This window comes from Hyaena hyaena, unplaced genomic scaffold, assembly GCF_003009895.1.
Source record: "Hyaena hyaena isolate Hyena2069 unplaced genomic scaffold, ASM300989v1 scaffold_205, whole genome shotgun sequence".
In the NCBI taxonomy this organism is placed as follows: domain Eukaryota; kingdom Metazoa; phylum Chordata; class Mammalia; order Carnivora; family Hyaenidae; genus Hyaena; species Hyaena hyaena.
In genome coordinates this window covers 1450343-1522431 of record NW_024080838.1, presented here as the reverse complement: position 1 = coordinate 1522431, position 72089 = coordinate 1450343, and the positions used below count along the sequence as shown (strand labels likewise).

Sequence of the window (72089 nt, the reverse complement as noted above, 5' to 3'; positions counted from 1 at the left end):
GCTTTGGGAACCGAGTTTGCCTTCCTGGGAAGGAGTTCCTACTGACCGTGGAGGCCCCGGGTGCCTCTATTGACTTATGTGCCCCCAAGGGAGCGGAAAGTGCTTCATCTCTTCCAAAAGCAAGGCTCTTAGAGGAGGCATTTTCAATCGGCTGCTGCGTGCGGGTTTTGAAAGCCAAAGATAAGTCAAAAAGGGATTTGGTGTTGGGGGAGGAGTCCATCTGCTCGTTCATTCTGTAGTCTAGGAGACTGGCTGGCTGTGCTGAGGGTTCTGAGTTCTTACTGCTCTTTAAACGCCGTGGCAATTCAGTTCAAGAAAAATGACTAAAACCTGAGGCTGATAAGGCTTACGTCACTGATGTGCCTTATTCCTTCCAGTGTTTTCAAATATGCTCAAAGAAGGCACTTTGATTTAAAAACTCCCAAAAGGTCAGAAGAGTGATGCTCTTCAGAAGTCCTCTTTCCCTGCAGCTTTGCTGTTGTTCGCCGTTGAGAACCAGGAAGGTTAGGGACTGGAAAGAACTGGTGTGGCTTGTCCCTGAATTATGCCACTCCTGCAGCTCCCCATCCTTGCTTCAGAGAGCACTGCCTTTCAGAAGGGGGGAGGCTGCTACAGACCCCTTTGCTTCTGGTGCCCTTAGCAAAGGCAGCACGGGGCCACCTCTCATAGGCCCCTCCCCACCTTACCCATCGGTTCCTTGTCTAGAATCCAGACACACCCCTCCTGCATCCACCCTATGGGTACTTCACAGCCTCGCAGAGCTGGCTACCCTACTAAGCCCATACTTTACTCGGAAATCTCAGTGTATGTAGTAGGTCAAGTTGCCTTTATGATGTCAAGCAGTCATGACCTTTAAAGTGGCAAGTATCTGAAAGAGCACACACCAGTAAACTATGATGTACTATATCTTTTTTGGTAAACTAGCTCCTCAACTGAAATTTAACTTCTTGGGGACAGGTGACAAGACCAGGTGTTGATATTGTCTCAGTACAGTGCCACATCAAGAAATGTTATCTATGTTGGGGCACCTGGGTGGCTCAGGTGGTGGGTTAAGCATCTGACTTTGGTCAGGTCATGATCTCAGGTTCATGAGTTCAAGCCCTGCATCTGGCTCTGTGCTGACAGTTCAGAGCCTGGAGCCTGCTTCTGTGTCTCCTTCTTTTCTGCCCCTCCCCGACTCGCACTCTGTCTCTTTTTCTCTCAAAAATAAACATTTAAAAGTTGTTTAAAAAAAAGAAATGTTATCTATGTCAATTCCACAATTAAAATTAATACAGTCCCCTCAAAAATGCTAATAACTACAGTGGTGATGGTGAGCAGAGATACCTGACTTTTCCCTCATCAATCCTACTTCATTCTACTTTATGCCAGCAAACTTGCTTCTCTTCTGAACCCAGAGTGAGACAGCATTGCTGGACCAAAGGAAATTTTGATTGGAGGAGGTGAGAGGGTGGTGGGAAAAGAAGAAACAGGAAGCAGGGGATTTTGAGAAATAATAGGGATGGGCATCAATACAAAGTGAGGGTCCTTAAGAAACCAGGAGGGCACCAAGGAATTAGGGAATGAGAAGACCACCCAAAGGTGGGCCAGAGAGAAAGAGATGTGGACCAATGCCAGGGACAAGTTTTGCCAACCGAGAGGCAATGTAGTAGCGTGGCTAAGAGCTCATGTTCACTGTTCTGTGTCTGTATGCCTCTAAACAGATTATAAAACCCTATGAGCTTTCAGTTTCTTCACCTGTAAAATGCGGATGGTAATAATATGTATATCACATTGTTATGAGGATTAAATAAAATAACATGCAATTTCACCTGGGGCATCATGTCAGTCCTCTCTGCTCTAATATTACAATGTACCTAACTGGTAAATTATGAAGTAGGGGAAGGTACTCTTTTCCTTTAAAATATGAGGAAGTGAAGAAGAATCACCAGGTATTTTAAGGAAAACCTTTATCAAATGATAAAAACCCAAAATGGAAAAATAAGCAACTGGGAGGACTTAGAGAAAAGTTTAAAGAAATACACACACACACACACACACACACACACACACACACACACACACACACACATCCTCGAAGTAAAATCCTTGGAGAGATGAAAGTATTTCATCCATGAAATTAGAAAAGGATGCCGTAAAAGAGAAACAGTAAGAGAACAAGAAAGAAATTTCAGAAATTAAAAATATAGAAGCAAAACCAAAGTCAGTAAAAGTCTAAATGAAGCTGAAGATGTTTTTCAGGGAAGAACAAAAAGACAAAGACATGAAAAATAGGGGGAAAATGATAAGAAAACTAGAAGATCAATATAGGAAGTCCAACCTTCAAATAATTCCAAGAAGAAAGTATGGAGAAAGCAGAGGGAGGTTTTTTTTTTTTTTAATGTTTGTTTATTTTTGAAAGAAAGAGTGTGAGTGGGGGAGGGGCACAAAGAGAGGGAAACAGGGAATCCGAAGCAGGCTCCAGGCTCTGAGCTGCCACCACAGAGCCCAAGACAGGGCTCAAATCCTGCAATGAACATTGCTGACCCACCCAACAGTCATCTGCAGCTTTCTTTCATATTATTTTTTAAGGCACTCATATAGCCATGTGCATCTGGGAAACCAAACCTTTACCTAGCCCCACAGGGAAGCCTTGAATAATTTAAGCCAACAACTTGTAATTCCCTACTTTGGGCCAATAACTGGCTTAGAAATGGGCATGTACCCCAACTCAGGTCAATTAAGTCTGAGGAAAAGTCTACTGAGGTATAGGAAGATTTTCTTCACCTTAAAAAAGGGCACACGGAAGGGACTTAACTCTTTCAGCCAGCTTCTGTATGTACTTGTGTAAGGAACTGATGCTCTAGGCTGCCACACTTATGAAGGAGAAACTCCAAATGCCAAGGATAGCAGAAAAAGTGAAAATAACCCAGGTACTTGATGATGTCATTGAGCCACTGCATTCATCAAACCTGAAACTAGCCAATATCCACATCCTTTGTTATGTGAGTGCTGGGATGCAACTCCTTGTACCCTGTGTGCTCACCTCTCAAGCTGAATTGTCTGATAAAATCATTACTAATTAATAAAAATACCTACCATTGATTGACTACTTAGGTATTGTTCTGTGGTATTTTGATTAATGGTTACAGTAAGCCTGTGAAGCAAATATATTACGTCCATTTTGTAAATGAGGAGATATAGGCTCAAACAGGTAGGTGAATGAGCCAGATTTGTACCCATCACTTTCTGAATCCAAGGCCTGAGTAACTCTGACGCTATGCTCAGGATTTGTCAGATGACACTCAAACAGATGATTGGCACCTGTGTGAATCAGGCATGGAAAAATGTTGGGAAACAATATACTGATCTCAAACTGCACTTAATAACCACTTTTAGTTCGCTTAGTTACTTGTCAGTATAGTTCAGGTTGTGGTAACCAACCTCCAAACTAGCCTCCAACAGCAATATGTAAGCCATCTTGGAAGTGGATGCCTACAGATGACTGCAGCCCTGGCCAACATTTCAAAATTTTTTCTTTAATGTTTATTCATTTTTTAGACAGAGACCGAGACAGAGCACGTGCCAGGGAGGAGCAGAGAGAGAGGGAGACACAGAATCCAAAGCACACTTCAGGCTCTGAGCTGTCAGCACAGAGCCCAATGTGGGGCTTGAACCCACGAACCATGAGATCATGACCTGAGCTGAAGTCGGACGCTTAACCCACTGAGCCACCCAGGCATGCCCCCTACCACACACCACCAACATTTGATTGCAGCTTCATGAAAGACCTTAATCCAGAACCATCCAGCTAAGTCACTCCTAAATTCTTGACTCCCAGAGACTATTAGACAATAAATGTTTATTGTTTTAAGCTGCTTAGCTTTGGGGTGATTTGCTACATAGCAATGGATAAATTAACACACTGAGTACTTAAGTAAACTTTCTCTTAAGTTTAAAGGCAAAAGGGGATTAGACTTGTTTATTACTTTCTGTTTTCCAAGAAGACATATATGGTCCTCATTACAACTCTGGGGAAGAGGTAGGGAAAAGTGTCATTTCAGGAAACCAATCATCCGACAGACTTGCTCAAGGTACTTAAGTTAGCCAGGGACAAAACTCATAGAAAAGCATTCTGGGTCTCTTTCACTAAGCCTCTCCGGTATCCCTGTTTAGAAGCTGGCTTAGTCTGAAAGAGCCTAAGAATCGGTACAAAAGAAAAGTCCCCAGAGAGTCCCTAACTTTAAAATCTTTCCTAAGAGGCAGCTGGCATTATATAACACTCCTGCGGCTCTCAGCCTCACTACTTCTCTGGTTCTCAAAGCACAGAAAGAGTTTATGGCCTTGGATCTTGCCCAAAACTGTAGATAGCCATCAATTTTGAGAACATTTATATATTCTGAGCAGTGAAACTGTTAATGGTTATGGTGTTTATAGCTTGGGTTTAAATAGGAAGCTAATAAAGATAAAATCTCTGCTTGATAAGGGTACTGAACCCCCCCCCCTCCGCCAAGTCAATGGCAAGTTTCCTGTTGCACGGTGAGTTCTCTGAGTCCGTCTTTGAGCCCCGGGTCCAGTCACAGAAAATGTAATTAGAGGGGTGTTAAAACTAACAGGGCCAATGTGTTTTTCACAGAACAAATACTGAGGTGGTGGTAAGTGCTACTTTTGGACAATAATGAGTGAATGAGTGAGTGAGTGAATGAGTGACTGGCTAAGTCTGCTTTTTGTTAAGTAAAAGCCCTACAGAGTTTGTTTTGGTTTCCTGTTTACTTTGAAAGAGCAAGCAGTATCTCTGAGGCTAAAACTGCTCCGACAGAAACCTCCGTTGCTGACCTTGGCTTGGGTTGGGGCAAACCTTTGCAAATAAAGTCTTCTCTTTGCTCCAGAGCTACTGAAGTTGTAATATATGCAGACTTGCAGGAGTAATCATCTACGGCCGGGAACCTGGCACAAGGGAAGCCGGAGTTCGCTTCTTAGAAATGATCCGCGTGAAAATCTAAAAGGGACTGCAAAGCGCATACCCATCTGCAGTTGATGTTGCTACAGGTGTAGGATGTTGTGGTTTCTAACATCTTACATGTGTTCTCTAAACAATACCTCAAGTGTCTTCTTGTTTCTGGCCTGTGTGGTTTCCTGCATTTCCAGCAGCTAATCCTATGTAGAAAGGCAGCTGCCTGCAAAGTATGACTGAAAGTTCTGTACATAGATGCACATGCAGAAAATGCTGTTGGCTCTGAAAGAAGCTCGCCCTGAACTTGGAGGATGATGGAGCCGGCAGCACTTGCCCAAGAAGCTGAAATAAGCATGGTGTTACTGTCGTCTGGGCTTCAGTGGCTTCCGGAGTAATTCCTGCCATTCCTGAGCCCTTGAGATCTGCAGCAGACCGAGCCACAGAGTCACAGAAATCTAAATTCAAAACATCAGAGAGTAAAGGGGAAGGAAGGCTCCCATCAGGTGAGGGCTCTTGCTACCACTTCACAGCCCACACAGGGAATGTCAAGGGATTTTTGTGTGAATCATCCAAATACATCAGGCAAGCTTTGGCTCTGGAGCTACAATCCTGGGAACCAGAGAGATTGCTGGGACACAGATAGGTGACATGTGCCCAGGTATAGAGCTTAAGATACTAGACAACTAGGTGGTAGTACCTTAAAAGGCAAACAAAGGCAATCCTGAGGCCTGTGCACATCATTGGTTCATTAAAACTTTCATACCACATCTGCCAATCGAACGGTCCCCCTTTCCCTTCACCACGAACACCCACTTGAGACTACTCAACTCCCATGTGGGGACTCCTTCCCATTTCAGGTTTGCCGGATACTCATTCAGGTCTTATCTGACTTATAGAAAAGCCTCAAGGGGAGTGTGTGTGCATGTGTGTGTATGTGCGTAAGTAGGTAGCTGGCAGGCCCCCTTTGTAAATTTCCCTACTGAGAACTAACCCTGCTGGGAGCTCTTAGCTTTAAAAATTTGAAAATCTTTTTTTCTTTCTTCCCCTTCCAAAAAAGCGACGGAAATGGGAGGCATATTAACTATCTCCCTGCAGGGATGTGGTCATCCACTGGCTTCTAAGAAAAGCAACCTGGCAGAATTCTCATCTCTGACCCATGGGCTGGGCAGTCCTTCCTGGACTGATGAAGTGTGTGCTTCCCCCTTCTTCCTGGAGTTGTGAAGGAAACCAGGGAAAGGGGAGGTCAAATGGGTAGCAGGCATGGCAACTCCTGGCTGTGCCATAGGGTTAGGGAGGATGATTTATTAGAGTTTCAGGTCCTCTGCTTCCATTCCCAGTCAGTGTCTTTCCCTCTCCCATTTTTAGCCTCTCCGTTGTTACCCCGCAAGCAGCCACAAGCAAATAGGGTGGAGGGACAAACTAGAGGCTGAAATCCTTCCTGAGGCTTTTGGATTGTATGTATAGACCCAAGGCCAGGGGACTTCCTTAGGACCTCTAACCAACACGGCAGTGATATGAATCAGGGATTCAACCTACAGATCAGATATTAGAGGGAACTGACAAAGGTATCATTTTCCTTTTAATGTAGCAACTTGGCAGGTCCTAGACTGTGCGTGTCAAGCACTCATGGAAAGCTTTCTCTGTAGACGATTTTTTTTTCTTGAAAAAAATACATCAGACTATGTGGATTTCCAGTTTAGGACAACTAGCTATATACACAGGTTTGCCTCCACTCCCTTCAGAAACTCCACTAACGTGACAACTAAGGGATTAAACATAAAAACAAAAGGCAAAGGTAAACAAAGAGAAAAGGAGAAACAATAACTACATTTTAGAAGCTGGAAAGCATTTCAAGGGGTGGTAATGATTTAGCAGACCCAAGAAAGTAGGAAAAGCAGACAGGGCATCTAATTTATATCCATAGAATTCTCAGACTAAGAATTGACAGTACCGATTACCCTTGGCAGTGGAGATAATGCCAGGGCTAAAATCCAGAAGGTTGGTTGGGCAGTGAGACACCCCATATCGCCTCTACCACATGAACAGAAACCCAGGAACTCATTCCCTGAAAAGAAGAAGACAAGGATGTGTTGGACTTGGGAACAGCAAGTAAAACCGGGGTGGGAGAAGTGTCCTGCACACAGGGTGAATAAGTGAAAACTGACATGTTGTTGAAATCTACTTCACAGTATTTTGGCCCCCTAAGTAGAAAAGACCTCTCTGGGGACTCTGGCAAGCTCAAGAGAAAAGACTCACAGACTGACATCAGGGCTGACATCACAGACTGACATCAGACTGACCCGTGAAACGGCCTAGCCAGAACACCACGCGGACAAGCTCAGTCTGATAAGTCTTGCCTCGCATGGAGGGCTTCCTACCAGCTTTTGTAGTGTCCTAGTCTTACATATGGACAAAGAGCCAACATTTGAGGAAGACTTTTAATAGGAAAGAAAGATGCCAAATCAACAAACCAATATGCTTCCAAATTGGCGGAAAATCACGCAGGGAGATAAAACCTTGAAAAAATTATCACATACCTAAAACAGGGACAAGATGCTGTACGTAAAAGTCAGAACATGTGGAGAATTAAAAGTGGGAAGTGGAAATGAAAATATCAATAAAAGATTAAAAAATGAAGTTGAGAACTATCCCCAAAGGTAACACAAAGAGAAAATAGGAAAGATATAATAAAAAATTTAGAGGACCAGTCCAAGACATCTGTCATCTGATGAGTGGAAGTTCTGGGAAAAGACAAAGAAAACAGAAAGACATCATCCAACAGATCATTAAAGTCAACAGAACTAGAGATCTACCAGGTATTGGCCACAATGGATAAAAACAGATCCACACCTAGGCTTATCACTGTGAAATTTTAACACTTAAGGGCAAAGCAAAGGTCCTAAGATACAGGCACAAAGTACCATGAATCAGTATAGAATCTGATTTATCAATGGCAACACTAGAAATATGAAGGCTGAGAAGAAATATCTTCTATTCCTGAGAGAAAATTCCTTCCCAGCCTAGAATTTTCTACCTGGTCCCAACAGTAATCAAGTAAAGTAGTAGAATAAAAATATATTCAGAAATGCAGTTCTCAAAACATTTACCATTTACTTTCTCAGAAAGCTACCGGGGGGTGTATTGCACCGCAACAAACTAATAAATCATTAGATTTATTCCAGTTTGAAGAGGAAGACATGAGGTCCAAGAAACAGGGAATTCAAATAAGACAGAGGCTAAGGTAATCCCCCAGTTCATTAATGCCACAGTAGGTTGTGGAGAAAATGCAAAGCAATCATAGTAGACTACATAGCTAAGCTATCAACAGCACTTTAAATGATCATAAATTGGGAATGTATATATTGATCTAACTAAAAGTCTGTGAAACTATTTGGGTCATGTAAACATGGGCCATGGAAGGGAGTGAGAAAGTGTGGTTAGATCCTTATCTTCCATTGTAGGAAGTCAACAGATAATATTTAAAGGTGAAAATTCCATACGTAGCAATAAAATTGTGTGCTTTAGAGATATGGATGCAAATAGCAAATAACTGTTTGGAAAAGTCAAATGGGTTTGCCCTCAGAAGGTGGGACGTGGGAGGGACAGAGGGTCTTCCATTTTTCGTGCCAGCCTTACACAACTCTTGCCTCTCTACATGCGTGCACATGGACTTTTGACAAAAGTGAAAATGTTTTCAATGTTGACAAATCAACATCATCCCAGGGCATCTGGACACAACCTTCAGGACTACTTGATAGTGAGCACAGATCAGCAGGTCCTGCTCTCTGGAAGCCATGGTGATCTCATGCATCAGTTTGCTTTCGTTTTAATATGAAACTCCTGTGATTTCCAGGACTTCCTAATCCATTGTGATGCTCCTCAACCCTCTGTAAGGTGAAGCTAATTTGTAAGAGGTAGTGCTGGAAGGCACAGCACTCAGCCTTTTCCCAGAGCAATAAGGGGGGAGGCCTCTTTAGCAAAAAAAGGAGGCAGCGATGGTGAGCAACTGACAGCATCACAGAGTTTAGGAACTCTTACTTGGCACATTTTCTTATAAAAGTTCTCACGTTTAGTAATCTTATCCACTAACGATTTAGACTATTTCTGACTCTTTCAAGCATTTTCAAGTAATTTCGGCAATCCGAATATCTCACTCAAAAGCACAGTTGCCACGAAGCTGTCCAGTTTGAGTGACACAGGCAACACACTCAGACGTAAACAGTCCCGACTACAATGTGGTGAGGCCTCTAAGATGGACTTCCAGGCTTGTTTCTGGTTCACCTGTAAGGAGGCAGCCCCTGAACCGCTGCCCCAAGGAAACGCCCGTGTCCAGAAGTGGTAGAAACAGAGTAACCCGTGGGAGTATTCCAATCTAGGAAGAAGGGCTTGGGGAAAATGAGAGAGGGTGTCTTTTTTTTTTCTTTTGAAGAGAAAAATTTAGAAGGAAGACCCAAAAAGAGTGCCAGAGGAAAAGTTTGCTTTTTCTTTAAGAGATGTGAAGGTAAACTTCAGGGGAAAACTTTACCCCATTTTCCAAACAAATTTGGAAATCCTGTCCTCTTTACAGAATCTTCCTGACACCCAATTTTTGCAAGGCATTGTGCTGATTACTCTGGGGAATGCAAAAATGAATTAAAAGGGGACTTGCCTTAAGAATTTCACCGGGTCCAGGGATGCCTAGATGGCTCAGTCTGTTAAGCATCCGACTTCAGCTCAAGTCATGATCTCACAGTTTATGAGTTTGAGCCTCGTGTCTGGCTCTATGCTGACAGTGTGGAGCCTGGAGCCTCCTTTGAGTTCTGTGTCTCCCTCTCTCATTGCCCATCTCCTGCTCACATATTCTCTCTCTCTCAAAAATAAACATTAAAAAATAATTAAAGAATTTTACCTGGCCTGAAAGTCCTATGGAAGAAATGGATTTTCGCTCAATGTAGACTTTAGATGATTACTTTCCAATTATGTGTATGTTACAAGATCTCCATAACCAATATCTCCTTTGAGCTGTAAATTCATTCTCATGTTGGGAATACTTATAATATGATTAGGTTTGGGGCGCCTGGGTGGCTCAGTCCGTTAAGCGTCTGACTTCGGCTCAGGTCATGATCTCGCAGTTCGTGGATTTGAGCCCTGCATCGGGCTCTGTGCTGACAGCTCAGAGCCTGGAGCCTGCTTCAGATTCTGTGTCTCCCTCTCTCTCTGCCCCTCCTCTGCTCACGCTGTCTCTCTCTCTCTCTCTCAGAAATAAATAAAAACATTAAAAATTAAAAAAAAAACCCAAAATAATATGATTAGGTTGAACGGCCTTTGTTGGTTTATGGAGATGTTGAAGATGATTAAAATAATAGAGAACAGGATTTTCCACATGCACTAAATAAAAAGATAAAGTCATTATCTCTCAATTCCCCCATGTGATAGCCTAGATTGGTTTAAATGGGTGCCCTTTGCAGGATCATTTCTATAAACCAGCCTCTGATTTCTCCCACCGTCCTTCTCAGGACTACCATGTGATGTTACATGGTTGGAATAATTTTAGATGATTACTTTTGCTTTGAATTTGAAGTCTACTGAACCCTCTCCCTCTCTGCTAAAACAAATTTTCACATTTTTTATTTTCCAATCAGGTCATTTGATGGAGATAATAACATATGAAGAATGAGCCTGAGATGCATAAATAGACTTGACTTGTTATCCTGCAGTTTGTGGTCCAAATTCATCCCTGGGGAGGACACAACAAAGTACTGTGCTACCTCAGGGCCTAATTCACAAAGGCAAAGCCTATGACCCTGAGGGCTCAGATGCTTCTGCAAGGTTATCTTCCAGAGACATCTCTGACATCTGGACTTTGGGCCCCGATGGGCAGGTAGTGCGGAGTGAAAGTACCCAGGTTCATTTGCCTACAAAAGGCAAGTGAAATCCAAAGCGGAAACTGTGGCTGGCATGTTTCCAGTGAAAATCTACTAGAGCAGTGGAGAGGAGGGCTTCCTCGGGTGCTTGCAGAGAAATATCTGGCAGCAGCCCCCACCAAGTACTCTTAGAGAGGACTGCTCTGCTGGTGACTAGCTCTTCAGCACAGAATACACGCCACCTTCATGTCCACATAACAAATGAAATGTTACTGCACTAGTGGTGTTTGGAGCTCAGACTCAGTCAGTTTCCAGCTGTGGTCGATGTTGCTGTTTTAAACTGTAAAAGACCAGGGACACCAGGGTAGCTCAGTCAGTTAAGCGTCTGACTTTGGCTCAGATCATGATCTCACAGCTTGTGGGTTCAAGCCCCCATTTGGCTCTGTGCTGACAGCTCAGAGCCTGGAGCCTGCTTTGGATTCTGTGTTTTCCTCTCTCTCTCTCTCTCTGTGCCGCTCATGCTTGGTCTCTCTCTCTTTCAAAAATAAATAAACATTAAGAAAAAAATTTTTAATAAACTCTAAGAGACCAGGAGAATTCTTTGCCCTGTCTTCTGTGTGTGGGGTTTGAACACAGTTTTGTTTGTTTGTTTTTCCTTCTTGAACCCAAAGGAGTATTAGTCTGGATTTGTGTGACAAAATGTCAAGTTATTTACATGTTTAATTTACAGATTGAAGATTTGTACTATAAATTATTGGAACTAGGAAATGTAAGAAAATAGCATATATACTTAATGAGTGACTCTGCACCCGTTTCTAGTTTAAAACCGTTCTTTAAAGCTCATGCCTTTTATTTCATGCCGTTCATTTGTTTGAGAGGTATTTTAATGTTTCTAACTGCCAGGGCTGTTTCTGAAGGACCAGAAGTGTTGCTTCTGTAACCGAGTTTCTCCCCAGGTGGCCATGAAAGTGAACTAGATTTGTAGTCTCCCCAAAGCCGAAGGGTTAGGGGGACCCACTTCTGTTTAGGCTTGTGCGGAACATTCTGCTGATGTGTAGTATAATCTGATGTTAAAGTTTAACAGCTACCAGGAAAAAGAACGTTTTATGGAGTGTTAACAGCAGTGCTGTGGGGTTATATTCTCAGCAAGGAATTTTTAAAAACACACACGGTAGGAAGATCACAGGAAGTTCTCCAACTGGATCCAGTAGTAAGTCAGCAACCAACTGGGTCAGGAAACAGGCCAGAAGCTCAGGCAGAAGCATCTAGAACCGGGCGCCTGACAATGCCCACAGCAACACTGTGGCCAGTTTGTGCTGAGGCAAGCTCCTGAACAGGGGCAGTTGGTATTTAAACGAATCTGTATCGAAATCCGGGAAGAGACGATGATCCCCCACCTTGCTTTCTCCATCAGTCTCTTTTATTGTCCTGAAGGTATTCATTCACTCACCAAACACTTGTAAAGCAGCTGTTATATCCTAAGCACTGTTCTAGGATGGGGCATTCAGTGATCGAAACAATCTCAAAATCCTGCCCTACGGCACTTACATTCCAGTGGCACAAACTCAGAGAATGTCAGACCTAGAGCTGAGCGTGTTCAGAAGTTACAAACTCAAATGGCTATAGGGGCCAAACCCAGAGTAAGAACAAAGGTAAGAGGAAGAAGTGGTAACTAGCAAACCAGAGTGTACATCCTAAAAGGCATCCAAATAAAGTACAGGGTTTGGTTTTTTTTAGTACACTGTAAAGTCCAAACAAAGTCCGTTTGAGCAGGAGAGGCCCCTCATGGCTGCTCTTTGACTCTCAAACATCCTCAACCCAGAAATCAAGACCCAGAAAGGATATGTGCCTTGCTCAAGGTCACATAGGCAGGCAGTGGCAAGGCTAAAGCCAGAACTCAGCCGTCCTGGCCGGGTGCTCGTTCACTATGCCATGCTCCCTCTGGTCCCACCTCTCAGCTCCTTGAGCCATCTCAGAAAGTTACTGGCATCTGACACAGTCTTGGCGAACAACTCATTCATTCCCTCAATAATTATTTATAAAACTCTGTCATGTGCCAAACACCAAGGAAAACTCAAGAGTGCTGAATAAGACTAAGGTCAGAAATGGGCCTGAATCTCCCAGGCCTTAACAGCATACTGATTCAGGGACGCCGGGGTGGATCAGTCGGTTAAGCATCCTACTTCAGCTCAGGTCATGATCTCACAGTTCCTGAGTTCGAGCCCCACGTCAGGCTCTATCAGCTCAGAGCCTAGAGCCCATTTCAGATTCTGTGTCTCCCTCTCTGTCTCTGTCCCTCCCCTGCTCATGCTGTCACTCTCTCTCAAAAATAAATAAACATTAAAAAAAAAAAAAAGAGCATACTGCTTCAGCAATCTACATGTATGATCAGCAGGAAACAATAAACCTCCTTTTCTCCTTTGAATACTTCTGAGGCAGTAGTTATGACTCCAACCCCAGACACACACATCTGCTTAACATGGAGACGAAATAAAGGTAATATTATATAATTGATATCATGTGGTCTTAAAATTAACCTAGCTCAACAACTGGTAAAAAAAGATTTATTGTAGAATAGAACCTAGGTACATAGTAGTAGATCAACACTGGCTTGTGAACTGTAAGTATTCATGTGTTATGCACTCAAAGCTGCTGAGCAGATGCATAAACTTGTTCCACATTTGGCTACTTTCTAACAGGCTCAGCAGTTGCAAGATAAAGTGCCAGGGCTACCCATTCACTGCACAAATATTGATGGAATGCCTGCCTACCCTGTATAAGACTTTGTGTTAGAGGCGCCTGGGTGGCTCGGCTGGTTAAGCATCCGACTCTTGATTTCGGCTCAGGTCATGATCTCAGGGTCGTGAGATAGAGCCCTGCCTTGGCTTTGTGCTGGGTGTGGAGCCTGTTTAAGATTCTTTGCCTCTCCCTCTGCCCCTCCCCACCCCTCAGCTCTCTCTCTCTCAAAAGAAGAAGAAAAGAAAAGAAGATTACATGTGTTATAGGGCACATGTAAGTGCTACAGTATTCAAGGATTAGTGTTTAGGGATGCCTGGGTGGCTCCATCAGTTAAGTGTCCAACTCATGATTTAGGCTCAGGTCATGATCTCATGGTTCATGTGATAGAGCCCTGCATCAGGCTCTGTGCTGACAGGTCGGGGTCTGCTTAAAACTCTCTCTCTACCCCTCTTCTGCTTGCACACGTGTGCATATGTGTTCTCTCTGTGTGTCAAAATAAATAAACTTAAAAAGAAAAAAGGATTATTGTTTATGAACCCAAGGTAAGTTGGAAACTACTTTTTGCTAAAAGTTGCCCAGAAGTGTAGTAGAATCCTTTGAAAATAACTACAGTTAGGTCTCCTGGGTCAACAGTTCAGTTTGTACCACCTGCTACAGCTGGAAGTAGAATGGCCAGGGGTACGACCCACAGTGATTCCTTGACTGGATGATCAGGGACTTGGAAGGAACATGATGGAAAATTGGTGACAAGGAAATCTGAGGAAAAAGTATGTGGACAGACCTCTCTGAATGGACAAGGAGTGTGAGATATTTGTATCTTATGTGAGTGCTCACAGGAAGGTAACTTCAGGTGGAGAGGATAACCCATTCTGTGGACATCCAGCAGCATCATTCTCTACCCACTCCTGGCACTGTCCAGTGGGCTCCTAAACAAAATGGCCACAGTAGGAATGAAAGGATGAAGGTTACACAGGGACTTGGCAACATGGCCTTCTACCAACCAAGGCTGCTGAGGGCCCAAACCTCCAAGAGCCCTTTAGTCCCTAATATGCCACAAATTCCCCAGGGGAATCAGCCAGCTACGTGATGATGAGTTGATTACATTGGACTATTTCCACAATGCAAGGGGCAGCACCTCATTCTTATTAGAATAGATGCTTACTCTTCCTGCCTGTGATGTTTCTTTCTGAACTATTGTCCATGGACTTACTGGCATTCTAAACAGCATTATTTCTGACCAAGGAATTTGTTTCATAACAAAGATGTTGCAGCAATGGACACATGCTCATGAAATTCACTAGTCTTATCCTGCTCCCTATCATCTTAAAGTAGCTGGCTTAATGAAATAGTGGAATAGCCTTTTTAAATTTTATTTTTTTAATTCCAGTATAATTAACATACAGTATTATATTAGCTTTGGGTGTACAACAAAGGGATTCAACAATTCTATACATTATTCAGTGCTCATTGTGATGAGTGTGCTCTTAATCCCCTTTACCTATTTCATCCATCCCGCCACCCAGCTCCCCTCCGGCAACCATCAGTTTATTCTCTATAGTTAAGAGTCTGTTTTTTGTCTGTCTTTCCCCCCCTTTATTTGTTCATTTTCTTTGTTTCTTAAATTCCACATATGAGTGAAATCATATGGTATTTATCTTTCTCTGGCTGACTTCCTTCACTCAGCATTATCCCCTCTAGATCCATCTACAGTAAAATCTTGGTTTTGGGAGCATAATTTGTTCTGAAAACATGCTTGTAATCCAAAGCACTTGCATATCAAAGCAAATTTCAAGAACCATTGGCTCTATTGTGATCACGTGACATTCGGCTTTATGTACTACTCATATTGCAAGACAGTGCTCATTTATCAAATTAAAATTTATCAGAAATGAGTTGCTCATCTTGCAAAACACTCACACAACAAGTTACTCACAGACCAAGGTTTTACTGTACATTGTTACAAATGGCAAGATTTCATTCTCTTTTATGGCTGAGTAATGTTCCATTGTATAGCCTTTTTAAAAATTTTTTAATGTTTATTCATTTACTAAGAGAGAGAGAGAGAAAATGCTAGTGGGGGAGGGGCAGAGAGAGAGGGAGACACAGAATCTGAAGCAGGCTCCAGGCTCTGAACTGTCAGCACGGAGCCTGACGTGGGGCTGGAACTCACAAACCGCGAGATCATGACCTGAACTGAAGTCGGACACTTAACCGACTGAGCCACCCACGTGCCCCATTGTATAGCCTTTTGAAGAGACTATGCCATCAGTTGTGATGGCAGGTAGGTAACAGTGCCTTGCATGGCTGGGACAATATCCTCCAGGATAAAATACATGCTCTAAATTGATGTCCAATATATGATGATTTTTCTCCCCTAGTCAGGATTCCTGGCTCTGGCAACCAAGGGGTGGAATTACCCCTGGTGATTCACTAGCAACATTTTTTATTTGCACCCCTGCAAGTGGGCTCTAGTGGTATGTGAGTTTTAGTTCCAAAAGGAATTAAAGGTGGGAAACGCTTTCACCAAGAGACACAACAACGATTCCACTGAACTAGTAGCTGAGACTACCACCTGAACACTGTGTGTTCCTTATACCAGTGAAATGGGCAAGGAACCGAAAAATGGAAAAATCACTTGAGCGCTGTACTTCTCAAGTGATTGATCCTGATAATCATGGGGGAAATGGGATTATTATATCATTGGAATGTAGTAGATCTTCTGGGGATACCTCTTGCTATTCCTATGTCCTAGGATTGAAGTCCATAGAAAAACGCAACCCAATTCAGACAGGACCACTAGTGACCCTGAACTTTGGGAAAGAAGGTTTGAGTCCCCTCTACCAGTCAAGAAGCCACCACCAGCTGAAGTGCTTGCTTAGGGTAAAGGAAATGGGTAGTGGAAGAACGAAATGATATATATCAGCAATGACCATGTGGCTATTGCATAAATGAGGACTGTCATAGTGAGTGTTTCTTCCTCACTTGGATATGTTTGTATATTTATGAACCAAACATTTCTGTTTTCTTGGCCTCTCTCATCCCCATATCACCTGAGATACAGTGTGCTGTGTAGTGATTAACTTTACACACTAATATTTCAGTTACAGGGATTGTGTATCAGCTGGAAGGAAAACTAACATCACCCCAAACCAAAAGAGGGACTTGGTATTCTCTTCTGAGAGAAGGATTACCGTGCTTATGTGTGATGGTGGCATCATGCCAGGCTGAAGCACAACTTTGTTGTGCTTTTCATTTGGAGATAAAATACAACTTAAGGAGTTGTGGACTGTGTGAGCTGACAAAGGGTTGACTGAGGTGGCTTCGTAATGGGTCATTGTGGCTACACTGAGTTCTCTTTCCCAGAGTCTCATTCTTGCATGTTTCTAGTTAGACTATGTCACAAGAGAGATTCTTGGGTGAGATTTGGAGGCTAGAAGCGGCTGCCACTGTTGCTGATCTCCTGGTTCACTCTGTAGTGTCCACAGCAGCCAGACCTGGAACCAGTCCACCCTCCCCCGGCTCTACCTCTCAGCTTCTCTGACTCCTGGGCCACGTTTGTGTTAGGTCCATGAAAAACATCAGCCTCTCCTGCAGACACAACTACCATCTGGGGCAGAGGCGGCCAAAAGTGCCAGCTTGTGCTGCAGGTTCTGCCTTATCCTGCTCTCCCCTGCTTTGCACACAACTTGCCTTCCCAGCTGGCCACTCTTTGGACTTAGATTTCTAGCATCAGTCACCACAATGGAGCTATGGGGACTGCTTAACTATCTCCCACAATTGCTTAAGATCAAATCTCTGTAAAAAAAAAAAAAAAAAAAAAAAGTCCCTCACAACACATAATATCTTCTTGTGCTTTTGCTTCCCTGATTGAACCCTGACTGACACAGTGGCTTGAAGAATAGGGGAGTTTATTTCCCTCACGTGTAACTGTTCAAAGGTGAGCAACCCAGGCAGGCGGCCCAGCTTTGCTTCACATGAACATTTAGGGACTCCAGTTCCTTCCACTGTTCTATACCACCATCCTAGGACATTGTCTCCACTCCCAAATCCCAGTGAGCAGAAAGAGACAAGAGGGTATATAAATCAACATCTAAGACCTGGCCCTAGAGGCGGCACACATCACTTTTGTTCACATTCTATAAATGAGAACTTCATCACATGGTCTTACCCAACTCCAAGGAAGACTGGAAATTCTATTCTACTGAAGCGGTCATGCACCCAGAAAGAAAGAGAAAAGGTATTCTGATGTACAACCAACTTCTTTTACCACATGTATATAGACTAGTTTTAATTATGTAAATATTACCATATTTAATAGATGTTATTAACATATATATTATAACTTATATAACAATACATAATGCTATATATGCTATGTATAATAAAAATATATAATATACGGTAATAGATAATATTACATACTGTGATGTTGACCCCCAAGTCCTAAAAATAGCATAAAAGAACCACTAAAAATGAGTTGAGTTACCCTGCTAACCAAAGCCAGGAGCAGCCAAGTGCAACGAAAAATTGAATTGAATGCTTCCAGATTTAAGATTTTTTGTGCCAATAAATAAATAAATAAACTACTACTATAACAACAAACCCCAGGATCTTTCCCTACTAAAAATCATAATTGATTACAAGTTGTTGCCTAGAGTATTGAATTACATTTTGCCTTACCAACTAAATGCCTCAGTAGTTAAAATGATTTTGTTTGAGATTCACATGGATTAAATAGCCTAGAACACATCCACCCTAGACTTAATCTAAAAGAGAGGAGATTTGGTTCAAATGTTGCTTCTCAGCATGTCAGGAAATGTTTTCTTCAATTAAGTAATCTTATTTTAGAGTTAACTCTGTGCCAAGAAAATAAACAATATATCTTTCATGAACACATCCACTCTGTTGTATAAAAACTTTTATTTTCTGGGAGGCTGCTCTTGGAATTTGTACACATAATGAGATCAGAGCTGGAAAAATCCTGTTTTCTTTAGTATTTAATGGCTTTGGAAACTATAAGGGAGCCATGTGACACAGCATATTGACAGAGCTCTGTGAACAAGTGAATATCAAAGATCAACAGATAATCTTTTCCCTCCTCAAAAAGCTGCAGTTTTACAGTAACACTGCATTAAGTACAGCGGGATGTTTCCACTCAATCTTGAGCTGCGTAAAAATTAGTTTCAAGAGAATCTGTTGCCGATCATAGACCAAACGCTGTTATGCTTTCAACACATTTTAAGGGATTAAGCATTATGGCTATGGACTTTCAAAGATCAAGTTGCAAGATTGGGAAGGCAGGCAAAATCCTTAAGATCCAAGTGCCTGCCTGACTCAAGAATGGCACTGTAGAGAGCAGAATGCTAAAGGACCCAATCTTGGAGGTCTCTGCCCCCAACCCCCAGAGGATGGCTCTGGCTGGAGGCCTGGAGAGGAGCTGTACTCTCCTGCCCCACCTCCCACTGTTTCCAGCATCCTCTGTTCCCAGCACATCTGTTGTGCTCCAGCAGTACCAAATGATTCGCACATCCCCAGATGTCCATCGCAGCCTCTCTCCTCTGTGTTTGTGTCTCTGCTGTTTTCCACCACGAAATTCCTCAATGTCCTATACCACTCAGCTCCAGCATCACCTCTTCTATGAAGGCCAGGCAGCTAATTATTCTCTCCTCTCAATTGTTTTTTTTTTTTCTTCTTACTGTCTTCCCTGCTGATGAGCTCCTGAAAGCAAGAAGCCCTTTCGATATTGTTTATCTTCCATTCTCTTTGCCTGACAGATCCAGACTGATGGTGGATACATAGTATGTGTTTGTGAAATAAACAAGAAAATGGTAAATCTACAAAGGTGAGATAAGGGAACTTCCTGATTAGCCAATGTGGCTCCCTTTATGACATAGTAAAGGGCCAGCCCTCCAGGAAGAAGGAAAGAGAAATCTCTCTAATCTTTTACGTTCTCTCCTCAATCTGTACCTGGGTCAACCAAGATGAATAGTTAGCTTCCCTCATATTTCCTTGATCACCCATGGAATGCATTAATAAGCATTTGCTAGTAGGAACTACTTGGCAAATTCTCTATCCTTAGAACCACGGTGGTATATTGCCTTTAGGGACACATGCCAGGATAAACATAGGTGAAACAGCAGCACAGAAGAAAACTTTCTCAGACCTTCATGGAACAGCTTTAATCTCTTCAGAAGTAAGAGTTGACTTTGTTTTGCCTAGTTTTTTTTTTTGTTTGTTTGTTTTTATTTATTGCTAGGAGAGAGAGACAGCGTGAGCAGGGGAGGGTCAGAGAGAGAGGGAGACACAGACTCCGAAATAGGCTCCAGGCTCTGAGCTGGCAGTCAGCACAGAGCCCGACGCGGGGCTCGAACCCATGAACTGCAAGATCATGACCTAAGCGAAACTCGGACGCTTAACCGACTAAGCCACCCAGGCGCCCCATAGTTTTTTTTTTTTTTTTTTTAAGCAGAGTTTAGATGGAAAATTGGGACAGAGTATGGGAGGTACAGCCATGACAGACTCATCAGACCCATATGCACTGTTCCATCACCGCCAATAACTGTTCCATGAGCCTCTCCAAGAGGGAGTGACCAAGACGAAGAGCAAAGAACCCTGGGATGTGGATCAAGAGAACTCTGGCTAAGTCCCGGCTCTCCAACTATTTGTGTAACTTTGGCCATCCTCTTACTTCCTTGGGCCTTAGTTTTCTCACCTTTGAGTGGGAGCTACAACAGCCGGTCAACTACTTTATCATGAGGTGTTAAGCTTTGAAAAAGTTAGCCCTCACAAAATCTTTTAAAATTTAAAAATGCCATACCACTGCATGGCTTATCTCCTACTTCTCCCTTGCAAATACTCTACCTGTCAGCCACCTGGATGTTTCACTAGCCCATACACACACTGTGTACACCCACATCCTGCCCACACAGGCTCCTTTCACCTATGGATCAATTCTTCCCCATTAAAATTCTCCCACTTGGCTAACATAGCCCATGATGTCACACAGACATCAGGTGCCCCCTGATGTGGTGTAATCAAAAGCAACTCCTCTGTGATGTCCTTCCTTAGAACTCATAACTCTGCTCTACCATGAGAAGAACATCAGACATATCCAGATTGGGGGACAAGATATGTGGCCAGTTCTCCCCAAGACCCTCAAGGTCATGAACCCAAGCAAAGACTGAGAAACTGTCTTAGACCAGAGAAGACTGAAAAGCCCTGACAACTAAATGCAATGTGGTTCCCTCTCATGGATCCTGAAACAGAAGGAGGACATTAACAGAAGAATTGGTGACATCCCTAAAAGTGTGGAGTGTGGGTAGCAACATATCAATATGTCAACCTATCAACGTTGGCTTCTTGGTTTTAACAAGAGTACCATGGAAATGTAAGATGTTATGAATGGGGAAAACCAAGTGAGAGATATGTAAGAGCAATTTTTATAACTTCCTGTGCATTTAAACTTAGTCTAGAATTTAAAAATGTATTAAACAAAATTCCACACTTCCCCTTCAAGCTTCATCCAAATTATTACCTCTCTCGTGGTGCCTTACTGAATCCTCCATTTAGCTGTGACCTTTCCTTCTTCTAAACCCTTCTGGTACCTTGGTTCCTCCTTAAACGACACTCTATATGTCATCGTGTTTGTGTACTGTTCAACCCCCACCACACACACACTCATAAATATGCACATACTGATTTGCGAACAACTTGAAGGTGATTTTTTTTTTAATCTGTAGGGCCTAGCAAAGTTCCTGACATGTGATAAATATCTAATGAGTATTTATGAATGGATGGATGGACGGGTGAATTGCAGCAGGCTGTGCCATCAAAGTGTCAAGTTGCCGCAGCACGTCCATCCTACCCAGGCTTCGTTGGACAAGACATTTTCTCAAAACAGAACTTCTTCTGCAGACTAAGCCAAAGTCTGTTAATAAAGGCATTGCCATATTTTTGCAAAACACTTGCATTTTAGACTTTTAAAGCGACTTAGAAACCACGACTTATTAATCTTCACACACCGCCTGCCCCCCTCGCATGAAATGCTTTTGGCATAATTTAGTAATCCAAACTGTACATACCACAGGAGATTTGAAAAGTGCCTAATTAAAGATACAATGTTGTGCGCACCTTATCCTGGGCTTAAATCCGCTGAAATTAGTGAGCCTTTGGATTCAGAGAAGGAAGAATTGAGGCATTTTTAGAGCTGTGGATTTGGAGGGATTTGGGGCATCAGTACACTAGGCTCGAATGAGAAAAACAGGCTCAAAATCAGGAATAAATAAGATGGTTGGAAGCCAAACAGGATGTCAGAGTCAAGAAAGAAAAGTGGAAAAGAATGAAAGCATTACACGGAACCCCTAAATCAATAGAGGAGAGGCCAGTATGCAGGGAGAGGGTGGTGTTACTGAAAGAGAAAAAAAAAAATGTTGTCTTAGTTTAATTTCCTCCTTTCAAAAAGCAGAGTTGCTGTTAAGTTTCTCAACAGAATTAACAGAAGACCATGGGGGAAGCGAAGGGGAAAAAATAGTTGCAAACAGAGAGGGAAGGAGGCAAACTATAGGAGACGCTTAAATACGGAGAACAAACTAAGGGTGGGTGGGGGTGGAAGGGAGGGGAAAATGGGTGACGGGCATTGAGGAGGGCACTGTTGGGATAAGCACCGGGTGTTGTATGTAAGCGACGAATCACAGGAATCTACTCCCAAAGCCAAAGAGTACCCTATATACACTGTATGTTAGCCAACTTGACAATAAATTCTATATAAAATAAAATAAATAATAAAATAAAATAAAATAGAAGGCGGGATTTGAGACATTGCTTTGCATGCATGTGGTTTACTTTTCTTTTTAAGCTGGTTTACTTTCAGATGTGAACCCAAATAACAGGAATGGAAAACTTAGAAGCATGGACCCGGGCAGTTCATGTTCTCACTGTGGACAGAACTCAACTTTGGATGTAACCTGCCCGTGATGGTGAGAAGTTGCTATTATAGTCATGCAAGTGGTAACAGTTAATGGTGGGTTAGCTAATTTTTATAAGTTTTAAAGAAGGGCTTCAAAAGCAAATTTTATAGGTCAGGAAACTCTGTGACCGTGAGCAGATGGTAAACCTCCCTAACCGATTCACCCCTCCTGCTACTTGTTGCCGCTTTAAAGGCTGCTGTGTCTGTCCACCAGCCGGGTCCAAGAGGCAGCCGTACTCATACATCATCACTTTCACTGCGAGACCAACTGAAGAAAAGCACAACCCTGGGAAAAACAGCAACTCCCACCACCATTGTGTTAGTGGGAGGGGATTCATGTGTCCTCCCAGATTCTCACATGTCACCGTGACCTGCTCTGTGACAGCTACCTTGCCAAAGCTGATTCCGCATTACACGATTGTAACAATTGCTTGATTGCATTGCTTCAGCCTTTTCCTCTGAGCTGTTCATCCAAACATGGTCAGATTAGGGGGCTTGAGGTTTCAGAGGTCAAAAAAGAACTCCAGCTGTCAGAAACAGAACTCTTCAGAGACAGGACCTCTATTAGCATCACTGCCACTGCTATTGTTCCTGTGAGGTGGTGGCCCAGACTCTCAAAGTGCCTCAGGGCCATCAGTTCTTTCTCTTTTGCGGTCTGCAGCCCTGGTCTTGGTATGGGGAGATTTGAGAAAGGTGATTTGCATGAATTGTCCGCAGCTGCCATAGCAGTCAGAACCCAAGCCAGCTCAGAAACACAGCCCCAAGGTGTGTGCGTGGGGCCATCGAGGCTCTAGGAGTTCATGCTAGCAAGTACCAAGTGCTACTGTGCCTCAAGGTTGACCAGAGATCCACTTCCTCTCCCAGAACCTCCTCACACGTGCACACCATGGGAAAGAAGCCTGCACTTGGAGTCAGTGACCCATTCCTGCCTCCGAATGGCCAAGTCACGGCAGGTAACACATAATCTCCCCAGACCTCAGTTTCCTCTTCTATAAATTGTGAGTGGAGGATTAGAAGGTCTTTTGGCTCCAAGCTGTTATGATATAAGATCTTGCCAAGACAAATTTTTTAAGTTTGTTTTCTCGTATGTCCACACCTCCCTCCTCTATATTTATTCCATACACGGAAGATATCTGATGCCTCACCCTTCCTCACCCTCACCAGATACTTGAGAAAATCTGGAATTTTTTTTTTTTTTTATAAAAGAGCTTGAGCCGTATTTTCTACACAGTTGGCTCCCATTTGCCAGTAAAATCCCTGCCACTTCTTCAAATCATAGGAATAAGCATTGCATCAGGAAGATAGCTGATTTTCATCAGGTTCCTTCTATCTTGAATCAGATTCAATTATCTCAGACATTTTTTTCTCTGTGGACCAGGAGATGGATGCCAGCCTGTCTATCTCTGATTTACATCAAGGAGAATTTGAAGTAGGATGTTTCTCATGTGGGGGAAAATGTGCTTTGAGAATTCCTTTGCCTATTCTGGCCCAACAGAATTTCAGGTGACAATCTTTGGGCAGAGTTGCAAACCTACATTTTTATTTCTATAGACATTATTTATCATCAGAAAGTTGTAGGGAGTTGGTCAAAGGACAATGGTTAAAAGCATCTCCCAACCAGGGACACCTGGGTGGCTCAGCTGGTTAAGCGTCTGACTTCGGCTCAGATCATGATCTCACCGTTTGGAAGTTCAAGCCTTACATTGGGCTCTCTGCTCTCATTGCAGAGTCTGCTTGCAATCCTGTCTCCCTCCCCCACTCATATTCTCTCTCTCTCTCTCTCTAAGTAAATAAATAAACATTTTATGTAATGTTTATTAAATGCTTTATTTATTATTAAAATAAGCATCTCCCAACCAACCTTAAAAGAAAGTTAAAAATGAACTCTTGAAGATAGCTCTCTTCATCTAGAATCCACCAGAAGGATGAATCCTGATGGCTACGTGAGCCTGAAGATACAGAACATCACAGTAACAGAAGATGTTTGCCAGTTTACAGAGAACACTTCCTGAGCTGATTTCCTTTGAGTCTGGTACCTGTTAGGAAGCCTTCGAAATGGCCCCCTACTGCATGTGCTCAGTTCTGATGTGTAGTATTGTTTGCTGCTTGGCTGGTGCTGAACAGATTTTAACTATCTTCTTGGCCATGCAAGAAGAAAAGTGCAGTTGTTAAAATTAATCCATTTTCACTGGGACAGCCCCAATGACAAAGCTGCACAGAGCAGGAAAGTCAGTTTGTCAGAGCATAAGAGTGGTGATTTAGTTTGACCCTCTGCTGAGCCGTACTAACAACCTGGCTCTTTGGGGTAGGAAACAACACATGTACACCAAGATATCCTGACTTCAGAAGATCTGAGGGCTGATGCTGAAGTAAGGAAAATTAATATGGCAGCCAGTGCTTTTTTAAATTTTTTATTTATTTTTTAAATGTCTACTTATTTTTTTTAATGTCCATTTTGAGAGAAGAGCATGCACACTAGCAGGCAAGGGGCAGAGAGGGAGGGCAGGACAGAGGATCCCAAGTGGCTCTGCAATGACAGCAGAGAGCCCAATGCAGGGATCGAACTCATAAACTGTGAGATAATGACCTGAGCCAAATGTGGATGCTTAACTGACTGGCCAACCAGGGGCCCTGCCAGTGTTTTTTTTAGAAATGAGCACTGGGTATTATATGTAAAAGATGAATCACTGGGTTCTACTCCTGAAGCCAAGACTACACTCTATGTTAACTAACTTGAATTGAAAAGAAAAGAAATGAGTTGAAAAATCAACATGAGCTCTTCCTTATTTGTGTCCCAAGCATACCCAGAACTTTCTTCCTTTTGGATTCTTTAAAATTTTGTTTGGCCCATTGACGATATATGAAGAAGTTTCTTTTCAATATGAAAGTGAAAAGCATTTCTCTGTGTTTAAACACCCTGAATGTGAATTCATTTCATAGTTTCAACACAGAGGAACTAGTTCTATTTCTGGCTCCACCAAGCGACTCACTGATCTTCTCTGGACCTTATTTTGTCATCTAGAAAAAACACAAAGGGTTTGGAATAGACCATCGTTTGCAGCACTGACTACATTATTTGCAGGTCCTGGTGTCAAATGAAAACATAGGGCCTAAAGTCCAAAAACGATTAAGACTTTCAGGAGAACAATAGAGTATTAAACCAAGTGTGGGGCCCTTCTATGCATGGGGCCGGTGTGACCGAATGGGTCACACTCACAGGTCAAAGCTGGCCTTGATTTTTTTCTGGCCCTTGTCCAGCACCAAACTTCTCTGATATCAAGGCATTTTAAAAAATATCCATGTGCACAATCCTCATGCAAACAAAACAACATACAAAAAAAGCAAAAGCAAAAACCTTGAGTTGCATTTTTTTGCTTGAAATCTATCTCACTTTTACTTTTCATGTTCCTTTGACCGTAAGTTGTACCTCAGCCCTTCCTGACTTCGTTTTATTCTCCAAGATGGATTTTCTTCTTTCCTGTCTAAAACATCCAAATGACCTTTGCTTCGGGCTTTTTCGAAATCACCATATGTTAGATAATTGTGCCCAAAGGAATTACTTCCAGAGTGGCCTAAACACAAAAGAAAAACACACAGCCAACTTTTTCTCTAGAGCAGTGCAAACATTTCCTTAAACCTAAGTGTCTCAAGAGGAAAATTGACAGAGTAAACCTTTCACCCAGCGAGTTGACTGCATAGTCCTTGTACAGAATCCTTCTTGCATTTTTATATCCCTGATTTATCTACTGTTTTGCCAATAAAAGCAGTCATGGTCTTTGATTTAACTTTTTTACAATGGAAAAGTGGCCAGAGAAAATGACTCAGTTGAGTGTTTTATTAACGGAAAGAACTGATACACCAGCAACAATCCAAGTTCTCTGCCCCTTCTCTCTCATGTTACACCATAATATAGCACCTATCTGAGAAGTATGAGATTCCAAACTAAGTGCTCCCAAATCAATGGCTTTTCAGATATTAGGTTCATTAAAATGCCAACCATAAAACATAAAGAATTTGCAGCACTGAGAAGTGAAATCTATTCACATAATTGAACCATTACAAAGCAACTACCAAAAAAAGAGCAGATTCTCTTAACACCTTATAAGGAAAGAAGTTTGTTTTCTTGCAGGAGTTGTTCTGCTAGGTTCAAATGACTGAAGTCTCATCCAAGGAGATAAACTCCCTGTGCAAAATTTCACCATTACTTCAAATCAATGGAAAATCAGATTTATTCCTTAAAGTTAACTTTCAGAGGGGTGCCTGGGTGGCTAAGCTGGTTCAGCATCGGACCCTTGATTTTAGCTCAGTTCATGATCCCAGGCTTGTGGGATCGAGCCCAACATTGGACTCTGCTCTGAGCATAGAACCTGCTTAAGATTTCTCTCTCTCTCTCTCCCTCCTTCTCTCTCTTTCTCTCTCTCTCTCTCCCTTCCCCTCCCCCACTCACACTTGTTCTCTTTCTCTCTTACAAAAACAAAAAACAAAAAACAGAACAGAAACGCAATAGATGAACCTAAGGGAAGGGAAGGAAAAATAAGATAAAAGCAGTGAGGGAGGCAAACCATAAGAGACTCTCAAATACAGAGAACAAACTGAGGGTTGCTGTGGGGGAGGTGGGTGGAGGGATAGGTTAAATGGTTGACATGCATTAAGCAGGGCACTTTTTGGGGTGCCTGGCTGGCTCAGTCAGTTGAGTGGCCGACTTTGGCTCAGGTCACGATGTCACGGTTTGTGAGTTCCAGCCCTACGTCAGGCTCTGTGCTGACAGCTCAGAGCCTAGAGCCTGCTACGGATTCTGTCTCTCTCTCTCTCTCTCTGTGTCTCTCTCTCTCTCTGCCCCTCCCCTACTCATGCTCTCTCTCTCCCTCCCTCACTCTCTCTCTCTCAAAAATAAACAAACGTAAAAAATTTTTTAAAAAAGAAGAGCACTTTTTGGGATAAGCCATGGGTGTCAGATGTAAGAGATAAATTACTGGGTTCTACTCCTGAAGCCAAGACTACACTGTATGTTAACTAACTTGAATTTAAATTTCAAAAAAGTGCAATAATTAAATATAATAAAAAAATAAAAACAAAACAAAAAGTTACCTTGTAGAATTTTAAGAGGAGAAAGTGACTTCAAATCTATTCTGACAACCCAAACTCACAATGAATTTATTTGCCATTAACAAAGTTTGGGGCATTCTATTTATTATCAAAAATAAGTGCATTTGCTCTTTTTCCTTAATCATATAAAAATCAAAAGCCCTTGTGTCTCAAATATTCAGTATCTGTTTGAAGGGACAGTTTAGGGCAAGAATGTTATAAACACTGTCTAATTTATGATGATTCCAAATATTTGAATACCAGTATCCTTCAACATAGGAGCAAACAATTCAACAAAACCATAAATGCCTGTATTGAGAGCCCCCTACTTTTCTGCCTAATGGCAGGATTATTTCAAAGCCCCTAGGGCTGTTGTAACAAAGTACCACAAACTGGGTGGCTTCAAACAATAGAAATTGATTTTCTTACAGTTCTGGAGGCTAGATGTCCAAAACGGAGGTGTCTGTAGGCCCTGCTCTCTGAAGGCTCTGGCGAAGCTCCTCCCTTGCCTCTTCCAGCTCCACACGTTACTGACCAGCCTCGCCACTCCCTGGCTCGCAGCTGCATCCCTCTGATCCATGCCTCCATCGTCCCAGGGCCTTCTCCCTGAGTCCCTGAGCCTCTTCTCTATTTACAAGGAACAGGGGTGTGTGTGTGTGTGTGTGTGTGTGTGTGTGTGTGTGTGTGTGTGTGTGAGTGTTTGAGAGCTAGAGCAGAGAGAGGAGCAGAGGGAGAGGGAGAATCGCAAGCAGGCTTCGCGCTGAGCATGGAGCCCAACACGGAGCTCGATCCCACGACCCTGGTATCATGATCTGAGCTGAAATCAAGAGTTGGAAACCCAACCAACTAAGCCACACAGGCACCCCAAGGACCAGTTGTATAAATCTGCCCAGGCTGCTATCACAAAATATGACAAGCTGGGTGGCTTAAACAACATTCTTCCTCACAGTTCTGGGTCTGGAGGCTCGAAGTCTGACATCAAGATGCTGGCCTATTTGGAAGGATATGAATTTGGAGAGCCACTTTCTTTTTTTTTTTTTAACGTTTATTTATTTTTGAGAGACAGAGACAGAGCACAGGCGGAGGAAGGGCAGAGAGAGAGGGAGACACAGATCCAAATCAGGTTCCAGGCTCTGAGCTGTCAACACAGAGCCTGATGTGGAGCTTGAACTCACAAACTGCAAGATCATGACCTGAGCTGAAGTCAGATGCTCAACCGACTGAGCCACTGAGGTGCCCCAGAGGGACACTTACAACCTCGTATGTCCCCCTAAACAAATGATAATCTCTTCTCTGTTTAAATGAAATAAAATAAAACCAAAATGCCTTTATGAAGCATGCCACAAAAAAAAGCTCAGTGAATCCTCTACAAATCCATTCCATTCAGCCATCCACCCTATCAGTTCTCAAAGTGTGATCTCAGGACGACTTGCCCCATTTCAACTTTGGGAGGGCTGATAAAAAATGTAGATTCTTAGGTTCCACCCCAGATCCACCAAGTCAGAACTGCTAAGTGTACAGGTCAGGAACTTGCATTTTAAACAAGCTCCCAAGGGTTTTGTGCACATTAAAATTTGAGAACCACTGATCTATAGTCTCAGAAAAGTCTGCTTTACAGTCTCCATGGTACTTAAATTCATTCCTTTTTGTTTTTTTCATTCTTTTCAGGTGAAATTGAGAACAGCTGGTCAACAATTTTTTTTATAGTTGAGCACCATCCTAAAGGTACTTCTCATTCCTGTTTCCCTCACGAAACCAAACAATATAAATTCAAACAATATTCCTCTAGGATGTGTTTTCTAATCATTAAATCATTTACAAACTCTGGTTAGATTCTTGTCATCTCCAGAGTCACAGACAATGCCTTTGGCCATGGAAAGAGATACCACTATTTCATATTTCAGATTAGAAAAATCTGAAGCCCAAGGAAGTCTCACTGAAGCCATCCTATTTGAAGGTATTTCTAGCCATGAAAAAAGGGTACATACTTAAGTATTAATAGCCCACGAGGTAGAGACTGCCTCTAATTCCTCCTTCCTTCCTGTCAGCCCTTTGTGTCAAATTTTATGAGTGGGAAAACAAACCTAGCAGCTGATGGGCTGTCTGTGTTCTGAGCCCTGTGGTGGGGCATCAGGAGGACGTGAAGGTGGTGAGCCTGGGAAAGGGGGTCACCAAGGGAGACAAAGGCAACTTTTCATCTGAAGTGGAGCTCTGCCAAGTCTTAAGAACCAGTCGTTTCTTCTTGAGTAACACAAAAGTAGCACCGGTGAGAGCCAGGCGCAGCATTCTGATTCTGCTGGAGCCAGAAGGTTTGAAAAACACCTACTACTTCCAAGCCTTGAATTTTGCTTTCACTTGAAATAGAACTCTAGGGGGCGTCTGTATGGCTCAGCAGGTTAAGTGTCTGACTCTTGATTTTGGCTCAGGTCTTGATATCATGGTTTGTGAGTTTGACCCCCACATCAGGATCTGCACTGACAGTAAGGACCCTGCTTGGGGTTCTCTCTCTCTCTCTCTCTCTCTCTCTCTCTCTGCCCCTCCCTCCCTCTTGCTCTCTCAAAATGAATAAAAGAAAAAGAAAAAGAAAAAAAGAAAAAGAACTCCAGGCTGTCCGTTCACATATGCATTCATCAAACATCCATCAATATCCTCTGAGTACTCACAGTCTAGACATGTAAAACCAGAGTTCCAACATGTACTATGAATATAGGAATTTCCAAACAAGAAAGAAATTCGAAGAGTTAGGAGGAAGGAAGAAAATAGGAAGTGCTTTTCAGATCTTGTAAAGCCACATTCACCAGTGAGGAGAAATGATTCAAGTGAGCCCCTGTGTGTGTGGGGGGGGGGGGGGGGGGGGGGGGGGGGGGGGGATGGAGGTCAGATCACCTAAACTAGGGCCATTCACATATTTCCTCTTCTACAGAAAATTGTGACATTTTACTGAGAGGGTCTTTTTTAGTCTAACTAAAAAAGTTAAGACTTTTAATGGCTTATTCAAGCCAGAAAGCCTTTATTAAGCACTCATTATGAGCAAAACATTTTTTAATTAAGAACTGATTTGAAAATTAGAGGATGTGATCAGCTCTTGAATATTTTACAGTTTATTTAGGAAAAATATTATAGAAATTAGAGAATACTATGGAAACTCAAGTTATCACAAATGAAAGATGCCATATAAATGGTATTTGCTAATCTGCCATAAAAACCTTGCTCTATTACTTAAAAAAATAAGGTTAACTTCTCATATTAACAGAACTATATTAAAGGTAAATTTCTTAAACATTATCCAGAAAAATAACAATATTCTAGTATAACAAGTATTGATTTCTGGCATTTCAACTTCATATAAAAGAAGTTATACTTCGACTCCTGGGAACCATAATAAGGAAGACAGTCTAGAACCTAATCTTTTTTTTTTTTAATGTTTCATTTATTTCTGAGAGAGAAACAGCGTGAGTAGGGGAGGGTCAGAGAGAGAGGGAGACACAGAATCTGAAACAGGCTCCAGGCTCTGAGCTGGCTGTCAGCACAGAGCCCAATGCGGGGCTCGAACCTCACTAATGGTGAGATCATGGCCTGAGCCAAAGTCGGACTCTCAACCGACTGAGCCACCCAGGCGCCCCTAAAACCTAATCTTGAGAGAAACAGAGGATGGTGTTGACAAGAAGAGAAACTTACAAGGGAGTGTGATCTATACAAACACATGCACGGCAAGAAGGATCAGGTGTGAAGAAGACTCTAAGAAATCTGGACAGGCTACATAAAGAGATCATTTGGTAGAATCAGAGCTGCAAATAAAAAGGTGAACACAAGGGGTGAAGTTCTTTCAAGACCAGCCGAAATATTAGGTTGACCATATGAAATTTCCACTTATTTGTAAGGTGGTACAGTCCCCTGCTTGGAATTTCATATGTTTCAGTGGAACTATGGAGTGTCTGAAATGATGAAGTAAAGAAACTGATGTTTGGGGAAGATTTTTTTTCATTTAAAATTTTTTAATGTTTATTTCTTTTTGAGAGAGAGAGAGAGACAGAGGGGGAAAAAAAGAGGAGGAGACACAGAATCTGAAGCAGGCTCCAGGCTCTGAGCTGTCAGCACAGAGCCCAAGGTGGGGCTCAAACTCATAAACCATGAGATTATGACCTGACTCCAAAGCTGGACGCTTAACTGACTGAGCCACCCAGGCGCCACTGGGGAAGATTCATCTGGTGGTGGATAGGCAGAAACGTGGCTATACTTGAGGCTGGGAGACAATTAGGATATTTTCTAGTAACCTGGGCATAAGATGGTTGGACCTGGACTTGGGTTGGCTGTGAATATGGAAAGGAAGAGTCAAATCTCAGAGGCAGCGGATAGTGTGAGTCAATTAATGATCTCTGTCATAGTTGCAGCCTAGTGGGGAAGTCTTTTCTAAGTGGGAAAGTTCATTTCATAAAATGAACAGTTGTTCTGAAAATAATGATTAAGGGGAAATCTAGGTTTTCGAAGATCAGGTTTTCTGCAGCCACTGTGTATCTAAAAAGGGAAAGGAAGAAAGAAAATATCACTCTCTTTTCCCCAAACTATGCTCTGGACCCTGGAATTTGGAACCAATCAATGAGTCAAGAAGGCACTGAAGAGCTGTTGTGTGGGCAGACTGGCTGTGGACTGTTACAACTGGAAGGCATCCTGCAAGAGTCCTGCGTTTCTTAGGAAACACAGTGTGAACCAAGAGACTCTCTGGAAGATTTCTCCCGAAGAAGGAAATGACTGTCTAAGTGAATCTTCATTTCCATCTCTGTCTCCAACCCTGAGACATTTCCAGAGTTGCCTCTTATCCTAGAAGTATCACACTGTGATTCCAACAGCCTCTGCCATGCTGGGCTCCCTGGAGCACCCTGTCCCTCCTTTGAAATTCAGCCTGGATACAAGTAAACCTTGTTTCTTCAGCGTCCCTTCATGCAGGTAAGACAGGCTGGCGTTCAGAAAAGATATAGCTGAACGCGATGGAAGAAGCAAAAGAGAATATGGGCGACATCATAATAGTCAGGTTTTCCAGGTAAGGAGAGAACTATGAGTCAATACTACAATAGCGGAAGGGCTGGCGCTACAGCAAAAACATCCACCTGCCCAGTGCCCTGACCCTCTTTGCCAGGGCATAGCTCAGGGCATAGCCCATGTCCTAACCTCCAAGAGCCTGGCCCTCTCCTACCAAAGTGGAGCTTCTAAAGACTAAACAAAAGTCTCCTAAGTGAGGCACTGGGGGTTCCATGAACACTTGCTATTAGCAGAGGGCAGGGTCTACTCTTCCCTGTTGCCCCTTGCCCCACCTAGTACTCAACATAACGTCTCCCGGGAGGAAATTCCAAGCTCTTCCTCATACAAGTGATCAGAGCAAAGTCTTCCCACTTAATTCCTGCTTCAGATCCCAAGGCCATACTTTTCTCAAGTTGTTGGGATTATGATGACAGGCTTCATGACTTGGGTTGGCTGCCTCACCCACTTCTGGAGCGCTTCAGGGCCTTTCTCTTAGGAAAAGCTCCTTCTTCATAACCTGACAGCTCTGCTTATCGGAGCTCTACAACGACATGTCCACAAGGCAGGAGTCCTCACACACTCCGAAAACAGGGGCTGACTCAGTCTCGACCTGAGGTCAGCAGACCAACCTCTTCACTTTGTAAGAATGAAGCCAAGGCCCAGAGAATGATCACTAACTTCCCCTGGCTCTCATAGCCGATCAGGGGCAGAGACGTGCCTGGGGAACAGCCGGGTTTGTGCTTCACCCCATTGCTCACTGCTTCGCTCCTCTTCTGGTTGTTACTAGAACGGAGACCTCAGGGAAGCTGTGGGAGGCTGCTTTCACTCTCCCTCTCCTGACCGCAGAGTCTGATGGGCCTCTTGTTAGTTCCCAGATACTATATCACTTCTTTGTGTTCACCCAGAACTCTTGCTTTTTAGGGTGTAAAAACAGATACTGCCCAAGCATGGGCTCACCTGTGGAGGCCTCTGGGCACTGGAAGAAGGTCGAGTGGTTTTCCTTGGGATTCCAGAGTGGGTCACAAATACCAGAAAGCACCTGTTGAAAGTAATGCTGTCTTATTTGTGTGTGTATGTTTGTATATTACTGTTTTCTGTTTTATTCGTGTTTTCCCTCCATTGGCCCACCTCCACCTTCCTGAATAAATATAGGCAGGCCCTCTGAATGCCTGATCCCTAGGTTTCAAACACAGACCAGAAAAGCCAGTAACACTATGCCTCAGGGCTACCTTTACTGAGTATGGGCCCTGCTAAATTGAAATTACTGCTTACCTCAAGAGGATCAATGTTATTTTAAAAACCTTTTAGTACTTATCTTATCCCACTGTATAACATATGCCTCTTATATGAATATTGGGGGACTGGGATACATGAGAAAAAGCAGAGAAATATAAAGGAGTCTTTAAAATATAATTCTACCACCACCGTTAATGTTTTAGGGTATTTCTTTTCTAACTTTTTAAAAATATTTATTTATTTTTGAAAGAGAAAGAGAAAGACAATGTGTGAGCAGGGGAGGGGCAGAGGAAGAGGGAGACACAGAATCTGAAGCAGGCTCCAGGCTCCGAGCTGTGAGCACAGAGCCCGACGCGGGGCTCGAGCCCACAAACTGCAAGATCATGACCTGAGCCGAAGTCAGACGCTTAACTAACTGAGCCACCAAGATGCCCCTTTTTTAAAGTTTATTTCTTTATTCTGAGAGAAAAAGAGAGAGAGTGGGAGAGCAGAGAGAGAGGAAGAGAAAGAAAGAGAGAGAATGCCAAGCAGGCTCCACACTGAGTGCAGAGCCCAATGTGGGGCTTGATCTCACAACACAAGATCACAACCTGAACTGATATCAAGAGTCAGATGAGTCAGATACTTAACAGACTGAGCGACCTAGGTGCCACTCTTTTCTATCTTTTTAAACACACACACAAACACACACACACACAGAACTATCATATAGTTTCAGGCAAAGTGATGGTTAAAAATGAATCAAAGTCTCAGGTCACAAGAACAGGCAGTAAAAGAGGCTTGCACATCCCAGGAACTGCTGGCACAGGTATAAAGATAGGAAATGAGAAAGCCTCATTTTTAAACTCAGAAAAGGACACGGCATGTGGTATTCATGTTATCATTGTAACTGACTCTTTTTAGTGGAAAAGATGATGTTAATTAACTCATTGGTCAGGATGAGAATCAGTGTAGCCATGGCTCTGACTACAGGCAGCTTCAGGTCCTTTGCTTGAGGTGAACCATGCCCGCTCGAAGGGTCGCGGTGCCTGTCAGATGGGGCTGTGGCAGAGGCAAGGGCGGGCAGCAGCCTGAAGGCAGGAAATCACATCTGAAGGGGAAGCTCTGGGCTGGCAGAAGTGTGTTAACCTTTCGTCCATGTCATGGGGTTTAATATGTTAACTTTGTAGTGAAAGCTTCTTCTTTGAGCTCAGGGTTCATAAAAAGTGTTACTGGTCCTTGATGTTCCCAGTCGAGGATAGTAAGGAAAACAGAGCCCTGAAAGCACACATTGAGTGAAGCAAAGACGGAGCTGGGGGGTCAACCCAGGGCCCCACCTCCTCCCCAGCCCCACAGAACTGAACGGCTATTCATAGCGGCTGGAGCACTTCCAAGCTGCGAGTGTAAATTTACTTGTATCATCTTTGCAGAGAGGAACTGTGTAGTCCCTCGTGCCTCCCGGTTGATTCGGATCGACTGTTTATTTGTTTAGCCCTGTAATGATATTATCCACAGGGCTAGAGCCACACAGGGCGGAGGAGGAATTCCTGGAGGAGGGAGGCCGCCTGTGTTTACTGCCCTGTCAGCCCTTCACGACAAAAGACAAAAGTTGCTGTAATTTGTGTGTTCCCACACGCATGATCCATATGGACAATATCGAGCCTAGGTGCTGATGAAGAAAAAAAGAGGATTCCCAGAAATCACGATGCCAGCTGCCTTGTGAGAAATGCAGGGGCTCACTGTGCGCCTCTGATTACACACCACACTTCCAGAGCTGGAGGGAATTCTGAGATGTTATCCATAAGCAGAGGAAAAAGGAACCGTCAGCTCTCGACTGACTTAGGCTTTGTGTTGTCTTGGAGTTTGAGCCCCCCCACCCTTTTTTTTTTCTTTTTCTTTTTCTTTTCAAGCTCAGCAGTTTCTATTGCCTTAGCAGGTTTCTCAGGGCCAGGCCTACTCGGGGGGACCACGATTTCCCTTTTCCTCGGTACATTTATTTATAGCTTAGTTTCAATGCAGCTCTTAGCTGCGGGCGTATTATCAGCGCCAATTCTAGTTCATCTCCTCAATGTCAGACTGAAACCCCTCAAATTTGCTGCCAGTTGGTTCCTGATGGTTTTTCTGGAAGCTCCGCAGCTCTGAAAGCTTTTTACCTCAGGAACGTGCCCTCCATCCAAGAAACACACAACTTGAAAGGACGAAATGAATCAACAGACGCTGCATGTCACTCGCTGGGCTGGCAAGCGGTGATCTGCTGAGGGGCAACTGTGCCCAACGTCCTCCACGACAGTGGGCCCACTCTGGCCCTGCCACATGGATGCCACCATCACCGTCTGCTCTGTGCCACCTGAGAGTGTCACACAGTTGACTGATGCCCAGATGGCGACGGGCACTGCGGTCAGGACCGACTGGAAGATGCAGTGGGTGGCTGCCACAGGCCTTGAGAAACAGCACTTAAAGAAGAGCCCAAAGTGATGCAACGCTGCTAGATGCCAGGGGACTGATGGCATAGCGGGTAACCTCGAATGGCCTGAGCTCATGTTGAGTAATGGGCAAAGCAATCATGGACAACAGATTACAAATAGCAGCGGTCCCCGAATATAGCGCTTTGTGGTTCCCAAACAATGGAGACATTTCATGACATACAAGATGGAAAGGAGTGCGTAGAGCCCACCTCTGTCTTCCCAGCTGCAGCATTTCCCAGGGCAGCCCATCCAACTGACAGCCACCTTCACTCTCTATCTATCTGTGTATGTGTAATAGGATGGGCTAAAGGGAAAAGACACTCAACAACTGAACCAAAGATCCGTTGGTCATCCTTAGGACCCCACAATTCATGGAAGAGGTAGTGGTTGAGAGGTAGATGCTACTGGGACTCGGTTTTAACGTCAGGCTGGTACCCACCAGTCTCTGAGTTTGCCTTTTCAGCTCCTCTAGGCAGTAAGGAAAGCCTAGAAGTGTCACCTCACTTTGCTTACTGAATGTGAATGGAAGGCGAGGATGGGAGGCGAGGGAATAAACTTGCCCCGGAACAAAGCAAACAACCATATTGAACAGAGGGGCTGTTAATAAACGCAAAAGAGAGTCAGTGCGTGTATTTTTAATGACGAGGACGAGGGTGCCCGGTGCAAACATAAACAGCTCCCTGACTGCGTGGGCCTAGACGACCGCCAGTCCCTCCAGTCGTGGACTTTGGGTTCCCTGCCACCCCCTCCCAAGGGTGCCCGGTCCTGCCAAAAGTCATTTACAAATAAAGAGCCCTCAGAAATGTGCCCTACCTTCGGCCAAAGAGGAGAACCTCTTTTCCAATAAATATTTGGCCGGGAGTGGGGGAGGGGAGCCAAGAGTAACAAAGGGAGCCAGCGGCCCGGGTTTGTTTGGATTGCCCGGCCGGCGCAGGAGCGGCCGGGCGCAGCTGACCACGGGTACAGCTAGGTTAATTTCCACATGGAGCTGCAGAAACCCTATCCGCGGGTTGCGAAGCGTGGGTCAGCCAAGGCATGTTAATCTGTTTAGCATGTGCGCCGCGCGGAGGAGCCAGACCACCGGGGCGCAGGAGGCGCGGCCACAGCCGCGCTGCTCCGGGGAGTTAATGAAGAGCTGAAGGCAAGGAAGGGTAGCGAGGTTGCGGCAGCTCGGAGCCAGCCGCGCCCGCGGGCCCCGGGGAGGGCGAGGCCGCCTGCTGCCAGCCGCTCGCGGCCCGCAGGCCCGCCTCCCCCTCCCCCTCCCCCACCCCGGCTCCGCGCGCCCCAGAGGCCGAGCGAGCCCCGGGCCCGGCCGAGGCTGGGCGCGCAGCGGCGCTGGGCAGGGCTGCGGGGACCGGACCCGCGCGCCCCCCCACCCCGTCCCCCGGAGCCGAGGTGGGGGTGGGAGTGGGGGGAAGCCTCTTCTCCGCCCTCGCGCTGGTGGGGAGCAGGGGAGCGAGGGGTTAGTCGTTTAGAACATTTTTAACTAATCAAAATATTTGCTGATGAGTATTTATTTTTACAAGAACTCAGTTTGGCTGCAGACTTCCCGAGCAACAATATGGGCTGCCGTATTAGGTTTGTGCCGCAGCCAAGTGCGGTTGGGCTTGTTGAATCTGCGCGCCAGAGATCACTCGCTCCGGAGATGTTTCTCTGTTCTGGGGAAGAAGCTTTCCCAAGACCGTCTTTCTGCAGATGGCGTTTAGAACACAACCACATGTCCCCCAAAGCACGGAGGCTTCGTGGATTACGTTTGGGCTGAATGAGAAGCGGAACACACGCCCTTTCCTAGCCAAGCAACAAAAGGGGAAATAGAGGGAAATGTACCAGCCTTGATAAAGGAAATCCAGCGCTCAGAGGCTCCAGTGCGAACACAAACACAAGTGAATAAACACAACCTCAATACGGCCCTCTAACGTGCCGACCTTTCCTATCTCTTTTTCTTCCTCCCAATACCCCAGCAGGACTCACTTTTAACTTTTCTGAACTTGTTGAGTCTAGTCAAGATTGATTAAGCCATCTACTTCATTCGATCACTGCAGAGCGACTGGCGACTATCTAGGAAAAGTCATGAAAGGTTGAGTCGAATCAAGTTTGAAAACGGACAAATGAGGGTTCATAGCAAATAGTCTTGGATTGTAAAGATATCTGCAAAAGTACTGGACTATAGCTTTTTAAATGCTCTTGACTGAGAACTTGATTGAAATCTCCTACTTCGTAGCAGTAATTAAGAATTTGGACTTATAATTACGAAAGTGGGCTGCTCTGGCACGAACTCCTAGTAATTAACCCGAACACTTTAACAATCCATTTGAGAGTGCTTCCTAGAAAAGACTCCTCAGGGTCTCTGCTTTGGGAAAAGGGGGAGGTTGGGCAGAGGTTCTTCTGGAAGGGGGCATGTAGGGCATCACTGCCAAGAAGTGCCTGCAGAAAGTGCAAAGCAGCAGATTCACATGAAGTTGGATTACAGAAGCAGAAAGTAAATGTGCCCATCATGAAAAAGAAGACTTCCCAAGTGCAGGATGGCATAGGACTCGTTGGAATGTGTATATAGAAGAAAAATCTCTGAAAAGTTCTAGAGATCCTAAGCTAAGTATCACAGGCCAATGCAATCTGGTAGTTTTCAAAAGCAAACATAATACTAGGATACTGAAAGCAAAATAAACCGTTAGGAACCATCAACCCACTCATCCCTTTCTTCTGTATCAGAGCTTCTCGTTCAGTTTGGGGACCTACAATTAAAGGGATTTGGAGAGCTATGACAGTCTCCCTTCTCTCTTCTCCCCTTCTTCCACTTGCGAGGTTTGCACTGGTCATTAAGTATCCTGGTCTTAAAGACTTAATCACAGTTGCCACCTGTCTAGTTTTGGGCCAAATACTCCCCAAATCAAAGTTAAAGTATCTATGTCTCCAAGAAGTGTGAAAAGAGCCTGTGGCTTCTTTTGATCAAAGAGATCCATGGCCTTGAGTTTTAAACAGAAAAGGAATGACAGCACTAATAAAAATTGCCTGCCTATATATATACACACACATTTACATATAGATCACACACACACACACACACACACACACACACATCTGAAGAGCTTAAATTCTTCAGAATCAAACAAAAGAACAGGTTTCAATATTTCCAACTCAAATTTCCTTTACTCAGCAACTCCAGCCTAAAGAGGACACTCTGCCCCTGCCAGTCAGGAAAAAGTTATCAGGGCTCTTGGGTGGCTCAGCTGGTTGAGCATCTGACTCTTGATTTTGGTTCAGGTCATCATCCCAGGGTTGTGGGATGGAGCCCTGGGTCAGGCTCCTTGCGGAGTGTGAAGCCAGCTTAAGATTCTCTCTCTCTTAGGGCGCCTGGGTGGCTCAGTTATTGACAGCTCAGAGCCTGGAGGCTGCTTTGGATCCTGTGTCTCCCTCTCTCTCTGACCCTCCTCTGCTCACACTGTCTCTCTCTCTTTCTCTCTCAGAGAGAATATATTTATTTAACCAGTGCACTGTCACATAAGCCCCCTCTATTTTTTTTTAATTTGAGAGAGAAAGAGAAAGAGAGAGCACAAAGAGGGGAGAAGGAGACAGGGGGAGAGAGAGAAAGAGAGAATCTCAAGCTGTCTCCACACTCAGCAAGGAGCCTGAGGCCGTGCTCCATCCCATCGACTGTGAGATCAGGACCTGAACAGGAATCAAGTGTTGGACGCTCAACTGACTGAGCCACCCGGTGCCCCTAAGTCCCTTCTTAAGCACACAGTGCTCCCACCAAACTTTTGTGGAGGGTGATAGTGTAATATTTTGTTTCAATTCCCTGAAGATCAAAAAAGCCTAAAATTGGAGGGTATTGACTCCTTCCTTACTTAGCAAAAAACAAACAAAAAAACTACCTCCAGTCCCTACAACATATTAATTCTTGTCCCCTCTCATTTCTTTTTTTTTTTTTTCAATATTTTTATTTATTTCTAGGAGAGAGAGAAACAGCATGAGCAGCGGAGGGTCAGAGAGAGAGGGAGTCACAGACTGAAGCAGGCTCCAGGCTCTGAGCTGGCAGTCAGCACAGAGCCCGACGCGGGGCTCGAACCCACGAACCGCGAGATCATGACCTAAGCGAAAGTCGGACGCTTAACCGACTAAGCCACCCAGGCGCCCCTCCCCTCTCATTTCTTAAACTAAGGTATTTTTCCATCACACATGGCTTGATTCTGTTGTGCACCTTCCCTGAGCCTGTGTCATTCTGTTTTGCTGCAATGAGTGATTGATAGCTTTAATTTTCAAATGTATTAAACACCAGACTGGTGGGAAAATTTACTTATCCCATTTGTCATTCTAAAAAATTTAAGACTGATGAAATACAGAAAAAGAATTAGGCTTACGTGGAACTGAGTTTCCCAAGGCCCCCAGTAGGTAGGTGGAATGGGGCAGGAAATGAACTTCCTGAAGAGCTCCAAGGGAAGAGAGTGCAGAAACCCAGTTAAAATGCCCAATGGGTCTAGGAATGACCTCCTACTATAACAGTCCTTGGTGGAAGGGTTGAATAACCATCAATCAGAGAAAAAAGAACAGGGCTCAGGTCTTGATTAGCTCATGGGTCTCATGTCTATAAAATGGAACTGGTAAGGCTAATGTTCTAAATAAATATGCTGTCAAGCTGAAGGGTAAATCTGGTCAAGTACCCAGGGTGCCTCCAAGGAAAGCACCATGGAAAAATTCTTTTCTAAAATGATGTCCCATTCCATCACCAGAAAGTATTTCTTCCTAAATAATGTGATTGGTGAACTGGATAGCTTTCAAATCAGGACAGATTCATGTCATTCAGATAAGCCATTGGTCTAGGGCTCCAAATAGAAAAGAAGATCAATTCCCCAAACTCCTCCAATATCATGTGCCCTTATGTGGACCAAGCTTGCTTGGCAAGGAGAACAGAATGACGTTGCCCAGTGAATCCCCCTAGGCTTCACATTCCAAAAGTGTCCCATTAAATGAGCCCAAGCAGTTGCTTCTGAAATCATAAATTCCAAAAGACAATGAAAGTTGCGATCACAAGGGGTAACAGAAGCCAAACACATTAGGAACATGTTCCTTGAGCAAATAGCATAATTCCGGACACGCGGGAACACATGGTTTGCCTCAAGCATGTTTCATTTTGTCATCGCACTGAGTGCACAGTATTTCTCTTTGGGTGCAAGAGTGATTGATTTCGTTGGGAGAATTGTTTGCAAGAACATGAAAGTTGCCAAAGCAAACACGTTGGAGGGAAGTGTGGAGAAGGGGAGTAAGAGTATTTGGAGTAGATCTGGGTTTGGGAAGTTCATGCAGAGGTGAGACACTGAGATGTAGAACAAATAAAAACATTCTGCACACTTCATCTACATAAATTATGTTCAGAAATTCACTCTGTGTAGACATTAGCTGTGCAGCTACAACTCTCCCTAGTGTGCCTCCAGAATGTGGGCACAAGGCCAATTTTTAAGTGAATGATTTGTAACTTTTCCTCCACATAAATTAATCTATTAATATTTAAATCATCTTGATTTTAATCCACAAAAGTCATGTAGCCATTGTAAAAAAAAAAAAAACACTATAATCTATTTGTCTTTTATGATAGAATTCTATTACTGACTTGCACGAGTAGATTGTCTCCAGATATGTTGACAAAATGGAAAACATTAAGAATATTTCCTTTGATCTGTTTTTCTCCCATGGAAAAATAAATAAAAATAAATAAAAATCTACCTAAATAATACACAGCAGCACTTAAAACCATACAATTTTGAAATGTTCCTTTTGGTCATTTACTTTACATGCAAATGTTATATTAGACATGAGATTTTTTTTAGCTATTATCTGTCTCTAGGTACTAGCTTCAAAGGGGTGTAAATGTGTTATACTCACGTAGTCACATTACAAACCAGCCGATGGAATTTTTTGTTTACTCCATTGGCATTTTCTTTTTCATATAGCTATTCTTAGAGTCCAAAAAGAGAACTTCTGAGAATTAGTAACAGACTATCTGAATAAACATTCTCATTTAAAGCTGATACTCTAAATACAAAATAAATCATTTTTAAAATGGGACTAGAGACTTTTGAAGTGACTTTATAAAGACCCAGCACAGCTCTGTGTACAAGAAGGTTCTCATCACTCACGCTAAGGCACAGTCTCTCTCCCACCTCTTGTCTTCCGCCCAGCTCGTACCTCATGGAAGGGCAAGAGGTCACTTGTATTAGCTATCTATTCCCGCATAACAAATTACCTCCAAACTTAGCGGTTTAAAACATCAACATTTATTATCGTGCAGGTTGTATAGGCAGGGGCTCGGAACACAGTTTAACTGGATCCTCTAGGTCTGGGTCTCTCTCGTGGCTACAATATTCTCAAGGCTTGACTGGGAAGGATCCACCTCCTAGCTCATTTGCATAGTTGTTGGCAACATTGAGTTCTTGCTGATTGGTAGACTGATGCCTCTTTGGGTTCTTCCCCATGTAGGCCTCCCTGTAAAGCATCTCACAACATGTCAGTTGGCTTCAGCAGAGTGAGCAAGCAAGGGGGTAAGAGAGAGGACCCGCAAGGGAGAAAAAGTGCCAGCAAGATGGAAGACACAGTCTCACAGCCTGAGTGAGGAAGTGACAACCCATCACTTTTGCTGCATCCTCTTTGATGGAAGCAAGTCACTTGGGAGATTACATCATTGGGAGCAGTGTCAGAAGCTGCCTAGATATTCCTGAGAACTCTTAGGGGTACTCTTTGCTTGTGTCTTAGGCCCCACTTTATGCTCTTGAACAGTGGTTCTCACAGTGTGACTCCTGAACCAGCACTGATCACTTGGGAATTTGTTACCATTACAAATTCTTAGGCCTGATTCAGTACTACTGTGTCAAACCATCTGGTTGATTCTAGGGGATTCTGGGCATGCTGAAGTCTGAAAAGCATTGCCTTTAAAACGAAGGAAGCAGAGCTCACTTGGATCTCCCAAATTGTCTCTTGTAAGACCTAGATCTCAGTGGTGCGAACGTCTGCCCACATTGTCAGCACTGTCAGTGGTGGCTGATGGTTTTGTAATGATGGTGATTTGCAACATAAACCAGGAGACATCTTACAATGTGCCTCACATGGCATAGCCAGAAGTGTTCTTTTGGTTTTTCTTTATCGTGGATTTCAGTGTTTCAATGTTTTGCACCTCGCGCACCTAACCCCACAGACTAATACTTTGTAGGTTTAGGAACCACAGGGAACTGGCTCACTTGAACAAAGCTTCAAAACAGAAGCTTTGTTCATGAAAGCTTAATGCGCAAAAACAAACAAACAATAACCCCTCATTTGGTTGTTTCGACACCAGATTTTTCAAATGTGTTGATTCTCAAGTGAGTTCTTCTTAAACTCCGTAACTGCTCAAAAAAAGTAAAATGTTTTCATGGCCACAGGTGTGCTCCTAAAGTGTGAGGCAGCTAAGAAGGCTAATTCTATATTTTGGGCATTCCTTGTAGTGCTCAGTCTCTGAGGTGAGTGAGCATCATAGCTATGGACTGCTGTGGCCAAACTCCACTCTTCCCCAGTCACGTCCGTTTCGTTTCTTTAACATCCCCTCAAACTCATCATCTTTAGGAGGCCTCCATGCATTACAGAAAGAATATAGACTATGGGCCTGGAAGATCTGGATTCAGATCTAAGCTCTGCTACTCACTGCCTGTGTAACCTTATGCAAGTTACTTAACCTCTCAGAGCCTTTATTTCTTAATGAAGAGGCCAAACTCCCATCTCCTTGATTTAATACATAAATTAAAAGTGAGATGATACAAAAAATTTCCTGGTACATAGCAGGTATATAATAAATGTTATCCTACCTTCACTTCCCTTGCTTCTCCTTAGTGCCTAACATAATGTGTTGTACATCTTAGACTTTCCATAAATTTTAGAGAATCCAGAGCTGTGCCCTCGGACATGCTGGGCATTTTCAGGAAGTAGACAGTAGAGCACACAATATAGCCAACAACGTACTAATCAACTGTTAATGCACAGAATTAGTAGATTCTTAATATCTTTGTAGGGGAGATTCTCCCAAAGAATCATTCTGATTGTTTATATGAAGTATTAAATTTATTAATGTGAATAGTTACTTCAACATCCCTATGTAATTGTACTGGTGATAGTGTCCTGTTCCATATAGTCAAGTAATAATGTATCTAATGATACCTCCATGCAGTAATGTCTAAGTCCTCAACCACCCTCTTGGTACATGGGTGGTGAATATGGGAATTGAGCTCCAGTGTTGTATAATAACGTTTTGTACTTGACACTTCTTTCCCAGATTTCTATGGATATAACTAACAAAGTTTACCCATCCTGTATATACTCTAATTTTGAAGAGCATGGCCCTACTTTGGCAACCCTATGGCCATATGCTGAAGAAAGGGCCAAAATGCCAGCTATTCCAATCCTCCTATTGACTTACTCTAAGTTAGTTGTATCAGTAAACAAACACACATACACACATGCCAAAGTGACCAAAGAAAATACAATATGGCAAATCTTCTAGTCCAGTTGTGTAATATTCTTTAAAAAGAAAAAAAGATCTCATGGTATCAATTCCCTCCTTTATAGAGAACTTTAAAGTATTATAATGCCCCCAAATATTTATATTAATTAGTTTTCAATTATTAATTTGTAAATGTATGGGTATAATTTTTGCTTACTTAATAGAAATCAACTTCTGGGAAGCAAATAAATTTAAGTATGAAGAAAAGTATAGTCAGTTTGAATGGAAAGGCCTTACAAAAATCACGTGCCAGCAATTAAAATAAGGTCTTCCCTCATGTCAAATAAATGGAGACTATGATATATCTACACTTGCCTATGACTTTTGGTCAGACTAATCAATAGGCATCCAGCATAGCAGTACAAATGTCAGGTATCTGGGAGTATAGGTTATTATAACTCTTCCACTATAGTTAAACAGTGTAGATCCGTTAAGCTACATTTTATGGTTAGAGCAGTCTCTTACTTTTACTGTTTTGCCAACCAACTCCAAATTATTTTACCTATATTATTCATCTGGTAGATTGGAAAGTGTTTTCATAAGTCAAAAAATATTTATTGAATGCTAATTATGTGCAAGGCATTACAGGAAAACGAAGAATTACAAGGCACGGCCGTACTTTTAAACAACTTAAAACACAGTGGATACTTAATACTGGACACTTTATAAAAACTCCTATGGAATTAATGCAATTAAGTAGTACTAACAAGAAATTCTTCAAGTTTAGAGAGAGAAGTCCTTCACTGGGAGCAAGGTAGAGAAATGGAGCCCAAATTGTAGAATCGGCACTTTATCCTAGCTCATCTACTTAAGATATAGGACAGTGACAAATTGCTTAACCTTTCCATACTTTAGTTTTCCTCTGTGAAAAACAAGGATGTCCTTCTCTAGGATGTTTGTGTGAATCAAGTGAGAACAGTTCCATAACATATTTAGCAAAGCGCTCAGCACAGTGTGTGCCATATGGATTAACTATGTAGTAATAGTATTCATGTAGTATTCATATTCAGGGAGAAGAGAAACATCTCAGCGGGGTCATATGATAGAGACTATGGAGAGAAGAAAAAGATATTACCGCTATGGAGAATAATATTATCAATAGTGCAAAAAGCAGGAAAATTACAGCGTCTGCTGGGACAGTGAGTTTGGTCGAGGTGTGAAAGGTCTTGAACAAAAGGCAAACTTACTACTCCATCGTGTAACCAATAAAGAACCACTTCCAGTTCTTGAGCAGCAGTGTGACATGATTGAGAGGTCTTTGGAAAGTTCATCCACAATGTATATTGGGCTATGGAGATACGGGCAATAAGGAGGCTAGAGTGGAAAAAGTATTTCAGTGGTACGGACACAGGGCAAGAGGGACCTGATCTCTGATTATAACAGTGGGAGTGGAGAAGAGAAAAAAGGCAAGTCTTTGCAAAGGAAGGATTGATCAAGTGTGGTGAATGACTGGGTGGGAAAATTAAGGTGATAAAGGAAAAAAAGATGATTCTGAAAATGTTAAGCCTGGATTAATAGGAAAATGGAGTAGATGGAAGTAAAGTAGTCAAGAATGGAAGCTGATTATACAATGATGCTGATTTTACAAAAGTAAAGGTTGAGGCTTTTAAGTGGATTTGTGTAGCAGGAGTTGAGAATTTAGTTCTACAGCATGGAGCAAATGTTGGTTATCACTTGAGTAACGGAAGGCCTGATCCAATGGCTGTACGTGGCACCCCAGCACACCACTAGAATTTGTTCTCCCTGTGCCTCGCTCACTATCTTCTTTACTTTTCCCAACTGGTCCCAGCGAGCAGTCTTGCCTTCTACCTCTTTTTCCCCTTCCACTATTATCAGGATGGAAATTAAAAACAGTCTACAGATGTCTGACCTGTCTCTAAAATCACCATTCTTCTCCCTTCACCATTCAGAAAGTTACATATCCCACAGAACTTTTCCATTTTGGAGTCAATATAATAGAAATACGCTGAAACATACTTCCACAGCTAACCACATACCTCAACTGAAAGGACCCTTAGTCCACCTTTTCCTTCCTCTTTACATCCAAAATGGTACTAGGCACAGCCAAAGAAACCTCACATTTGTTGATCAGACTAGGAGTGTCTGTTGATTACTTTATATGCATTTGGTTGACTCCTTGTGATGAGGTTCCCATACTGATTTACCTGCTCACTGAAAACATTCTGCCCTTTCATGCTGCTGTTTTTAATACATTCTATTCCCATGAATATATAATTTTTCTTCCTTCTTTAAGGTTGATGTCAAGCATTACTTCCTCTGCAGAGGTTTCCATGACCCTTCCAGATATTTCTTTCTCTGTGGTCTACGACTAATCAGACCACACTTCTATTAAAGCATATCATATAATATTTTAATTAGTATACATATCTTTTTCCACTCCTCTACCCAGATATATTATTCTTCTTTGTATCCATAGCCCATCTCACCATGACCAGGACACAGTAGGTGCCCACCAAATGCAGGATAAATAAATGAATGAATGAACAAGTGTAGATCTTTGGTTTCCCTTGATCATTTGTTTCAGTTACAATATCATATTTTAATGTGATCTTTATTTGTATTTTCTTCAACTCTTATGCCATTTTATGCCTGTATTGCAATAGAGGCCCAAGTATCTGGTAACAAATTCCCAAGTTTTGATACTTTAAAGGCATTTCATAGGAAATAGTTTTGGTTTGTTATTAATTTTTTTGTGTATTTTGTTGAATTTTTTAAATAAAAATGTCTATAATTTTTTCAAGAATTTCTGTTCAGGGGCGCCTGGGTGGCTCAGTCTGGTTAGGTAGCCAACTTCGGCTCAGGTCATGATCTCACGGTTCATGGGTTCCAACCCCACATCGGGCTCTGTGCTGACTGTGAGCAGCCCACTTCAGATCCTCTGTCCCCCACTCTCTGCCCCTTCTCCACTGGCGTGCTCTCTCTCAAAATAAACGAACTTAAAAAAAAGAATTTCTGTTCAAATTAAGCAAATCAACATATTTTAATTTGCTTTAAGATTAATTTGCAAACCATTTGCAGGCAAATCAAAAAAAATGAACAAAATTTTAACATTACTAGAAAATTTTTTTACAATACACCCAGATTTTTGTCAGACACCCATGATCTAGTGTCTCTGCTCAGCTCTCTTCAATTCTGTGTGGTCACTTCTGGCTTATTTAAAAAGAGAGAGGCCCATCTATGTGAGCAGGTAGATGAATGGATGAGTAAAAGAAGCCAGTCTCTCTCCACATAGAGATCTCCAAAAATAATAGGATACATGTGTGTAAAAGTGGTAAACCACTAATAATATTTAGAACTCCACAATTCCTAGTGGAAATAAAATAATAAAGTAGTAAAGCATTGAAGAAAAAGAATGAGTACCATGGTTAAAACATTGGCATCAGATCCCAAAGCTTGTCTGAAACCCAATCACTCATGATTTGATCTGCTTACAGTAGGAATTTAGATTGCTTTTATGTCATGGTCCACTTAGAGACAGGCAGGCCACACCTCCTGACCAGGATCTGCATTAAGACTGTGCTGTATTATGCGACTGCTGAACACGCTCATTGTCAATGAAGATTTTTAACTGAACTACCAATGGTATTGGTTGAATCCCCCTTACACTTTGGTAGGGGGTGGCGAGAGAGTTGCAGCTATGTCTAGAGTTAACAAACATTTCACTTGCAATAACTCAGAATTACAAAACAGGTCAGGTAATGGGTACTGCTTGGCTTAGAAAGACATTAATAAGTGCTACTCTTTAAACACTCAAAACTTTGTTTAACATACCATTTCCAAAATAAGGCACACATTTCCAAGAACCATCCTTAAAGCCTGACTCTAGAAATGAGGTGAACTTTTTAAGCCTTCAAGAGAACTCATGTATGCAAATGAGCGTTTCCTTCTAAGCAATCACTCTGGGAGGCTGTACGGATACCAATGATGCTATCATTCCCAAGAACATTTCAAGAAATCTCCTTTGTAACTAGATTATACAAGATGGTAAATCTTCAAGGACATTTTATTCTTTTGACAAAAAAATATCTGACCCAACTTGGTCATGTTTTATTCACCATATTTGACTGTCAGTGACTTGTGGCTATTTGAAAAAATCAAGCCCGCCCTCCAAGACTGAAGTTTATCTAACAAATGGGCAAAAAAACTTTTAAATTTTATTTTAGAGAGAGAGAGAGAGAGAGCATGCAAGTGGGGGAGGGAGAGGGGGAGAGAGAGAGAGAAAGAAAGAATCTTAAGCAGACTCCACACACTCATCCTGGAGCTCTTAGTGGGGCTCTACCCCACAACCCTGGGATCATGACCTGAGCCACAGTCAAGAGCTGGACACTCAACCAACTGAGCCATCCAGGTGCCCCTTGGGCAAAACTTTTTCTCTTCCTTTAGTTTTCATCATTGGGCCTATCAATAGAAAACACAATTCAAAATCATCAGTCTTTTAAACATCACATATAAAATACCTGTTGGAAGGACAGGGCCAAATTCATTGCCATAATTAATTGTGAGAAATCAAACAATGGAAGCCCTTGTCACACCAGAGAATTCTATTAATGAAATACTATTACTTATTTTGTACTGATTTTTTTCAACTTTTTATTAAAAAAAAAAAATAGGCTCACAAGGAGTTGCAAAAATAGCACATGAAGTTCCTTATCCTCTTCACTCCGCTTCCTCCAATGGTGATATTTGATGTAACTGCAGTACTCTATCAAAACGAGGAAAGTGACGTTGTATAATGCTGGTAAGCAGGTTATATATTATAAAAAGACTTAGTCTTATGATGTTCGCATGTGTGTGTAGTTCTATGCAATTTTATTCATGTAACCACCACAATAATCAGGATACGGAACTCTTCCATCAATCACTGCAAATGAACCCCCTCTGGCCCCCTTTTACCTATGGACCCTTCCCTAATTTTCCTGTCCCAGGCAACCACCAATCTGTTTCCCTCTCTACCGTTTTGTCATTTCAATAATGTTATACAAATAATATCATATGGTAACCTTTTGACTTTGACTTTTTCATATAGTAACCTTTTGACTTTGACTTTTTCACTAGGCACAATGCCTTTGAAATCCAGTTTGTTGCATGCATCAATAGTTCATTCCTCTCTGATGCTGAATATTCTTCATTGTATGAACATCCCAGAGTTTCACCCATTGAAGGAAATGTAGATTGTCTCCTTTCTTTTTTTTTTCTTTTTTTGGTATAACAAATAAAGCTGCTATGGACATTCTTAAAGTATTTCTGTGAACATAAGTTTTCATTTCTCTGGGATAATGGCCTCGAGTGTGTGTGCTAGGCTGTACGGTAAATATATATTTAGTTCGTAACTGATAGACTATTTTCCAGAGTAACTGTACCATGGTACATTCATAGCAGTAATGTATGAGAGAGCCTAGTTCTCTGCATCTTCACCAGCAATTGATATTATTGCTATTTTTTACTTTAAGTGTGTGGGTCTCTTTTTTTTTATTAAAAAGCATTTTTAATATTTATTTATTTATGAGAGACAGAGCGTGAGCGGGGGAGAGGCAGAGAGAGGAAGACAGAATCTGAAGCAGGCTCCAGGCTCTGAGCCGTGGACTCGGAAACCATGGACCACGAGATCATGACCTGAGCCGAAGTCAGATGCTCAACCAGCTGAGCCACCCAGGTGCCTCAGTAGTTCTCTTCTTATTTTCAGAAATTACTGGTTCAGTTTATATGACTGGTACTATGATAATTCAGTAGGGGTGACTTTTGTCCTCAAAATGTCTTCCCGAGTATGCATTTCTAGATTCATTGTATATTTTTATTTTTAGATTTAAGATCATAAAAATATGTTTTCTCTACTTCAAATTTGCCTATGTCCAGTAATAAGCAATCGAAACCTCACTTCAGTCACTTGGACTTGGTCTCATAATTTCTCCCAGGACACAAACATACCCACACCTAAAAATGCTGTCTTTCCTGTGAAAAAAAGTCCTACTAGCTGCACTGTCTTGTTTTTACGGGGGCGGGGGGGGGGAGAGGGGGGAAGAGAGCACTGGTTGTCTCTGGTTGAATTCCTGAGAAAGCTTTTGTGGCTGGATTGCTGGGGGTGCTGGGAGAGAGCAAGACAACCGTAATTCTGCAGGTTTGCTGTGCTTCCTTCATTTCCAGAGAACAGCTTTTTTCTGGTCAATGTGAACTGCCCTGTATAATGATCCATTAAAAGAAAAAAAAGTATAGACTGCTCGCTTAGTTGCAAAATGAACACTTTACTTCAAACAGAATTCAAAGTGCACTTGACAGGCTATTTCATTAAGTACTTGCATGTCTAAGGTAGAACAAACTAGATGTAATTCACTTTTCCCCTCAAGTTCACGCCATTCTTTGTGAAGAGGCCCAAAGTACTTACTACTAGTATTAGGGGCTAAAATAGCAAGTAGGAAATAGAATCCAATTACAAAAGCTGCATATGGCTTCTGCTCTCCCACAACTGCACATTGAAAATGATGTACCTAAAGGTTACTACAGTTAAAACACTTCATCATATTTATTTACTTACTTGTAATCATAAAATTACCTCTGCTGGTTGATAATAATGTGTTTTGGGGGAGTTTTGGGGGAGAAGGAGTGTTTGTTTTTAATTTAATTTTGTTTGGTTTTAATTTCAGAGTAGGGCAAAACTTTCTAGTCTGCCTACCCTTCTTGACCTATACAAATTGGCTTACCTTTTATATTGCCTTATAAATAAAAGTTTGAACAGATGAACCTCAAAAACTTACTGATGAGTAAAAGAAGCCAAACAAAGACTACATATACACTGTATGACTCACTGATACGAAGTTCAAGAACATTTAAAACTATGGTGATAGAAATGAGAATAGTGGTTGGGGGTAGGGTAGTATTGACTGGAAACAAGCATGGAGGAGTTTTCTGGGACAGTAAAAGTGTTCCGTAACTTGATCTAAGTAGTGGTTACACAGGTGTTGTGTGTGCATGTGTGTGTGTGCACACGCATGCCCAGGCACATGTGTACACACACAAACTTCACCAAGTTGAATGCTTCGGATTTGAGCACTTGACTACATAATTCTTTAATTAAAACAGAAATCAGCAACTGAAATGAAAAAAATAAGAGGTTTGATGATAAAAATCACAGAATCGATTTTGATTTTTCATTTCAAAGGTTCCAAAATTTTTTAATTTTGTAAGTTATAATTTTCCTCAATGCTCATGAACCATGTTTCTCTTCTCTTTCTTCTTTTCTGCCTCTCCCAGCTTCTTGATTCGTTAGATTTATGTTGCTAAGTCATGCATATTGTAACTGTTAAATTAAAATATTGTGAAGCAGGGTGTGGAAGCAATAAAACTCTATTAAGATCCATTTAGGCCCTTAAAAATTCCATGATTCCTTTCACTCACAAGACATCTTTCATTCCTCTTTTTGAAGTTTGGATCCAAGGAATTTTGCATGCTGTGGGTTGGCATTTAGTTAATAGCATCTTTAGCTGAGGTTCCATTTTCTAAATTAACAAGATCAAGAACAGTGACCTGATGATATTTCTTTGTACATCTGGCTCTTTTCCAAAAATGAGGATTAGGGAGCAAAAGAAAGAAAGAGTGAAACTGAGGAAGGAAGGAAAGAAGACAGGAAAGGAGGGAGAGAGGGAGGGAGGGAGGGAGAGAAGGAGAGAAGGAAGGAAGGAAGGAAGGAAGGAAGGAAGGAAGGAAGGAAGGAAGGAAGGAAGGAAGGAAGGAAGGAGAAGAAAAGGAGAAAGAAAAGGAGAGAAGGGGGAGGAAGGAGGGGAGGGAGGAAGGAAATCTAACTGTCTTGGTCACCTTTATTCTAGGGTAGGATGTATCTCAAATTTTTGTTAAAATATCACATTTTTGTTACCCCCTAACCAACAAAATGAACAAACAACCTCACACACATAAATACAACCTGTAGTTGCAATATACCTTCTATTTCTCATTTCTCTTGTTTCCCTAGTTTCTTGTGTCTGACTCCATTGGGAAAAAAAAGTAAAGAAAAAAATTTCCATATAAACCAAAGGGATAGAATCAACTGCTTGCTTAAGGAGTTGAACCAAGTCAGGCTTAACTTCTTAAAGCATATTTGGGGATGGGCTAAGAGGGCAGAAAGAAGGCTGAAAAGTAGGGTAAGAATCTGTCTAGGCACATACTAGGTGCTCACTATATATTTCTGTAAAAAAAAAAAAAAAAAAGACTGGTGACAAACAAGTGCAAATCATTTATGCAAGTGAAGAACTCCTACAGTAAAGTGTGCGGCCAGCATAGCGGATCGGGAGGGCAGCTGAGACCGCCGTTCCCAGATGCGCGACTCGGAAACTTCGTGTTTAAAAACAGGGTGGGGAGACGTTAAGACCAAGCTATTCACAGGCAATGTGAGAAAATAAGGAGAGACAGATGGGGAGGAAAATACGGAGCATGCCGAAAGCCCAGGGGTGCTTTTCAAGCCGTGGGGGAGGGAAGTAGGAGCCTCTTTCCACTTGACTGCCCCCAACTTTTCTCCGCGGTGCTGCGCATTCTAGCGCAGTCGGCCGAGCCTTCAGCGTGGGACGCGCGCGACGGCACTGGGGACGGGTGGGAACGCAGCCCCGGCAACAGGTGGGGAGGTGGCGGACTTTTGTCTCCGGGAAGGAAATGGGCTGCGCTGAAAGGGCGGAAAGCAGTGGCGTGCGGGACTTGAGTCTGCGGGGTCCCGGGCGTTCTCGCCATCACCCCGGGCTTCTCTAATTAGAGAGGGGATGCAGGGTGGCATTAGTTCCCAAACGTTTTAATCGAGCCTCTTTTCAATGGCCGGGGATAAATGTAGCCACTGTTACTCTGTGCTGAATGGGTCGCAGAGGCTCCCGCCTGGCCCCCAGCATGGCCATTCAGGGTTCTTTTCATAACCTCTAAGCGTTTCAGTCCCTGGGCCTAGCGACACCCCAGAGCGCTCCTAATTAGTCTAATTAGAAAGGTGGGTTGATAAATGGAAGGAAGACAGACTTGGGTTAGGAAGATGCTCAATGCTGCCAATCTCGGCTGGGTCGTCGCTTATTCTCTCCGGAAAGAAAAGAGCGCGAAAAAGGAGACCGAAGCCGCAGCCCGCCCGCTCGCCCGCGCGCGCGGAGGCGCGGCTCTGGCGGGACCGCGGGCCCGGCTGTCACTGACCCCGTACCTCCCGCGCACCGCCGGGGCCCGGGAGCCGGCACCGCCGCTTCCCTCAGAAGCGCCTCTGGGCCGCGGCCTTGCAGACTCCGCCGCGCGAGACCCGGAGGAAGGGCCGCGGACGAGCGGCGCACGGCCTCCCGCCCCCCCAAGCCAGCGCCCCGCGGCCCCACCGGGTCCCGCGGCCACCCCTTTCCCGTCGGGAAAACCGTGCGGAGGTGCGGCCCGCGGGGCGCGGCTGCGGCGCCCGAGACGGTAGCGACTGAAAGCTCGGCTCGGGGCCGCCGCGTCCGGCCGCGCCACGTGGCCGCTCCCGCGCCTTCCCGCCACCGGCCTTGCGCGTCGCGGGAGAAACGCCTCGTCCCGAGGAAGCCGAAACCCCAAGACGGAAATAACTTTGGTTTGCGGACGCGGCTTCCCTGCCCGCGGCTGCTGGGGGCCGGCCGTGTGCGTGCGAGGCCCCTCACCCGCGCCGCCGCCCCTCGGGGTCCTGGGCGCGGCCCCGGGGCGTCGGGCGCGGGGGCCCCGCGCATTCCTGCGCTCGCGCGGACGGCGGGGGGCCGCGGAGGGAGCGGTGCGGGTGGCTTCGAGAACACTGAACCTTTAATTGGGCTATAAATCAGGCAGGGGAGTGCGGTGGAGTTTGTGCAGGTGTAAAAACAGAGGGGAAAACCCGGGCCGAGCAGCCAAAGCGCCCGGGCAGGTCAGAACCTCCAGCAAACTAACATCTTGATAAGTCCGCTGACAACAAAATAAACAGGGGAGAGGGCCGGGGGGGGGGGGGGGGGGGGGGGGGGGGGGGGGGGGGGGGGGGGGGGGGGGGGGGGGGCGCTAGGAAGAAAGGAGAAGCACAATTCTCTCGCTTCTCGCCCTCCGGATTTCAGCGTCGCGTCCCGGTGGACAGAGGGCCCCAGGGGCTGTTAGACGGTGCCGGTTTGGGAGTGCGCGCTGCTGCACCGACGGCGGCTCCGTCCGGGCGCCTGAGCTGCCGGCCACCGCGGGCCTGACCGCGACGCGACGGACGCGCGGCCCCGTGCCATCGACGACGGGTCTCTGCGCCCCTCCCAGACGCGGCGCCACCGGGAGACACACCACCGGCTCCAGCTTCGTTTCAACGGCTGACGTTGGGAAAACACTGCCGCGCCCCTGGCCGAAGGAGGTAACACACCAAGTAGAAAGGGCGATTAAAAATTAATTCGGTGCACAGCTCGGGAGCAAAACCCCGTCAAAACCGTATCGAGACGTTGGCACAAGCAGCAAACGGATTCACAAGCAAAGGAAAACAATACAAGTCTCGTTAGATCGTTTCTCTGGACATTGTTTAAGGTCTGAAAGGGACCAAATCGGTTCAAAATGTTGCCAGTAAAAATTATCCTATGTGGAATGCAACTAATCCTTTTAGGTTCCTGTCAACTGTTTCCACAAAAGGAATCCGATTTTTCAAATCAAAGATCCAAAAGTCTCTGGGGAGAGATTTATTACATGCCAGAGCTTTAGTTACAGAATAGAGTTACAATAACAACTCGCACCCACCAACTCCCTAAAATAAGGGATCCCTTCTCAGATAATCCTAAAGATGGGGGTGGGGGGGACGGGTTGCTGGAGTCCTGCTATGGGGGAGGGGGGGATGGAGGGAAAGAGGAGGAAAGCAAAGAAATATTAAATTCCTGACATAGGAAAACAGAACACAGAGTGCCTCAGCATTTTATTTTTATCCTCTCTACCCCTGGTTACTTTTGAAGAAGAAAACAAGACCCAAGCTTGCTGACTTGCCCTCCCAGTTTCTCGGTGATGACAACTTAAAGGTGAGGTTAATGCTTGAACTGAATACGGAAAAACTCTGGGGTGCCTATGTACCCCCAATGGTGCAGAACCCGGCTCTCTGAGTTTGCATATTGACGTGTCTACAAGTTTCTGCAAGTGAAAAATATTTATCTTAAAGTTTGTAAAAGAATACAAGAAAAATAGACTTGCTTTATTTTTGAAATTTTCTTTGATTTGCAATAAAATGTTTAAGCCTGTGAAAAAAGTGTCCGAGGGTTTTTCCACTGTGCCTCTATTTAACTCTTCACAAAATCTGTGAACATAAACTCATTCCATGTAGGTCACAATCTCAGTTCACAGTAGTACGAGCGAGCATTTTTTGATGTGCACCTCCTTCCTTTCAATACCTCACAGAGAAGTAGTAGTGGCTAGGGGTACCACGACTAGATGGTCTATTAATAAAAAGCCTTAAAAACTTAGGAGGAAACTCAAATTTATAGTTATCTGCAAGGAGGAGTTTGGTACTGAGTTCTCTCCAAACCACATAGACACTTAAAATGCTTTAGGTGCTTTGCGGGTAAACTGCCCAACTAGGAAGACACTGTCAATAAGCAGACAACCTCTGTTTCGTTTACCAGTTTGAAAGAGGTATGTTAAATGAAAAAACTGAAAACATTATCTTCCTTACTCTTTCCTCCACCTCGCTGTTTTCCTGCTGAACTGGCCTCCTCCCCTGGTTCCATGAGTGTATGCTTATGTTATCAGAGGCAACGTGGTGGCAGGAATTCTTTCATTTAAAGTGGGAATAAAGGGATTTGCAATGAAGCAGGTGCTCAATAAATAATGCAGACTAATCCCACTTTACCAAAGCCTAGAGGTTAAAGAGTTGATCAGTAGATAAGCAACTAGAGAAAAGACATGGAGCAAGAGACTAGAAGAGTGGATTTAAAGCACTACTGCTTTGTTTATTTTAGAAGGGAGGAGAAAGTCATCTGTACAAATACACAACTGGCTGAAGTAAGAGAAAACACAAGCCTATCTCTTCTCATTATTTCCAGAAAGGGTTAGGTAACAATTTATTTCATAAATTGAAGAGGGATTTTTATATATAGCCAAAGATTTCTCTTCACTAATTTAAGAACTTGGTTCTCCTCCAAAGTTTAGAAGTCTCACTTTTTATTTCCAGGAAGAAACGTAGGAAAAAAGTCAGAGAGGAATCATCATTCCTATACATTTGTATAGGTTTTATGTTCTCCAAAATAGGATCCAATAAAGTGTATTATTTGTCTCACAACCTATCCCCAAGCTCCCCAAAACTACAAATGAGTGTAAAAACTGATCTAACATTTAATTTCAAATTAGTCTTATTTATTCTGTCGTGGGCTTTGGAGAAGTTTTTGGTTTGTGCTTCCTTTTTCCCCCCTCTCCAGAGTCAATCATTAAAAACATGATCTTATGGTCATTTTCATAAACATGAAGCTTTGCATTAAAATGGTAAAAAACAGAAATAGAGGACCAAGTTGTTTTTCATTCATAATTATACTTCATTGTTGACATTTCAGGAAATGTGTTGTGTCCTTTTATTGCTGAAAATCTCTGCCTTTTACTTATATGAATGGGAATTCTACGCAAGTGTGCACAGAGCCTTCTGCTTTCAGCCATAACTAATATGTGCCACTGCTTTGTCTTTACTAGTCTGTTATTAATCAGTAGTTGCAAATAAGAGAGAACCCTCAATTTGTGCCTGACTCCCTCTGGGACAGAGAGGGCCAGCCCCAGAGCTGCCCCAGGGCCTCTGATCCACCACCTTGGGCCTGCCCAGAAGCTCCGCTGGTACTCAACAGACGCACTGAGCCTATGAACACATTCCATATATAGTTTGCATTCTTTTTAATGCATTAGATAGATTCTCTTTTAACTGTAAGATCCTAAATACAGGGAAACACCCCATTGAAAAATCAAGTAATTCTTAAAAAACAACAGTAGAAAAATAACCTCCCAGACTGTCTCCTGATTTCAAATACAGAATCAGAACTTTCCAGGTTCTCTAAATATAGTTTCTGATATTAACCGGCTGCTTTTCTTCCTGAAATGGGGTTTTTTTGTCTTTTACAGCATAAAATCTAAAAGAAGAAATGTTTCTGGGTGTTCTACAAAACCCCTCTTTCTCTAGAAGATCAATGTTACCTTGCATTAAGCACTGTTCCTTGAAAAGATAACTATATACACTTTCCTCTGCCGTCTGCAGCTCGTGGTTAGTCAGGTACAATCCTTGCACTGATTCCAGCTTGGATGTTCTCATAGGGGACAAAGCACTGGCCCCAGCAACTGCCCGAGGAGACTAGGCTCTAATAAAATAATGCTTCTGGTGGCAATGGGCAAGGATGCTTTCACATCAAGAAAAAGATGTGATTCTGGCAGGTGGTCTAGAATTTCCTCCCCCCAAAAGCATTTTAGGAAAACCCCTGACCACGCAGTTCTGAGTTCCAGGTGGGATTGTCCCTCAGTAGGCTCCAATGCAGTGGATTAATTGTGCAAGAGCTAAAAGGATCCACTTAGTCCACATCATACACAGCTGTTTAAAAACAGAAAAATCTTCAAGAGTGTGTCTGGACAGAGAAGAGTGGGTACATTTTATGAAAAGTGATTTTCTTTCACATTAAATGTTAAATCAGTTGATCTGACTCTTACATATTCTTCCTTTTTCCACTTGGAGATAATAGGACCTTCAATCTGGTTATAAAGACTTGCTTAGCAAAATTTCTGTCAGTGTGGCAGATTTCAACCATTAAAAATTAGGGAGAAAGGAAGAGGAAATGGGCAAATAGTACAAAGATGAAAAGGTGACACGTGTGTGTGTGTGTGATATTTTAAAGGAGATTGCTGATGCACAAAAGATTGGAAGAGTGATGTTAGAGGGGTATTGTGTGGCACTAGGTAGAGGAAGCTGACATATCTGAAATAACTGACCAGAGACTGCAAATGTATTTATATGAAGTGGAGTAGAGGAAGCAGGGAGGAGGATCTAGCAAGGAAGCAAAAAGTGAATAAGAAACAAATGGTTCTTCTGCACAATGACCTCTAAGGCAATTGCCCTGCCACAGTGGGTGTTTAATAAATCACAGTGCCGGCCACCAAGTGGCAGTGTGATGTGAAGGACATAAAATGGGGTTTAAATACTGAAGTCCTGGTAGCTGTGACCTTGGGCAAGTCATTTCATATCTTTTCGATCTTAACATCTTTATTTGGAAATGGGATCAGTAACAATTCTTGTCCTCACTATTTCAGTGTGGTTGAGAGAAATGTTAATAAGAATCCTTTTTAAAAGCTACTGTGTGGGGAGGGTAGTGACTGGAAGAACTGGGTGGTTCCTAGGAAACTGGTAGCATCTGCTGCTTGATCTGATGCTGGTGGCAAGGGTGTGTTCACCTTTGAAAAGTCACGGAGATTTGTGCACTTTTCTGTACGTATAGTGTACTTCCTAAAATGTTAGTTTTTAAAACTTAAAATAGCTCAAAACAGCTTTTAAGTCAGGATGATGATGATAAAGAGAAGGAAAGTACAAGTGTGGGTCAGGAACTCATAGGGTTTATCTCATTTCTATAGAGAGCCATCTTATCACACCTGGAGGCTCAGACCTCAAAAAGGGGATCGATGATAATAATCAGTTATTTTCTGTTTGTGTTTACTTGTTACTGAATAGTGTTTTCCTAGTAAAGAAGCAGGAGGAATGAACCAGGAAGTTTCCCTGCATGCCAGAGCGGTCGACAATAGAAAGAGCCCAAGCTGTTCATGTCAAGAGAAAGCTGTGATTAGAGGGATGTGACATGCAAAGAAATTATCTGAAAAGTGAATTCAGTTGGGAAAGTACAAGTCCCAAAGAGCCATGAGCAGCTGGTCATGATCAGATTCTCCATCTTTCTGTCAAATGTAATCGTATCCAAATTGGCAGGGTATTTATTGCTAAAGTCGAAGGGCCAGATTTTACACTAAACATATTTACACATTTACATTCGTGGCCCTATAAACAGTCCACATTTCACTGGCCGTGACATCAAACACATTTACCAACAAAAAGCATATGCCTAATTACAAAATCATAGGGGAGAAGGGAGGCAAGTGGCAGCTGATGGGCAATGAGCGTGCGTGCGTGCGTGTGTGCGTGTGTGTGTGTGTGTCCCAGCTTCAACACCAGGAAACGGGGAGAGACAGGGATGGATGCTGACAAAGCCAGGCCCACTTTACTTGTCCTCTGCTTCCCAGCCCAGCTCCCGGTCTGGTTCAGTTCTACAGGGGGGCAGAGGACCCCTGGCACGCCCATGTTTCCTGTGGTTATCCCCCTGGAGGAGCCCAGAGGGACCAGACTGACTGCTGTGCAGATTTCTGATTTGGATTGAGTTGGATGGAGATAGGAACTTAAAGTTGTCCCCGCACGACTTTTCTCAGTCAGTAATAAAAATAAGTGTGAGCAAAATGTGTAGCCAGCAGAAAATTTTTAAACTAAACTAGAGTCCTTAATTCCTGGCTCTGGGTACTAAGATCTGATCCCTACCCATCTATAGCACTTATAATAACACAGTTAGCTGCTCCAAGCTTGGTCTTCCGTCAAGCAAGGAAATCAGAGCCACCAGGGCCAGAGAGAGAAAAACAAAACAGGCAGAGCCGCTGGCCTCAGACAGCCTTTAATAAATGACACGGGCTGGTAGTCCATCAAAATAATCACCTTCCATCAGAAAAAAACACCTCCCCCAGCTCTCTCAGAGGACAGAGGACAGGAAGAAATGGTGAGCTTTCAAGGAAAAAAAAAAAAACCCTGAAAGGCAGAAGCTTTTCCCCAGATGGATGCTTATTACATTCACTGTAAGAATTTTGATAGTAAATATACTCCAAATCCAGTTCCACCAGCAGAAACTTTGGGCAGGAAAGGCCCACTGAGTAGGGGACAGGGAAGGGGAGCTGAGCAAGCGTCCAGATGCCTCAGTGAGAGAAAATGGGAAAGGGTCTCATCATTTTTCCTTCCCCTACCCAGTTTCTTTTTCTTTTCTTTTAATTAGAGGAAAGGAAGTGGCTCTTAAATAAATGCACAGGATGGGGACAGAGAGGAAACATGTTGAGCAGAAGCGCTGGCTTCTTATTTTAAAGAAATAAAATAATTACCCAAGAGAGAAAAAAGAAATCAACCAAGAAACGATCTAAGGTCATGACATCATGTGTGGTACAAGGAGCAATTCAATCCATAAGGGCTTCATTACCCCGGCAATAGATAACATTTGGCTAAATCTAGCTGCAGATTAAATCTCTGCAGCACAACAGAGCCCTGAATGGAGAGGCTCCTTTTTGTGTGGTCCTTCTCCGGGAGCTGCCTGAGCCATTAGCCCCAATATATCCCTCTCCCTATTAACTGCAATTCCCTCCCGACTGCGCTTCGGTCATTTGTCTCCAGGCTCTACGGGGGCGTTTGATGAGCAGAGACACAAGGCGAAGGGGAGAAAAGCGTCGGGTTAATGAGTTGTAGCAAATCCACACTTTGTAGTTGGGAGGAGGAGAGCTGGTGGCCAATGTTTGTCCAACTGGTTTATTTTTCGAGACCCAGCCTATTGAGGAAGGCTTGTTCAAGCAAGCTACGTCCTTACAAACACACAAACATCCTTCTGTTTGCCTTCAAAGAAAAGAGGACCAGAGCTGGATTTGCATGCGAATGAGGAGCCCCGGGAGGAGACGTCCTTGCCCATCAAAGGCCTCGGTAGCCGGGCAGCCCCGCGGCCTTTGTTCCAGCACCTGCTCGCCCGCTCAGCCAACGGGGCGAGCCCCGCGTTCCCGGCCGCCCGGTAGTCCGCCACCGCTCGCTCCCTGCCTGGCTCGCCGCCTTGGCTCCCCACGGTCTCGTCCACCGTCCGGCCAGCAACGCCTACTGCGGACCCCCAAACCCGGAGGGTGCTGAGGCAAAACGCGAGAGTGAGCAGGCCGGTTGCGCTTACTTTTTCCTCGGGCTTGCGGTCTCTCTAGCTGGCGCGGGTGATGCGGGGCCTCACCTCCAGACCCCAAAGGAGGCCAGCGCCGAACTGCACAGTGCCTTCTCGCCATTCTCTTAAAAGCACGGACAACCTGGGAGGGGGTTGCGGGGTGGAGGGGATGGAGGGGAGAGTCCGTCCTGGCTCTTTTTAAAGATGCGGGAATTTGAACAGACAGCAGGAGTAGCTGGGATTCCCTGCGTTCAGGGCGTCCAAGTCTCATGCAAATACTATCAATACCCAGGGCCTTGTTCCTTCACTCTCTCCTCATAATGACTCTCAGCTCTAAGTTTCAGATCTGTGACTTACAGAAAGCTGCGAGGCAGGCGAGCGGTGCCTGTGCCGTTCGGGTTCCGCCTGCTAACTCCTCTCCACCCCGGGCAGCTGTGACATCTGGACGTTCTCGGTTCCAAAGTCTCCGTTCTCTTTAGCCGTGCTAGGGTAAACGTAACTTTTGCATATAAGATTTTGGTCTAATATTTCAATCTGTATCTATACACTTAGTGGTAAACTTCGAGGGTACGTTTAAACTCTTATTTAATCTATTCCAAATATTTGATAGGGGGAAAAAAAAAACCCAGAACTCAGTTTTTGAAGCTGTGAGAGTCTGTTTTTTCCTCCCTACAAAGGAGTCAGAGGACAGGACATCAAGAGTAAATGTCACTGCAAAAATATTGGCCTATTATGAGCCAGTCTTTGTTAACTTGACTGGGTAGGTATATATCCTCAGGTATATACCTGTCCAGATTTTTCTGAAAAATAATTTAATAAACATAGTTAACCTCCTCTGCAACTTACTAATATTGAGCATTTAAATGACATACTACATATGCTTTGGTTATATTTGGAGCCCACAATAACTTCTATAGTCATAAAACTAGAGACTCACATTTTTTCAAGGAACTAGAAATTGCCTGCAATAAGTAGTTAATGAAAACACTTAAAATTTGAAAACTGATAGCCTAAATCATGAAAATTGTATAAATATTTCAATAAACACCTGATACATTTTCATTTTTATTCTTAAAGTGTACACTACCCTAAAATTGAAGATTTCTCTTACATACCTTAAATTACTCAAATTAGAATTCTACTGTTAAGTTTGCTTTTTAGAATAAAAACTTCTTTATTCAATTCGTGGAATCCCTTCTGTCAAGAGAACTAGAGCTTTCAAATACAATTTATTTTATATATGTAAATATTATTCAGGACTTCAAAGCTGTTTGAGTGTTGATCATTCTGTAAGAATTTTAAACCAAAAATTGCCTATTTGCTTCTGTTGCTTTCATTACAATATAATGTTGCGTTGCAGTTTTTACAGATAAATACAATATTGTGCTCAAAAGCGAGTGGAAATCAAATGAAGTGGGAAGCTCACTAATAAAATTAAAAGTCTCATAAAAATTACCTAGGTTAACTAGTGTTAACTTTAACTAGCCTCAATGGTCTTCAAAATGGAATAGAATGAGATTTGAAAACGTATACTAAAGTAACTTCTTCAATTTGTAACCATTTAGAAGTAGTTTCTGGTTTCTTGCAATGGCTTTGACCTAGAAAGTATAACTGAAAAATCATGGCATGACGCTTTTGTTTAATTCTCTTTGAAAATAAAATGTCCTATTCTATATTGGGTTCCTGTTTAACTCCCATAGAAATTTTCTTAACAGAAAAGAAACTAAGAAGGGGACGACTGAAGCCAATTTTTGGTGGATTTTCTTTGAAAATTAAGCATTTTATTTCTGAAAAAGTGTAAAAATCTTACATTAGAATAGTACAATAATTGCCAGTAAAATTTACAATACTCCTTGTAAAGAATACGCAGTAAGTACAAAATAAAAATTCCGCAAGTCTATTATGATACAAAACACAGGTTAAAATAAGAAATGATAATTTTGACTTTTTTCTCCTTGTGTAAACATGTTAATCATTTTTTCCTTTTTCATGAAAAAGTACACCAGACAAGTGTCCTCAAAATAAAAACTATTGCTTCGCTGGCACTCTTCAGGACCTTTACTATTTGTGTATCATTCTTTTGAACATTACTGGTATTTTTAACGCCTGGACCTGAGAATCTCTAGACCTCAAAAAGGCTTAGATTTTAAAACTCCACCACCGCTACCACATTTCCCACAAGTCAAGGAAGCCCCTTGTGCCTAGGCCAAGAGAGAGCCCACACCAGTACCCTCTTCCTCCGCACCCCCGGTCGGGGCCTGCAACCGAGGGCGACTTTGCATAAATAGAGGGACCTGCAGAGCCAAAAAGCGCGCCCCCGCTGCTGCCAAACTCAGTCTTGTCGAGAGTCCCAAGCGGCGAAAACGGGGGTGCGAGGTCGGGAGGGGCCGCGCCGGGAGAAGCGTACCAAACACCCAACCAGCAAAGATGGGGAGAAAAAAGAAGCAGCCGGGATTCCTACCTTCTCTTTCCCAAGCGCGCTAACATAGCGTTATTAACAATTTGAAATCCTAGCAGTAAAGTTCTCCACACTGGACAGGGCAGTCCCTTGGTGCAGAGTCCCCAGGGCGGCGGACGAGGAGACCGAGGAGGCGGCGGCGGCCGCGGCGGCCACGAGGGAGCGAGTGAGCGCGGCTGCCGGGCCCACGGCCGCCTGCGCCGCGCAGCCGCCGCCGCCGCCGCCGCCGGATCCCGGCGCGGGCGCGGGCGCGGACGGCGTCCCCGGAGACGGGGAGGGCGAGGCCTGCACGGCGACGGCTGCTTGCGCGGCGGCGGCGGCGGCGGCGGCCGGGCCCAGGCTGCCTCCGATGATGCTCTCGATGGAGAAGGGCGAGCGCGCCAGCGCCGAGGCGCCCGGGCCGCCGGCCTTGGCGGCCGAGGCCTGCAGGGGGGCGGGCAGGGCGGCGCCGAGCGGGTGCGGCCGGTAGCCGAAGGCGGTCCGGGCCAGCTCGGCGGCCGCGCCGTGCGGCGGCGGGGGCGGCGGGGGCGGCGGGGGCGAGTGCGGGTGGAAGGCGGCGGCGGCCGCGGCGGCCGCGGCGGCGGCGAAGAGGGCCGAGGGCGGCGCGTAGGGCGGCAGCTGCAGGCCGTAGCCGCAGCCGTAGGGGCCGTAGCCGTAGGCGTGCGGGGGCGGCGGCGGCGCGGGCGGGAAGAGCGCCGCGGCCGCCGCGGGGTCGCCCGCGCCCGCCGCGCCCCCCGCGCCGCGCAGCAGCAGCGACTCGGCGGCCGCGGCGTTGGGCGGGAGCAGCGGCTGCCGCTTGAAGCGCTTCCTCCGGCGCAGGAAGCTGCCGTTGTCGAACATGTCGGCGGACTCGGGGTCCAGCGTCCAGTAGTTGCCTTTGCCGGGGTTGCCGGGCTCGCGGGGGATCTTGACGAAGCAGTCGTTGAGCGAGAGGTTGTGGCGGATGCTGTTCTGCCAGGCGGGGAACTTCTCCCGGTAGTAGGGGAAGCGGCCGCTGATGAACTCGCAGATCTCGCTCAGCGTCAGCCGCTTCTTGGGGCTCTGCAGGATGGCCATGGTGATGAGCGCGATGTACGAGTAGGGCGGCTTCACCAGCGGGTTCTTGGCGCCGCCGCCCGCCGTCCCGCCGCCGCCCGCGCCCGCGCCCGCGCCGCCGCCCGCGCCGGCCCCGGCCCCCGCCGCTGGGGCTGGGCCCGGGGGCGCCGTGGAGGCCGCTGAGCGCGGGGCCAGCAGGATGTCATCGTCGTCGTCCTCCTCCTCCTCCAGGTCCTCGAGCTCGTCCTCCCCGGCGGAGGAGCGCCGCCGCCGCCGCCGCCGCCGCCGCCGCGCGGGGAGCGCCAGGCGGGACGCGCCGCCGCTGCCCTCGTCGTCGTCTTCTTCCTCGTCGTCGTCGTCCTCGCCCTCCCCTACCACGTCGATGTCTGTCTCCTCCGCGAGGCCGGAGGCATCGGACATCTCCGCGCTCAGGGTCATGGCTGTGGCGAGGCGGCGGCGAGGCGGCGCATGGGGGCGCCGGGCCCCGGGCTCCCGCCGCGCCGCCGCGCGGGTCCCGGGCGGCGGGCCCGGCGCGGGGGCGCCACGCTGGGGGCGCCTCCGCGGCTGCGGGGGCTGCGCGGGAGCTGCGGGGCAGCCGCGGAGGCTTTTTGCGCCGAGACTTTGTAGCTCCTGTGCCGCCGCGAGAGCCGCACGGTGTCTGCGCTCGCTGGGCGCCGCGCGCACCCGTCCCAGGCGGGGGGGGGGGGGGGGGGGGGGGGGGGGGGGGACTTGACCTTCCCCTTGAGGAGCGGCCCTCGCACGACCAGGGAGGAGGGGGTGGCGAGGCCCAGGGCGAGCGAGGCAGAGTGTCGGGCGCCCGGGAGGGTGCGGGACGAGAGAGAGTCTAGGGACCGAGCTCGGCGAGGCGAGGGCTGAGTCCAGGAGAGGGCGGACCTTTCCTCGGCTTATAGCAGGAGGCCTGTCACATGGTGTGCACGTCAGAGAGCTACCGAGGGAAGGGAAAGAAAGCCTAGGAAATCAGCCCAGCTCCGGAGAGAAAGTTTACCCGTAGAGGGGAGCAGCAACTGAGAAGATAGGGGGAGGAGAGGGGACCCCACCACTCTTTAGTACGCCTTGTCAAAGGGGTTGGGACCCGAATTACGCGCTGGCCCGCGGTGCTCTGGACCTAGGGCCGCTCGCTGCACGAGTTAGGATTCCCAGGCTCCTTCCCTTCACTGAGCCCTCAACCCTAACCTCACAAGCACTCCCGTGACGCGACAGTTTGACCGCTCAGATGGCCTGTAGGAGACGTCCAGCCCGGAGGTAACGCCCCTCCCCCACGTCGTCCGAGGTGGTCCCTAGGGGAATGGTTCTGAGATCTCTTGGGTTGCTCCATCTCCCCCACATTGGGCCAGCGGCTCCCCCATCAGATCTGTAGAGAAACCCCCCAGTTTAAGCACAATAATAATTGTTTACTGACCTTTCAACCTGTCGCCTTCGGTTCTTCTCCAAAGACGTTTGTTTTCCGCCATCTGTTAATAAAAATGTGGTTAGGCTGGTGTTTTAGTCACTTATCTGCAATTGAATGCCCTAGAAACTTGACAGCTAAACTAAGCCACTCTAATGAGAGGATCTGACACATTTCGTGGGAATAAAGAAAGTAATCACTGAATGCAGAAAAGAAATAGAAAATGTTAGTGAAAACCAAAATACATTGTAAAAAAAAAAATCCTGCACCTCGGAACAGCTCAGAAAAATTCTTTCATAATGGGTAAGGGACTCTATAGCTCTGAGTAAGGGAGACATTTTAATGTACACTTCACAGTAATCTCAAAATAAATAACTCCAACATATACACATACCTTAACTCGGGCTTAATAGGAACTACATTAATTAAAACTCTCAAGCCAGCTTCAGAAATGTTTTTGGAAAATCTAAATATTTTTAATAGACACTGGTGAAAAAGAAACGAAATAATATTTTAAAATAAGATTCAAGTTCTGTTCAATCCAGTTTTCCTTTTCAGGTCACAAGGTAGTGGAAATAACTCAAATATAATATTATTTTGAGTATTCCCATCTTTGTCATCAACTCAAATGATCGTGGCTGGTGTAAAAATCCCAAGAGCTTGTAGAATTCACACTCACATAGCTATACCTTTTCAATTTTTGCATTTTCTAAAAACACTTCTATTTCAAAGCGGTTACCTGCCTCCAAATTAATAGCTTTCTGATTAAAATAACCACTTGACAAAAACTAAATCAAAAATCAAATCAGTGGCTTTCTGTAGAAACAATCATCAGCTGCCTTTGTGTATATCATTTTATCCACCAGGTTTTTCACGTTTCCCAACGTTTTATTACTCCCCTTATCCATCACAGAGTCTCAAAAATAAACTGTCCCCCTACCGAAGACTTATTTTAAAATCGAGTTTTTGTTGCCATGGAGAGAGCTACCCACCAGTTACACTTACAAATGACCCATAAAGTCCATCATAGATCTTTCAAAGATCTATGAGAACGCCTCAAATTCTAAATAAATTATTCTTCATTGACTCTCGCTTGAGAAATAGCTGAACCATTTAATTATTGTAATGGGCTCAGCATTAACCTGAGCCAACATTAATCAGCACTATTAATCAGGCATCACATTGATTTGTTGATGTAGCCAGGAGTCCTTACCAATGAGTTCACTTTTACATCAGGAAGTTTAGGTTTTATAAGTACCCAGTCAATACCTAAATAAACGCCATTATTTTCACTAGACTGAGGATTGGTGTGAGGCGAAGTATCTAAAGATAAAACGGAGGGGAGGAATTTGCTCGCAGACCATTAGTTACGTTAGATGATCAGTTAACAGCCCCCATTCCACCACCCTGAACTTGTCTGGCCAAGGAGGACACGGAGATGGACTTTGCGTTCCGTTTGGAACTTTGTCCAAAGCTCCCTCCTCAAAGGGTTAAAGGGATCTTCCCTGGAAACGTTTGAAAAACGTGGCAAATTATCTTCTGGCCGCTCAGAGATGAGTGTTAGGATTTAGGGAAGGTCAGAGCGGAAGATCAACCCAGGAGGAACGCTGCGGGGACAATGTTCACAGAGATCTGGGTGAGCGTTACTCGAGCCCCACATTTGGACGTGTCACTTGCTTTGTTTGCTTTAGTTAAGCTACACTTGTGTACGCGGCTTTAGCTCCGCGCTCGTGAAATTCCCAGAGTGCGTTTCATGTCCCTCGAGGTGCCCCCTGTCCCCCCTCGTCCCCTACCCCCTAGCCTCCCTCCCACACATGCTCCCAGCTCTCAGCCCCGGCTGGGAAATATCCACCACGACGCTGTCAAGCTGGCACAAGGGACGAGAAACTATTCTGGGAGGCGGGCTGGGGGCCCTCCCGGGTGCCCCGCTCGCGTGCACGCTGAGCCCTCCGGGCGCCCGTCTGGCCGCGCGGTGCCCACGTGGGGTAGGGCTGCCCTCTGGCGGCGGCGCCGCGCCCTGCTGGCCGCCGCGCAGGCCCGTATGCGGAGCTGGGGAAGCCGCGGGAGTGTTGCGAGTGTGGCTAGTGGGCGCCGGGCTTCCCTCCCACTGGGCGTCGGACTGCCAAGGTTTTTGTTTCTTGGGGCCCCACCTCTCCTTCTCTGGGACGGCCGAGCAGCAGCAGAGGCCTTTCCCTGAACCGCAGGTTTCTGGTGCTTTCCCTGGGACGGTTTCGGCGCTCACGAGCCCCCTCCCCCGCGCCCCGCAGGGAGCGATTATTGGGGTCGTGCGGCCGCAGGAATCGAGGAAGCGGCGGGCCCTTCCACTACGGAGAGGGGGGCGGGGCGCGGGGCGAAGTCTCGGCGCCTCGCCCTCGGCCCCCTCACTGAGGGCTCGGTAAGATCCCGGGGCCTCCTCTGGTGGGTGAAGGCTAGCAGAGACCTGGGGGAGTAAACTCCCCCGTTGGGATCTTGGACTCCTGCCGACTCTGCCCCAGAGCATCCCAGGAGTTTGGCCAGGAATGTGAATACGAAGGTGCTTCCCAGCTCCGCGGACACCTGGGGCTGCGTCTCTTCTCGAAGTCATTCCGCAAATCTGTACTGAGATACCACTTTGTGCCTAGCACTCTGGGTTCTGGAGAGAAAGAATAAAACTGGAGTCCGTGGTGGGAGGGGGGTCTCATAGGGGAGCCAGGTAGATGGGTAATTGTTAGGACCAATGACAAGTGCGTTCTGGGTCCCTCAGCCAAAGCTGAGCGACGCCCTGGGAGCCACTCTTGCACTTTGCACTGCCCTTCCCTGTGGCTGTAGGAATTTCCCTTTTTGGAATCTCAAACGTCTGGATGCCAAAGGGCTCTCTATTCCTTGTTTGCTTGTTGATCTTTCTTGTTTTCCCGTGTGTGTTAAACTATACATAGCATAAAAGTTACCACTTTATTTTTCCTTTTTAACTTTTTTTCTTGTGAATAGGCTCAGAGCCATATATGGATTAAGTAATGTATAACGTGAATATATACACAAACATCACATCAGTGGCACAATACAGTAGTAAAAATTTACCACCTTAACTGTACAGTTCAGAGGCATTAAGTACATTCACGTTGAGGCAACAGTCGGACTATCCGTTTCCAGAACTTTTCCATCATCACAAACGGAAACTCTGTACCCATTAGACGGTAACTCCATTCCTCCCCACCGGAACCCCAGCCCCTAGCAACCACTATTCCACTTTCTGTGTCTATTTATTTGAGTATTCTGGCTGCCTCATAAAATAGAAAAATACAACATTTGTCCTTTATGACGGGCTTATTTCACTTACAGTATCTTCAGGGTTCAACCATATCAGAACGTATGTATCAGAACATCATTCCTTTTTAAGGCTGAATAATATTCCTTTCTATATATACACATTTTGTTTATCCATTCATCTGCCAATGAACATTGGGTTATTTTTCTCCTTTTCTTTTCGAACCTCCATGCACCTAGCTCTTTAAAACACCATGCATGCCGTGGGCACTCAATAAAGATTTATCATTTTCCTACACCTTTTTCACCCCAGAAACCTTCAAAGGAACCCCGTTGTCCTAAGAAAGCACACACATTACTGAAGTGATAACAAGAGTCTTTCCTCACCCTTCTGGATTTGTAACCTCAACTTGCTCACAATTTTGAGATTTTCTCTTTTTTAAGATTTCTTTTTTTTTTTTTTAAGTTTATTTATTTATTTTGTAGGGGAGGAACAGAGTGAGCAAGATGGAGAATCCTAAGCAGGCTCTTCACTGTTGGCACAGAGCCTAATGAGGGGCTTGAACCCATGAACTGTGAGATCATGACCTGAACCGAAATTAAGAGACGGATGCTTAACTGACTGAGCCATCCAGGTGCCCCAATTTTGAGACTTTCAGACTCACATTCTGCACATTATCTTCAATTTTAAAAAGAGTTAAAACAAACAAACAAAGAGTTAAGCCTCCACCAGAATTAGTTCCAGACAAAATTGTGAATATTTCCCCCTGATGCACGTGCGCACACACATAACTTTATATGCCTTTTCTGCCTTCTTACCTGTCTTTTTTTTTTTTTTTAATGTTTTATTTACTTCTAGGAGAGAGAGAGAGAGAGACAGCATGAGCAGGGGAGGGTCAGAGAGAGAGGGAGTCACAGACTGAAACAGGCTCTAGGCTCTGAACTAGCTGTCATCACAGAGCCCAATGCGGGGCTCGAACCCACGAACCGCGAGATCATGACCTCAGCGAAAGTCGGACGCTTAACCGACTAAGCCACCCAGGCGCCCTAGCCTTCTTACCTGTCTTAAAGGCTTGGAGGCCCTAGATTACGTTGAAATGTTTCTCTAGCTGTCCAGGTCCCTCCACTTCAGCATTCTCTAGTGGTTTAATATTCCTGCCATGAGGGTTGGTTCATACAGGCCACTGAGCTAATGTCAAGGTCACAATTAATGAAGTGGGTACCTCCCACTGATGGCTGAGGAAACAGCCGTGGATGGTTAGCGTGAATTTGTGACAGAGGCCGCGAAGGTAGAGTGGAGCCCTCTATCTTCATGTCCCAGTTCCAGAAGCCTCTCCCAACATAGGACTCCACGGGCCAGACTCTTTCCACCCCCTAAATCTTCTTCGGGGCTAGTAAGGTAGTCTAAAAATAAATTCAAGGCAAGGTATTACTGGTTAACAGTAGACGGTACCTCTCCCAAGAGTAGGTACATTTTAACAAAAAACATATGATAAAATGTCATAATCCAGTTTCAAATGGGAGATACAGTGTAAGAAGTTAGAGTCCTTTGTAAAGGAGATATTTTAGTGGCCTTCTGGGTCATACTAAGCAGTCTATGCTTGCACAACAGTTTCTTAAACAAGCATTTCACGGTCTGAGCAAGATTCAGAAATCCTCAAGAATTCAGAATGTCAGCAAAGGTCTAAATCTGTGTTTTATAACAGCAAGATTATTTACATTGACTCAGGGATTTTCATTACCGCAGTTAACCTGGACTGGCCCTCCTGCCCCCAACCACACCAGCACAGAGACTTATTTAGCTCTGGTCTCAATGGCTTTGCAGTGACACATTTAAATTTTGTGTCCCCAAATGAAAAGTTCAAAAGATGTTTTTATCAGGAACTTAGCTGCAAAATACACACATCTCCATTCCAGAGAGGACTCCTCCTTTGGGGAGTTGTTTTCAATACAACACTCTCAAGAGTACATGTTCACAGGGGCGCCTGGGTGGCTCAGTCAGTTAAGCGGCTGACTTTGCCTGAGGTCATGATCTTGCAGTTCGTGGGTTCGAACCCCGTGTTCAGTTCTGTGCTGACAGCTCAGAGCCTGGAGTCTCCTTTGGTTTCTGTCTCTCCCTCTCTCTCTCTCTCTGACGCCCCCACTTGAACTCTGTCTCTCTCTCTCTTCTTCTGTCTCTCTCTCTCAAAAATAAATAAACCTTTAAAAAACAGTGTACATGTTTGTAACTCTGTAATCTTCTCATGTTTACTTACATTGTTTAGTAAATTAATT

At 44.4% G+C, this 72089-nt stretch overlaps 1 protein-coding gene and 1 long non-coding RNA gene across 2 annotated transcripts; both read right to left on the bottom strand.

Moving 5' to 3' along the window:
- Positions 1-49417: 49417 nt before the first annotated feature.
- On the bottom strand, positions 49418-67486 carry LOC120238387. Its single transcript, XR_005530203.1, has 4 exons — positions 67262-67486; positions 66585-66636; positions 62029-62155; positions 49418-49502 (listed from the first exon to the last, which is right to left on the bottom strand). It is a non-coding gene; the product is annotated as an uncharacterized LOC120238387 (long non-coding RNA).
- FOXD1 (forkhead box D1) lies at positions 63519-65626 on the bottom strand. Its single transcript, XM_039242090.1, has one exon. The coding sequence runs from the start codon at positions 65600-65602 to the stop codon at positions 64166-64168; it is 1437 nt and encodes a 478-aa protein (XP_039098021.1). The 5' UTR covers positions 65603-65626; the 3' UTR covers positions 63519-64165.
- Positions 67487-72089: the final 4603 nt, after the last annotated feature.

Coding starts and splice junctions, on each gene's coding strand:
- FOXD1 (XM_039242090.1), bottom strand. CDS start 65,602: ATGACCCTGAGCGCGGAGATGTCCGATGCCTCCGGCCTCGCGGAGGAG.